This window comes from Papaver somniferum, unplaced genomic scaffold, assembly GCF_003573695.1.
Source record: "Papaver somniferum cultivar HN1 unplaced genomic scaffold, ASM357369v1 unplaced-scaffold_118, whole genome shotgun sequence".
Taxonomy (NCBI): domain Eukaryota; kingdom Viridiplantae; phylum Streptophyta; class Magnoliopsida; order Ranunculales; family Papaveraceae; genus Papaver; species Papaver somniferum.
The window spans coordinates 3,741,867-3,813,955 of NW_020620825.1; positions in this window are offsets into that span (position 1 = coordinate 3,741,867).

Consider the following 72,089-nt stretch of genomic DNA (forward strand, 5'->3'; position numbering starts at 1 on the left):
GATCCAAATCAGAGGGAAAATGTAAGGGAAAAGTTGGAACTAGTGAAATCAGTAAACCCGAGAATGCAATCCCTGGAAAAGAACCCTCCACCAGCGAAAACAAGACTGTAAGTGATGTCTAAACTCAAACCCGTTATTGTTTTGTGTGTTTTGATTGTTATATTAGATTAAAAATCGAAAACGATGATTTTTAGGGTCTTTAGTCGGCAGGGTTTTTTTAAAAATAGGATGCCGCCATTAGGATGTAAGTGGTAGTCGGCAGGGTCGCAAAATGCATATCTTGCCGACTTTTCATAATTTCCATGGCGACTATGAAACATAAAATTAGAGCCGGCAAGGTCGTAACGTGAATATCTTGCCGACTTTTCTTTAGTCGGCATATTTTTAGACTTGTACCGTCACGACTTTGTATCACAAAAACTTGATTTTCCTGAGTTAATAGTCAACATCTTTCTTGAATACGACCCTACCGGATGTAGTTTAGTCGGCGAGGTAGATGAATATAACTCTACCGACTAATACTTAGTCGGCAATGTTTAGATTATCGACCATGCCGACTGGGTGACTAGAACCATGTTTTAATGTGTAAAATTTTCATATCTTTTATATGTATATTGTTTAGCTTCCCAGATGAAAACATAGAAGATATCCCTTGTACTAAAAATGCAGCAGAGCTAATAGAATGGATTGATAAGCTTCATCCTACTTTAGAAAATCCTGCTGATGAAACTGAAGAGAATTTCCCTATAAGAAAGTTACTTCTGATGGGTAAGAAAGATCCTGAAGAATTTCTAAGGTTTATGAACAGTACTAGCAGTCCCCTCAAATATGAAAAATGCACATCATCAGAGGAGGAAGAAGATGAGCTTGATCCAAGAACTATTTTCAAGGCATCTGACTTTTCTGGAGTGAACCCCTATTACAATGAGGTTGGTGACTACATAGGTCCAGTGAAGGGAAAAGCAAAAGCTGGTGCTGGTGAAAAAGCTAGTGATGTGGAGGAAGATAACAACAATGAGAAGGATCCGTGAAACTCTTAAACTTATTATGTTTGTGTCATTATGTTTCCAATATTATGTTTTGAACTCTTAGATTGTGGTTTTAAACTTGTCAGTAACTCTTAAACTTATGTTAATTTTCAGTTTGACTTGCTTTAGAAACTTGTTCTTTTTTCTGCAGGTTTAAATAATATTAGTGTTGCAGTAAGTCGGCATGGTTTGAATGCTCGACCTTACCGACCATCACAGGATTTCTGCCACAATGTTGTCAAGGATAGGTGGTCGGCATGGTTTGAATGCTCTACCTTGCCGACCATCCCAGGCTTTCTGCCACAGTGCTGTCAGGGATAGGTAGTCGGCATGGTTTGAAATGCTCGACATTGCCGACTTACTATAACATGTATTAATTTTTGGTACAAAGTACAACCCATTGAATGCTCAACTGCTAGAATTTTCAAAATCAAGACATTAAGTGTGTTGTTATTATAAAAGCACTTTCAACTTCATCTTCAACCTTGCATAAAGAATGGAAGTTTCAAGTGCAACACAACCAAATATTTACAGTCTTTGTACACTTAGTGGTCATTTTGCAAATGATTGTCCCTTTGAAGGAAGCAAATGCACTATTGATGGTTGTAAGGGGTACTTATTTCTCATGAAATCTGCAATAGGAGATGTATATCAGTCGTATGTTTCAAAATGCACCTGATGTGGGTTTTCTATTGGATAGATGAGCTCCTAGCTCCGTATGAAGATGAAGCTGGTAAAATCAACATTCTACCATGCACGGATCCATGTTGAGAGGGTAATATGAAGCTAATTACCTCTCCTAAAAAATTGTGTACCGGAAAAAGATATTGTATATGTCCCAAATGTGTTAGGGTTAAGTTTTTAAGGTTCGTATGCTCTAACTAAGGTTTGTACGCTCTAATTAAGTTTTTAAGGTTTGTATGCTCTAATTAAGTTTTTAAGGTTTTTAAGTTTTTAACAATCATTGTATTAGACTTTAGTCGGCACTATAGAAAATTCAAAGAGTGCCGACAGCTGAACAGTCGGCACTTAACAGATTATTAAGCTTACCGACGGACGTACAGTCGGCAGTTTATTTATATAATACAATGCCGACTATAATGTGAAGAACATCCAGGAACAACATTTTTTTTCTCTTTTGGTCGGCAAGGTTGTCCTCATAAATCTTGTCGATTTCTCAACAATCGGCATTGTAGGAGGGCAATGACCTTGCCGACTGTCCCAGGCCCTTTTTCCTGTGTTGTCATGCATGTACAGTCGGCAACCTGACGAAATCATAACATGCCGACCCTGGGACGGTCGGCAAGGTTTTGTGATAAATACAATGCCGACCAAAGGAGTTAACACCAAAAAAACCATATCCATTTCATTCATTTGTAGTGCTCCAAAGTACATTACACAAAACACAAATGCGATTACAAAAGTGCTCCAAAAAGATTCCTTATTTCCTAATCATAATCACTCATCACTCAAATCTATTGGAGGGAGTTCATTCAAATCTATTGAACCTCCTTTAGTCAAATCTATGAGACATTTCCTAGACTCATCTAAAGCATTCCAAAGGTGCATGTTGTCCTTATAAAGTTTCACCTATTCCTTGTTGTTGTATATGAACTTCTCCCAAAAACTAAACCTACAAAGAGGAGGTAATGGACATTCCTTGTTGAGAGTTAGACCAATAAAATGATTTTTATCCACTAAATCCATAAAAATTCTTCTATGCTTCCACACAAACCGCATGTTTCGTTGCAAATGCTACACATAGTCCTTTACTAAAAAAATGTACCACGCATGAACACGTATCCGCCAATAGATGGCCACACTCCAACATCCTCATCCAATGATCCCATTTAATCGGTGCATCTCCCTCCGGGACTTTATCACTAGTAAGCAATTCCTTAAAAGTCACTTCTTGAGATATAAAACTCCTTGTCTTTTTCTATCCGGGTAGCCATTCTCTTTCTTATGTATTGACATTGGGTGAGATTCTCACCAACCTCTCCACCTAGGTGTCCCAATTGTTGTGAGGCAATGTGAAACCCACAATTTCCATCCTTTGGGACGTCGTCGATACCAAGAACGAACTATTTAATAATTTCAGAGAGTTGTACGCGATACTCTTACAATACCGGTTTTACTACCTTCCTCGGACGACCTCTTTTCTTCACAACATATCCTTAACTTGCTTGAATCTTAATAGGTGTAATCTTTGGCTCTATGGGTTTTTCTATTGGTGTAGTTGTATCCTTCCTTGGCTGACCCCTTTTCTTTCCAAAAAATTCCACACTTGATTGACTCTCAAGAGGTGAAGTGCTATTTGGATTCAAGTTTGACACCGTTGGTGTAGTTGTTTCTTTCCTCGGACGACCTCTTTTCTTTTTATCCGGTTCCTCTTTGTATTGCGCCTCGATATAATCATGTCCGGATGGATCACATTTTGTACTTAAATACTCTTTAATTTCTTCATTTTCTTCCGCCCTTGTCTTTGTGGTAGGTGGTCTACCAGTTGGATCTTGTTTCGCCGGTTCTTGAATTTCTTCCATAAAAGGGTAAACAATCGGCATCAACTTGTGCTTCATAGTTTGTTTGTCCAACCTAGTCAATGTGGGGTACTTGTCGAGGATTATTCTCCCAAGTTCCATGTCACCAAACTCTTCACCGGGATCTTCTCTTGGAGCCGGGATGAAAGATAGTTGCTTCCAATAAGAATCAATATCTTCAATCGCAATGGGAGTTTTATACCTACCAAGCATATGACGACATGGAAGTCCAATAGCCTTCATTATCCTACACTTACAAGGAGTGATCGGTTCGTCATACTTTTGATACAACTTGAGATGTTTCATCATAAAACGTATTGCCCAATGCGAGAAGTTGCAATGTATACCAACAATCAACCAATTATCTTCCTTAAACTCCTTCAACTTCCGGTACCTACTTTCTTCGAATTGCTTTCTTATCTTGTTGATATCATTATTAGTGTACTCATGGATAACATGTTGCACCGTCACAGTCCCATTTTGACTCGTGAAAAGTAGACATTTTAGTCTCCCATGAGCTTGCTCTACCATACTTGTGGACTCAAGTTTGAAATGTTTATAGTCGTAAGTAAAAGCACACACAAACCTCTCTTTGTGTGGCGTCAACCATTGTCTCTTGCAATATGCCACTACTTTGGGGTAATTAGTGCCCCAATCATCCTCGAACTCCTTCAAGTTTATCTCATATCTTGCCACACTCATCAACTAAACCAACTTATCCCACGCTTTCATGAATAACCCAAACTTGATCTCACCTTCTTTTCATTCTTCGTATTCTTTCTTTTTCTTTTTCTCTTTCTCTCTCTCCTCTTTAGTTAGTTTACTAATACGTTCATCTTCCTTCTTTTCACATTTAGTACCTTTCTTTGCCTTTGGCTTTTGGATATGATTCCTACAATTCTTTCTAAGATTACATTGTATATGCCAAGTGCACATAAAATTTTGTGCATTCGGAAAAACTATCCTCACGGCGTTCATTATTGCTTGCTCATTGTCGGTCACTATAACCCCGGGAGTCTCATCTTCGTGGTAGAGAAGCTTCAAAGTTTCCAATGCCCAAATATAGCTATCATCTTTCTCACGATCCATAAAACACCATGTCACCGTGAACGATTGCTTATCCGAGGTTTGTCCTACAATGTTCAACAAAGGCATGTTTTACCTATTCGTCTTATAAGTACAATCCATGAACAAAACTTGGTAAAAGCACCGGTACAATTGAATCATATCGGGATGCGCAAGAAAAATACGATCCACCTTCCCCTCCGATGACTCATGTTGTCTCACCGTGTAGTTGTATTTATGTGCCAACCATTGTGATTCTTCCATTACCTTTCTTCCATCCCATTCAATTCTTTTGATAGTTGATTTGGCCGCATAAACTGTAGTCAATGAAGAAAGATTATTCATTCCATCCCTCTTGAACTTACTATGGAGCTTGCTTGGTTTAATTCCCCAACTTGTTCGAACTCGTGCGGATTCAACTTGGCAACTTGGGAGTGCCCAACAAGACTTTCTGGATCTTTATGGTTATGCCAACCAACATCAACTCTATTCATTCTCCACATGTTATCGGTGTCTTTTTTCCTCCAAAAAATAATCTTGAATGGGCATCCACACTTCTTTGACTTCGTCTTGTACACCCTAGTCGTTTTCTTAACATACACTGTTAGAGCACTACTCGGTAGAACTCGCAAGCATTGCTATCTCAAGCTTGTTTGTCAAGTTTAGTTGCCAAAACTATAAGTCTTGATTTCTAGTCTACTAATAGCTAAGTTTCGGACTAGGATAGTGTAGTTGAGCTCTAGACTCCACGGTGTTCATCATGCAAAGACGAAGAACTACTCAAGGAACTGGTGGAACTTCATAGACAAAAAGGTATGTGGAGACTTGAACTTATTTGTCACTCAAAAGTCTACTTTATCTCCTATCTTAAGACAAAAGTCGTATTGCTATATAGACTATGATTATACACATGTACTATTTCGAGCTGAGTTTATCTCGCTTATCTATTTCTCGAAATATGTGTTGGTAAGCTTTCTCTTTGCCCAAGTTCATCTATACTAGTGACGAAAGTGATATTAGTTTCAATCACTTGAAAATCGCTTTGGCGAAAAGTAGTTTGTGAACAACAACTATATAACGTCCTCTAAGAATGTTTCAATGATTGAAATGAGAGTTTAGAATACATAACCATCGTTGGATATAAACATCGTGAGACAACTCATATGTGTGTAAGTCCAATATCCTTGAACCAAAGTATGCGTACTTTGATGCTTAGGATAACCGGAACTAAAGTCCGCATACCAGTACGCGCACTGCCGGAAGTTCACATCCCGTGAATTTCTGCTGGAGTTTGTGAACTGAAAACAAACTTAATCTGAGTACTTAAGTCCGCGTACCGGTATACTTAAGTAGGTTATTTTCTAAAAACAGTTTAATTCGTGAACTAAGACATTTATGTATTAAGAAATGATATCTTTGCAAACCGTGGCTATAATGTTCATGAATCGATTCGAGTGAATCAAAACTGTTTTTGTTTAGATTATGTCTTGTATACTTCTACGAGATCAAAGAAAATTGAACAACACATTTAGGTACGGTTACTCAAACCTAAATGAGGGTACATTTAATTTGTGTATAACAAGCTAAGTTCGATCTAACAGTTGAAAGATATTAGCTTGAGTCTAATCAGGTTTTCATCTGACGGTGAATATTGAATGCTTTGTTACCAATGTAACTTAGATTGCAAACCCTGATTTGAAAACTATATAAGGGAGAACTCTAGCAATTGGGAAACCTAATCCCCACACCTCATGTGTGATACTAGTTACAACTAGAGTCGATTCTCCTTTAACCTTAGGTTTTTCACGAAACCCTGTAGGTTAACGAGTTGAAGACTTCATTGGGATTGTGAAGCCAAACCCAACTATTTTCTATGTAGTTGCGCGTTCTGGTCTTACTTATACTATCGTGATTGAGTATTATCTTTGCTAAGTTTTGCTTGAGATTTATCTCTGATAGGTAAGATCAAAAGTAGTCACAAACATCTTCGTCTCATCATTTGTGATTCCATAATATCTTGTTTCGCTACCATACGATTATCTTGTTTCGCGTTCTGGTCTTACTTATACTATCGTGGTTGAGTATTATCTTTGCTAAGTTTTGCTTGAGATTTATCTCCGATAGGTAAGATTCAAAGTAGTCACAAACATCTTCGTCTCATCGTTTGTGATTCCATAATATCTTGTTTCGCTACCATATGATTAAGATTATTGTGAGGTGATTGATAATACTAGGCTGTTTTTCGGGAATATAAGTCTGGTTTATCAATTGGTTCCTGTGTACCTTGATTTATCAAAAGACGGAACAAAACTCGTAGGTATTTCTGTGGGAGACAGATTTATCTATTCCAGTAGACTTTTCTGTATGAGACATATTTGTTTATCAAGTCTTCAAATTTGGTCGTAGCAACTCTTGGTTGTGGGTGAGATCAGCTAAGAGAATCAAGTGCGTAGAATCCTGCTGGGTTCAGAGACGTAAGGAGCGCAATTGTACCTTGATCAGTGTGAGATTGATTAGGGATTAACTACATTCCAATCCGAAGTTCATTGGTAGTAGGCTAGTATCTGTAGCGGCTTAATACAGTGTGGTGTTCAAAGCTGGACTAGGTCCCGGGGTTTTTCTGCATTTGCGGTTTTCCTCGTTAACAAAATTGGGGTGTCTGTGTTATTTCTTTTCCACATATATTTTGTTATATAATAGAAATATCACAGGTTGTGCGTCGAATCGATCAATTGGTAAATCCAACCCTTGGTTTTTGATTGAAATTGATTGATCCTTGGACATTGGTCTTTGGTACTGTTCAAGTTATTTCTCTTATATTCAATCGGGCTCGAAAATTCCTATTTGCTGATTGCAGATTGAATTGAGAGATAAAGATATAAAACTCTTTGATATACTTTTCTCTAGATTGAGTCCGACTGTCTAGTTGTTTCTCTTGAAAGTATATTGGAGTTTGTCTATTCAGATCTCCGAACAAAATATTGGGTGTGGTTGTTAGACCCCGATTTTTCAATTGGTATAAGAACATGCAAACACGTTAAAGACCTCATAAGTCTGTGTTTGTAGCAATCTGACTATTATGGACGAGTATATCTCTAACAACATACCAGGTCAGAAATTACCAGATGATTTTCAAAGCTTGAATTCATCTGAGAGAACTGTCACATCTAAGTCAATATCTTTTGTGAATGTATAAACTATTGATTGGGAAACACGCCTAGAAGAACAGTTGGATGAACTTTCTGATGAAGGTGATTCAGATATTGATGAGGAAGTCTCAATGTATATTAAGTTTTTGGATTCGTTGAAAATAAATAAGATTATAACTTCTCATGTCACACCTTTTCTGACTCTTCTCTGTCGAGAAAATAAGAAATTGAAAAGGATTTACAGAGGTATTTATGGTTGGAATCGCTCTTGCGAATCGATCCTCGAAGATTCCGAGGAAAACCTGAGTAGAAAGTCACTTGAATGTGATAATGTTTATCAAAAATACTTCTTGTTGGAAGAGAAACTTGCAGAAACTGAAGCAAGGATTAACTCCCAGCAAGAAAGTTTTGATGACAGAGAAAGCGCTTATCTCGCTCGATAAAAACGCCTTGAGGCTGATTTAGCTGTTGCTTTTGATAAAATCAAGATGTTGGAAGATGACTTGAAAAGGTTCAATACTAGTTCAAGCAAATTAACCACTGTGCCAGGAGCAAGTAAAAATCCTCGTGATACACGAGGATTGGGCTATAAGGGAATAGATGCTCCAAGTATTAGCAAAGAGGTAAAATTTTGTCAAGGTTAGTGATTCTTCTCAACAAAAGGTTTCCACGGATGACAAAAGTGAAATACCTTCACCGGCAGTTAAAGTTCTAAAGACCAATATATATCAACCTCCAAGTTAGCACATATAGATCGAGGTAAGAACATTCCTTATGTTTTCCACTATTGCGGAAATAAAGGTCACATGGAAAGGAGATGTCTTTTTCGTATAAGGAATGAGAAACTTCATTGTGTTCTTCTTTGGACATCACAAGAAGTTGTGAAACCAAGATCATATGCTAAGGCTAATCCCCTTAACATTACAGGTTGTAACTTTCCAACCTTTAGGCAAAGGAATCATTTTTGTGATAAACCTAGATTTGCCTATAAACGTCATACGAAGACTTTTAACAATCATAATGATTATCAAAAGGATAACTTCGTAAATACGAAGACAAGATCCGATGCTCCCAATTGGAGAAAGACTAACTTGCAAAAGAATAGTCAATCCAATTCTCTTTCGAGAAATCTCGAAGAGAGTAATGGAAAGAAGGTTCTGGTTGTTTCTAAACGCACTCATAAGTGGGTTCCAAAGAAAGTCAATGATGCTTTGAGTGTGAAAAGGAATGATCTCCCAGAAAATTCTATGACTATGGAGAAGGCAGTATCCATGATGTTGGAACTTACAAAGTTCTTTGGAAAGATGGGTTTGGATGTGAAAGGTTCTAAAAGCGATCTCTTTCATGATAATCCAAAAATGAAACAGAATAAGCCAAAAACTATAGATGGTAAAGATTCCGTAGTTATGGAAAAGTTTGTTTCAGTCACTTGTGGTGAGAAAGACATTGTTCACCTCAACACAACTTGATTGCGTTGTAAGTGCATCCTTACCAAGGAATGCGATGTTATGTATACGGTGAGGGGAGCACGAGAATTGGGGCACACAGATTATGGTTGGTAAGGCTGTAGAATTCGATTGGATTCATCTAAAAAGGTATGTCTATAAACTTGAGAAAGATTTCTGCTTTTATTTATTTACTTAGAGTACTTATAATGATCCATGTACCTTGCGTATCGTTCATTTTTACCTAACTTGATCTGTGTTTAAGGTTCTTAAATGTTTAGGTTTGAAATAGTAATTAGGGATGTTTGGACTTCATGGTGCTCATACCAAGTATGCATACCGTCATTTAAAATCAAAATCCATGGATTTTAGTACACAAACCTGTTTTCATACTGCTCCAGGTCACGAAAATTCGTTTGCAAACCGGTATGCATACTGGCCTGTAGACGTCGATTTCCGGTAAACTTGTTTTGGCCGTAACTTCTTCGTCCGAATTCGGAATGACCTCATTCTTTTTGAATTATCTTCCTCTTTGAATTCTATTTAAAATGGAGATGAGAATTCTTGAATGTGGATGAGTTAAGATTGGTCTTTATCCCGACTCTTGATTTTGAGTGTCCGTTTCGTCGCACTTGTTCCACTTCTCTTTGACTTGGGCACTTGGATTCTTGGATTACTTATTTTCTAAGCTCATTTATAGCTTTTGAAAGATGATTTTTGCAGTATTAATCTTTATGGTTTTATATATTTCAAATTGTTATGGGATATGTTGTTTACGTCCATGACCTTGACTGTCACATATTTGCTCAAAAGTTAACTCTATTATATGTCGGTACGAAAGTATTGATAAAAGGTAGAATGAACTTTTGACTATAAAAGTTAATCCTATTATGTCATTATGCAAATATTGATGGAATATAAGATGAACTTTTGTTTACAAAGATTAAGTCTATTATATGTCATTGTGCAAATAGTGATGAAAAATAGAATGAATCTTTGATTATTCCGCAGTATTGGTCTTTCCCTGATCCCCATCTTGTGTATGTATTGTGTTTCTCCGTAAGTCTTCTTATGTTGAGCATGGCCAATTGAATTGATCATTTTATTTGTGGTTAATTCAATTGAGATTTTTGGATACAAATTCATGTTTCATGTGATTTGTTAATGTCCAAAGAAATCCTTCTTTTCTTGTAAAAGTAATGTCGCTCTTGTTGTTCTTTCGGGAATGACATTTTATGGGGGAGAGTTCTTAATTGAACTTATGCTTAATTTCCAAATCATTGTGGGGAGTGCGGCTGTGGAACATTGTAGGAGTTTTCTTTATCCTTATAAACTCCTTGATGAATGCATTTAGCTTCGGCTATACGATTGCATCGAAACAAGTTGGTATGTTGTCCTCTTTTGATCATGAAGTATCTCTATGAAAATTTCATGAGGATACCACTAGTTTTCGTACCTTTGCCAATTTATATTGACAAAAAGAGAGGGAATTAATGTGTATTTCACTACAAATACATATGGTTTACAGATCATTATGTAAGGGGGAGTGGTTTTCATTGTGAGATATAGTATTGAATAAGGGGGAGTGATACATATCACCATAGTATTGTTGTAAAAGTTGTGATACAATTGAAATTTAATGTTGTGTAATAATACTATGACACTGTATAACAATGATTGAGAGCAACTGTTTTCTCATTGTTATAGCTACGGATCTTCAACAACTATGATGCTGAGTTGAACACATTTAGAATCATTGGAGTACTTGGAAGTGACGAATATTTCGAGTAATGTTGAAGAACCAAGGAGATAAAGCATTTGGATGAGAAGCTACAAAGTTTATTTATTTCGTAATCCATATGTATTGATAGTTTTGTCACTAAAATCGACAAAGGGGGAGATTTTTAGAGCACTGCTCGGTCGAACTCGCAAGCGTTGCTATCTCAAGCTTGTTTGTCAATTTGAGTGATCAAAACTATAAGTCTTGATTTCTAGTCTACTTATAGTGATGTCTCAGACTAGGATAGATTGTATAGTTGAGCATTAGACTTCACGTCATTCATCAATTGAAGACGAAGAACTACTAAGAAGAACTTGTGGAACTTCATCAACAAAAGGTATGTGGAGACTAAAACTCATTTATCACTTGGAAAGTTTATTTCTACTCTATCTCCTATATTGAGACAAAAGTCGTATTACTATATAGTATTTGATTTTACACATTTGAGATTTCGAGCTGAGTTTAACTCACTTACATGTTTCTCGAAATATGTGTTGGTAAGCTTTCGCTTCAACCAAGTTTATCTTATATTCTTGACGAAAGTCAAAAGATGATCATGTAAAATTGCCGAGTAACATCTTACATTGTTTGTGTGATACAATCATTTGGTGTATACTTGGAATGTTTCGTTATGATTATTTCAATAACTTGAAAATTACTTTGATGCTAATACTGTGTGAAAATGGCTATTGTCATCCTCTAAAAAAGTTTCAATGATTGAAATAGAGTTTATAACTATTGGATTATAAACATAGTATGCATTCTTGCATGTATGTGATCCATGACCGGAACTATAGTATGCATACCCGTATGCGTACTTGTAGTAGTGGAATTCCGAGTACCAAGTACACATACCGGTATGCATACTTGCATAAGGTATAGGTCTGGGAATTTCTGCTGGGTTTTGGAAGTGTACTAAGGTATGCGTACCCGTTCGCATACTGGCGAACCCAAACTCAGACCGGCTACTTAGGTATGCGTACCCGTATGCATACTTGAGTGGTTAAAGTTCTAAAATGGTTGACTCATGAACTAATAAATTTATATATTAAGGAATGCATTTTTTGTAAACTGTGGCTATAATGTTCATGAATTTATTCGAGTGAATCAAACTGATTTTGCTTCAATTGTGTTTTTGTATACTTCTATGAGAATATAGCAATTGAACAACTCTTTAATTAGTTTCATTTGAGTCATTTGAACTAGTTGTGGTTAAGATGAATAAGGTTGATATGAGAGTGTTCATATGGCTAACCTCGGTTAACTACCGTTGCGCCAACATGGTGTACACATTTAGGTACGGTTACTCAAACTTAAATGAGGGTGTTAGAGCATAGCTCGGTTGTACCTACCAAGCGTTGGTATGTCAAGTTTGGTTGTCATATTTTAGTGAATCAAAACTCATTTAAAGAGTCGCTTGATTATTTAGTAGAGTCAACTTCGTATAGGTTAGCTTGAAAGTATTAGGATATGAGACATTACAAGTATTACATGAAGACTTGAAGAATGTGAAGAAGTAAGGAGATACAACGACGACATCATCCTTCCACTTGAGGTTAGTAATATTTGACTTGAACTGTTTCATTCCCTAACGCATCTTTCAAGTCGTGCATATTGAAAACATAACTGCGAAGATGTGAATGATTATACTCTAGTTAGACATAGTATTAAGGAATACAATACGAAGTATAACGCTTATCTTTTGAACTTCGTATATAAGACATCGACATAATCGTACGAATGCTATTGTGATTATGTATGGGTATGAGGTGAAGATTTCGTCCAAGGAAAAAATGTTTTTACATTTGTTTAAAAGAAGTACAATTCATAAACTTGTGTTATGAATCGAAAGGGAAATCGCTAGGCTTATTGGTATTGTTATTCATTGCAAATCTTTTGAATTACCAATATGTGTGTCTAGTATAACCGCTCATGATTTTCTTATATTCTTGGTAAAACTATTCACAAGGCCTGACTTTTGTATTGGTATGACTTTTATTAGTGAAATCGATCTTAAGTAATCACCTGAGATGGTATGATCGATTTGTTGTAATTGGTATGATCAACTCTAGGCAAAGGGGAACCGATCCTAGTAAGAGGTGCAACCGATCACAAAATGGGAATCGATCCTTGTAAGAGGTGCAACAAGTTTCTAGTTATTGGGAACCGATCCTATGAACATGTGCAACACGTTTTTAGACATTGGGAACCGATCCTATGGACATGTGCACCAAATACAAGTTAGATACCATATTTATGTGGGAACCAATCCTAGTACCTAGTCAACCAAGTTTTGGCAACTAGCATGACTAATTCTAGTACCCACATGGAGGTAGAACCGAAACTTGTTTTGGTGGAACCGTGAAACCCATGTTTGATGATTTGATAGGATAATCAATCACATAGTTCTTGGAAGTCAGATGAACCAATTCCAAACTTGTTTGGAAGTGTGGAAAATTAGTTTCAAGATTGTAAGTATGAAAAAGGACGTACAAAGTAAATATGTCGACATACTTTGAACACGTACAATAACGCTTATCTTTTATTGTTCAAAGATATTCCTTAATAGGTAAAGGAGAATCCCGGATCGAAAATAAATTGAGAATCTTTTAATTAAGGTTTTTAATTTTATATTTGGAAAATAAAAATTAGTAATGTGCATTTACTAATTGGAGATTTTCTAAGAGATTTCAGTCAATATTTGGACAGTGCATTTCTAGCAATTATGGAAACCGAATTTGGTAATATATTGCATATCTTGAGAATATTTTCGGTTTTGGAAATACCTTTGTGTCCAAACTTCCTTGGTCTATAAATATTGAAGTTTGCATTGCGAGAAAACTAATCCTCAGTGCCAGCAAAACTACCTAGTTGTGTTGTTACTGGTGGAGCCACCTATTCGGAGAGGAAAGTAACCTAATTAGGCAAAATCTCTTACGATCGCTCGGTTTAAAGACTTCTTTGGGATTGAGAAGCTCTATTAGTACCGTTGGTGGGAAACAAGATAATTGCAGTTTATCTTTTGTTTTCGATTGATTTGATCGACTAACAGTTGTTGAACTTTGATTGCACATCGTTTGTTTATGCTTGAGAATCTTCTCTTCTGATATAAGATTCACTCAAACTAGATCGAAGTTTCGACGGAGATCTTTAGACTGTTTGTATACCTATAGACGTCTTGTGATAATCCATTGTTAACAGACTCCGTTCTGTGTGTGATTGATGACAAGAGATTCAAGTTGATTGTGTGCAGGTATTTATTGAAGATCTAAGAAGATTTGAAGATGAAGAAGATTTCTGATTTGGGTTCATAATCTTTGGTGTGCACAATACTTGTTTCGGGTAAAGAGGATCCAACTATAATCGGTTTATCTTTGTGATATTGATTAGTTGAGTAGATCGACATCAATACGTTTCTTTGTGATTAAAAGTATTGATTGCAAAATCTTGACAATTACTTTGGTAATTTTTATTGGATAGATCTCAGGACCTGACAAAGGAGTTTATTGGGATAAACGGAAGAGCCTTTTGTCGAACTCATATCACTTGGTTGAAAAGAGTTGTTACCGAATAAATTTGTAGTTCCTTTACTGTTTGGAATACAAACCAAAGGAATTGTTCCAAGTGCGTGACTTACTGCAAGTTGGAGGCGCATGAATACAGACGGAACTAGGTGAACTATAGGTTTAGTTGCTTGGTCTCAACTGTACGAAGGTGGTTTGATTTTGTATAACGACTTAATCCTGAGAATATTCAATTCTGGACAAGGTCCCGGGGTTTTCCTGCATTTGCGGTTTTCTCGTTAACAAAATCTTGCTCTGTCATTTAATTTTATTTTCCGCAATTATAACTGTTGTTATTATAATTTAAAGTAAATTACAGAAACGTTAATTCCTATTTTACTTGATAGCAATCCTATTGTGTTTGGTTGAGTCCGAACCTTTTATCAAGTAAACATACTTCGTTGTTGTATTGTCTCAATCTCGTATCCATACACGGTCACACGAAGGGTGAACCGATTAGTTGTATTGTCTCGACTCGGTCCATAGACAATCACTTTCGGAAAGAGGACTTATAGGTGGAAATTTTTTAGATTGATGTATATTTGGGTACCCTCGTCTTTTCAATTGGTATCAGAGCAGACAAACACGAAAAGATCTAACAATCTGTGTTTGGTACGATCCAACCTATAAGAAAATGAATCTAATGAGTGATTCAGTTAACATACCACCAAGATTTAATGGAACAAACTACCCATTATGGAAATCTGCTATGAAAGCTTTTCTTCAATCCCGAGATTTTAATACTTGGTTATTAATCGAAGACGGATATCAACAACCGATGGATTATTCGGGAACAGAGTTCAAATGCTTAGCATTTTATACTCATGAAGAAAGGGTTCTTGCAAAGCAGAATTCTGATGGTTTGAATGCCATCATACATGCAGTTAGTCATGATCTTCTACATAATGTGGTGGCTTGTAGAAATTCTAAAGAAGCATGGGATATTCTTGAGACTATATTCGAGGAAGATGATTATGAAAAAGAAGCTAGACTTCTTTCCCTTTCATCTTAATGGGAACATCTCAAAATGGATGATAACGATACTTTCGAGGAGTTTAACTCTAAACTTTCTGAGATTGTTAATGCATCTTTTTCCTTGGAAAAGCCAGACCTGAAAAGGAAATAATATGCAAAATTCTTAGATCATTACCATCCAGATACGAGTCTAATAAACATGCCATAATAGAAGCAAATGATCTTTCTATACTTTCTCGAAGCTCTCCTGTAGGAAAGTTAATGATCTTTGATAGAGAAATTCTGCTGAAGAATCAAACTGAGAAACGTTTCCAAGAGGACAAGGTACCTGTTGAAAAAGAGCTTGAATCAACTATTGTGCTTCTAGCACAACGAATTAAGGACATCTTATCTATTGATACATTATCGTTTTGTCATAAAAAGGATAATGATGAAGTACAATGGTTCAAGTGCCGTAGATTTGGACATATGGAAAAAAAATTGTCCCAGCAGAAGAACTCAGAAGTGCAACAAGGCGTATGTCTCCACTCTTGATGATATTCCTGAGGAAGAATCCAATGAAGAAATATCTAATTGTAATGCACTACTTGCCAACTCTAACAGTGATGAATCATGTGAGTCTAATCAACTCCTAGAAAAACTTGAGTTGGGAATTAAGGAAAATGAAAGGTTAAGCCTGGTACTTGAAAACCCTTTGAAATTCCTATCAGATAACACCTGTAAGGTAAAATCTGAACAAGAAAAATTGGTTGAAAAACCGAAAGAATCAGAAACTAGTTTTTCTGATAATATGACAAGTTCTTCATGTGGAAGAAATAACCACACTGCAGTCTTCCTTGGAAATAAATTTATCAAGGCACTTCTCAAGGGAGTAAAGATTTTGAAGGCTGATAAGCTTATGGGATATCAAAAGGAAACTGCAAACTCTTTCAATTACGAGAGAAAGAAAGAACGTAAGGAAACACAGTCTATTGTGTTTATAATTCATCCTAAGGATGTCTTTGTTATCTATGGTGAGAATAATTCTCACCTCAACACACACTGATTGTGTTGAAATATGCATCCTCACTTGTTGCCCAAAATTCTGATTGTGAGGAAGCATAAATCTGGGCAAATAGTTCATGTCTGTTTCTTAAGTGAAAATAAAATAAATAAATAATGGACATCTTTTATTTTTGGGAAAAATATATTCGGTTTTCATTAACCATATTATCCCTTGATTTTCTCCCATCTTATATATCTTCTTCCTGTCCGAAAGAAGACTACTTTATTCCAATGGAAAAATCGGTAAAAGAAGAGTCATCTTGAAAAGACGAGAGTACCCAAATATACCTCAATCTAAAACTTTTCCTACCTATAAGTCCTTTCCCCGAAAGTGATTGTCTATGGACTGAGTCGAGACAACACAACTAATCAGTTCACACTTCGTGTGATTGTCTATGGATACGAGATCGAGACAATACAACAACGAAGTATGTTTACTTGATAAAAAGGTTCAGACTTAACCAAACACAATGGGATCACTTATTGTGAATACCAATATTCTACGGAGCACGTGTCACGATCGTAGTGGCCGCATACAAGATAACTGTGTATCCCTTGCTATATAGAGGAATCCAAGTGACATAGGATACCTTCGTAGATCTACTTTATCTCGTCCCAAGAAAGGATGCCTCGACGGCTAAGATGAAATAAATAAAAGCCTAGTCTATGGGGAGGCAGCTGGCGAAGGGACAGAGGTAGTTGACATATCCAATCAACATTAAATGCACAAATCTCTTATCTACATGCATAATCAAAGCACGTGGAGAGAGATGATGTGGCGGAACCAGATTGGCAGAGGCTGACAGTGAACGAGGGTACAATCTGTACTAAGGTTGGGAAGTTCCCGAAGGAACGTGGGTGAGCTGAGGTGGCAGAGTTCGACTGGAGAAAGCAGGCGGCGAACGAAGGTACCATATGTACGAAAGGTATATCATAAAACGATGTCCCCAGAGGCAACAAAGATATGCCTGGAGCAGAAGGGGATATAAATACCAAGCCTCACCAACAAACTAAGAGCATTCAATTCTTAGGAGAAGAAGATCTAGTCTTAAGCTTATACCTCTTTAATGTTTAGAACTTAAGTAATGACTTCAACTTGAGTTCTCTTTATTGCTTTGGGAAACATTTAAGATCTTTAGTAACCACTACAACTTAATACAAACAAATCACTCATTACCCCGTGGACATAGACGAAAGTCGAACCACGTAATATCTTGTGTCTCATGATAACTTAGTAGCATTTACTTTACATTAGTGTTCTTTGTTATCATTGTGATCTTCGATATCCTTTATTACTTAGCATCATCAGTTCAACTGAGGCATCGATACTACTTAGTATCTGATTCTCCGAACTGTATACATTACGTAGACTACGGGAAAACGAGTAGTCACAGTTTGGCGCTAGAAGGTTTTGCTCACCATCTTGAGTTTTTTTTACATCATTTATTTTACTTACGCATCTTCTTTAACGAAGAGATCTGAGTTCAACAACGATGGATCTCACTTTCTAGTGATTGGTTCGTCCATTGTTCTCGCAAGTTCTTTGAGTTCATAGCCTCTAAAGACTAGCAATCTCACAGATCTACAAAAGTTTTCACAAAAACGCACTCACAAAACGTTAAAACTTTTGTTTTGTACTAAAACACCTTTTCCGACAATGTATTCTTCAGATCTGAGTACCTCTAAGCACTGAGGAATCTCAGCGAGAATTTAGGAAGCAAAAATCTTTTCAAGCATTTAATACCCCATTTTTCGAAAAGATCTGGTACCCTTTTTAATTATTTTCAACATTTAAGATTGTTTTCTCCAAGGTACCATAAAAAAGTCAGTACATGTTTCTCCAAGACGTCATTTCAGTCCTTTTTCTGAAAAAAACTGCTTAGCCGTCTTCTGTGTCAGAGCATTAATTGATACTTTTGACGAAGGCACCCAAGTAGCAGATTTTTGTCGTTTTTTATGTGACCGCAGGATAACAAAAGCCGAAGGCATGCAGAAACCAAGTGATGTACCAACAAGCTCACGACCAGCAGTCACGAGAGGAAGATCTCAAAAGCCGTCTCAAGCAAACCAAAGAACTGAAGCAGAGGACGGACAAAGCGAAATAGCAAGAAGAACAACTGCTACCAAGCCGCTTATTCCTGCTGAAGGGATGGGGAAAACATCGGGAGCACAACCACTTTACGACATTCCATTATCGGAGCATCCCAATGTCACGCAGCCACCTGCGGCCAACGCAGGGTTATCCAGAACCCTAGTTCCTATGGGACGAGGGTTGGGAAACCTTACTCCGATCCAGATAGATCTAGAAGCACCGGTCATAGAAGAATGAGAGGATAACTCTGAGGATCCGGACGACAACACTCCTCAGGGTGGTGGAATCCACAACGAAGAACAAATGGCAGCACAAGTAGCATTTTTGTTACTACGAAACAAGGAGCACGAGGATTCCATGCACGTGAAGGCCCAGGAGAACCAGAACCTAAAAGATATGCTGGATGTGCAGATCGAAGGTTCCCAAACTCACCCTCCGTTAAAGAGGCATGAGAACGGAGCTATCTCAGGAAGACGAAGGGTGGATCTTAACCCACCAAAGGCTAACCCACCTAAGGGGACCAGGAGAACGCACCATGATCCAGGAGAGACAGACTCAACCTACAAGCCCTCTCAATCCTACTATGATGAGGCATTTTCCAGAGATGCTCACAATGTGAACATGGTTATGGAGCAAATGGAGAAGATGCGGAAAGAAATACAAGGGCTGATAACCGACCATGCAGGCGCAAGGCTAGAAGAAGTGCTCCATAAAGCAACAACATCTCCATTGTCTCACCGCATTTTGAGGGAGCCTATCCCTGCGAAATTCCCAGTACCTACGTTTCAGAACTACAATGGTACCTCTGATCCCGCATCCCACCTACGATACTACACTCGTGTCCTTGCCCATTGGGAAAGAGATGAGGTAGTGCTTTGTAGGTATTTTTCTGCAAGCTTGACAGGATCGGCATTGGCGTGGAATGACAATTTACCAGCTAACTCAATTGACTCCTTTGAGAAATTGTCTATGGTATTCTTGGAGACATACATGTACAACAAATCAACAAAGGCAGGGTTAGATAGGCTATTTGTTTTAGCTATTGGACCCCGGGAAACATTAATGCAGTACACAGACAGGTGGCAGAAGACGTACCAAGCAATAAGAAAATTCAATCCATAAATTAACATTAATTGTTATAAGTACGGACTTGATAGAACCTCAGCTATCTTCGTGGAGCTTCATAACAGAGACCTTGATTCCGAAAGAGAGCTCATGGTTGTCCAAGACCGCTACATCAGACTTGAAGAAATCCATAAGGACAACCCCAGGGCACAAGCAAAGACAACAACAGCTCCGCAACGAACCAACTATCTATAACCAATTCCGGAGATGCCTAAGAGGCAAAATGAGACCGGGGGCAGAACCAGTTCTCAAGATAAAAGATCAAAATATAGAGATGGCAAAGGCAGAGGAAAAGGAAGAGACAAGTTTGTAAATAAGATCTACACAAAGCTAAATACCACATTCTCCCACATCCTAAGCAAGGAAGGAGCGAAGCCGGGATTTCCTTACCCTAACACTAGGGGAAAGAAACCAGAGAAGACGAAGGAGGCTAAGGAGTACTGCGAGTACCATCAGTACTATGGCCATACAACTGATACATGCAATCACCTAAGGAACACAATTCAGAGATTCATAGACGAAGTTAAATTCATGGAATACGTACAGATACATCCAGCGGAAACTAAGGTGGCCCCGAAGAAAAGGGTATAATTACCTCAGGACGGCAAATACATCAACATGATCACCTTCTCCGGCGGAGGTCAAGAAGAACTGCTCGAATACATCCTCGAGTTAGCTCGGAACAGAAGAAAGCTAGAAACCGACGAGGTGTTCAAGCTAAGCGGACCACCTACTAGCACTTGGGAAGAATGGATGGCCACGCCATTAACATTCTCAACAAAAGACATTAATCAGGAGGTCGAGATGCACAACTATCCACTTGTGATCACTCTTCCAATACACGGATTGAATGTTACGAAGGTCCTCGTTGATGGGGGCAGCTCGTTAAATGTATTGTTTTGCGAACCCTACCTACGCATGGGTTTGACAGCGGAGCAGATGGATTCTTCCACTTGCACAATATACGGTTTCAATGGAGCAATCTCTAGACCAAAAGGAGAAATCATCTTGCAGGTACGTGCAGGACCCTTAGTAACCAATACAAGGTTCTGTGTGGTGGAAGCAACTTCGCCCTACAATGTAATCATGCGCAGACTATGGGTCCATAGATTACGAGGAACAGCTTCGACATATCATCAGTACCTTCGATTCCCTATACCCACGGGTGAAATGAAATCAAAGATGACCAGCAAGACGCAAGGCTATGCAATCTAGCAGAGGTCAGACTCAACGAAGAAAGAGCTGCTGCCCAGCAACACGAAAGACAAAGACGAAAGGAAAACACCAAAGAAGTGAAGTACGAAGCCTTCTTAGTACCCGAATCCATCTCAGTTACAGAGACAAGCAAGTCTGCCACTCCAGGGACGAACGTCTCTGCCAAATGACAATTACAAAAAAGCACTCCTCAACGTCCTCAGAAACAAACCTTCTCGCCGGTAGAACCAACAAAGAAAATCAACATCGGAACGGAGGCGGAGCCAAAAATGATCAACATCGGAACTTTACTTGAAGAGGAAGAAGAGATGCAACTACAAAGGCTAACTAAGGGACTATGCAGATGTCTTTGCATGGTCAATGGAATACATGCCTGGAATTGACCCGAATTTGGTCTCCCACCACCTTCGGTTCAAACCAGAAATACCACCGTTCAAGTAAGGCATCCGTAAGGTGGCAGACATCTACCAAGAAGCGGTAGAAAAATAATTACAAAAGCTATTAACCGCAGGGTTCATACGATAAGTCAAGTATCCCACGTGGATATCCAACATGGTGATTGTGCCCAAGAAGAACGGAGGCGTGCGCATTTGCATCGAATTTTGCAATCTCAACAAAGCGTGCCCCAAAGACAGCTACCCACTGCCAAACATTGACCAACTAGTCAATGCAACCGAAGGTCACCAGAGGCTATCCTTTATGGATGGATACTCAGGTTACAACCAAATCACCCTTGCATAAGAAGACCAGGAGCATACTGCGTTCTTTACCCCACGAGGCTTGTATTGTTATACAAGGATGCCTTTTGGACTAAAGAACGCGGGGTCAACATACCAGCGATTGGTAGACAAAATCTTTAAGTCGTGGATAGACAAGATATTGGAGGTTTACGTGGATGATATGCTTGTCAAAATCAAAGAGGCGAAAAACCACCTGTCATATCTAAGGGAAATATTCGAAGCCATGACAAACTTTCACATGAAGGTGAACTCGGAGAAAAGCACATTCAGAGTAACCTCAGGAAAATTCTTGGGATACTTGGTAACTAAGCAAGGAATAGAAGTAGACCCTGAAAGGTTCAGAGCAATAATGGAAATGCCATCTCCACAATCAATAAAAGGAATACAAAAGCTAAATGGAATCTTAGATTCCATGGGAAAATTCATAGCAAGATCATCGGATAAATGCAAATCATTTTTCGATACACTAAGGAAAGGAAGCAGGTTCATATGGACCACATAATGCGAGCAAGCTTTTCAAAAGATCAAAGAATACTTGGCTTCAGTACCCATCCTACAGAAGCCGGAGCTAGGTGAGATACTCACCTTGTACTTAGAAGCAACAAGCTACGCTGTGAGCGCAGTATTGGTACGAGATCAAGGAAAAGGAGAAAAGCCCATATACTACATCAGCAAGACACTCAGTTCACCGGAGCGTAACTATACCAAGGTGGAGCAGCTTATATATGCCTTAGTAGTGGCAACACAAAAACTAAGGATATATTTCGACGCACATACCATCCGAGTCTCCACAAAGGCTCAGATATGTCAAATCCTCGACAGCACGAAGAAAATTGGAAGGGTGGCAAAATGGAATGCCATGATCAAACAGTTCCAGATAATCTTTGAGACTAGGAAGGCTGAGAAATCACAAATCTTAGCATACTTTCTAGCGAACCTACCTCTCAACGACGAAGCAGAGATATATGACATCCCAGGAATGGAGAAAGATAAGCAAGAACGAACCCCAAAATTCACGGAGGTGGGAGATATTCGTAGACGGATCTTCCAATGGAGAGGGCGCAGGCATAAGGATTGTAATTACAACCCCTACCAGAGACCGACTCATCTATGCATTCAGGTTAGAATTCGAACAATACACTAATAACATCACAGAATACGAGGCGGTCATACATGGTCTACGTTTGGCAAGAGATCTAGGCTTATTAGATGTTCGTTTGACTAGTGAGTCACAGTTATTCATTAGGAAAATCGAGCTAAAATATCAAACTTTGGATCCAGTACTATCTTCGTACCTAAAGTTAGCACAAGAGCATGCGTCAAAGATCAACAACGTTACATTCAGACATGTCTGTCGAAAAGATAATAGACACGCAGATCCCTTAGCATTCATATCATCGATTAAGGGACATAAATACCACCTCCGTGCAAATATGAAGGATATACGATCCTTCGATAGAGGGACCAATCTTAGAAGCTGAGGAGGCTTTGGCCGTTCAAACTCGAGCCACGAGAGAAGCTGAGAAAGGAAAAGAAGACGAAGAAGAACCAGGTGGCGAAGTCGAGGAATCTGACAAAGACCAATCTATGTCGGATGAAGACAACAAATACAAAGCGTAGATGACGGCAACCATAGCGGAAGAAGGTCATTTGCAGTCAAAGCCAAAATGCAAGGATACTAATGGCTAAGCATGGAAGAAGATTCAAAGAACGTGGCTAAGCGCTGGGAGAGATGCCAACACTTTGCCAGAAAGATTAAAGCACCAGTAACGGAGCTTAACTCAGTCCTCATCCCTTGGCCATTTGTCAAGTGGGGGGTTGATATTTTCGGACCCTTGATTGAGGGAAACTCGAAGATAAAATACCTTATTGTGGCTACGGATTACTTCACCAAGTGGGTGGAAGCAATGGATTTGGCGAGAATTAGGGACACAGATGTCTTTAAGTTCTTGTTTGAGCAAATCATATGCAGGTTCGGAATACCAGCCGCCATAGTCTCTGACAATGGCAAGCAGTTGCAAGGAAAGAACATAGATATGTTGTTCGATACTTTCAACATTCAGAAAAAAAAATCCACTCCTATATACCCTAAGAGCAATGGAAAAGCGGAGGCGACTAACAAAACAATAACGATGAACTTGAAGAAAAAGCTAGAAGCATATAAGAAAATATGGTGTGAACAACTGCACAATATCCTATGGGCCTACCGAACTACAAGAAGGGCGCCACGGGAGAAACTCCATTCTTGCTAACCTACGGAGCCGAAGCGGTCATCCCAACGGAGATAATACTTCCAACAACAAAAACAGAGGGATGGGAGAAGAACCTAACAACATACCTAATGCTAGAGAAGCTCGATGATCTTGAAGAAAGGCGAGAAGTGGATTTGCAAAAGATGGTAAACTATCAACAAAGGCTAGATCGCGAATACAACAAACGGGTCATCCCTAGAAACTTTGTGGTCGAAGAATACGTGTTGCGTCAGATACCACCATATCAAAGAAAGGAGTGGGGCAAGCTAGCTCTGAAGTGGGACGGGTCCTATATCATACACGACATCGCTGGAAAAGGATCATACTACCTAAGGACCCTCAAAGGTGAAGTATTGCAACACCCTTGGAATGAAATGTACCTAAAAAAGTATTACCCGTAAGAGAATAGTGATTACTCAGGAGAAGAATGGAACGGGAAATAACCCACCATGTTCTATCCCTGATCAAAGGTATTATGAACCTTACTAATCAATTAAAGAAACTTTTGATAAGAGAAAGTCAATTTTTGATTAAGTACAAATTGGGTTAGAATAAACACCCTCCGTCAGGATTGACGATGAGACAAGGAAAGACATAACTGCGCATATGTCAATACTCGGATCCTCGGAGTGATAGCTCCATTCATGAGGTAATAAGAAAAAGTAAGATATCCCCTATAGAGATACCTTGTCGAAGTAAAGTAGCCTTCGCGCTGAATGTGTAGGGTTACATGAAAACTATTGCCCACGTAGGAGCCTTCGCCACCACGGTACTTTCTGGCCAAAGGATACTAAGGTAGAACGATGAATGTTCCACCCAAGGTTAAACATACCTTAGCACCTTTTGATGACTTGAATGTGCAATCATCTAGACACAATACGTCTACAAACAAAATATTTATGCAATTACATAGGTACAATAATAATGTTACCAAAATATGACTACATGTCTTAAAAGTTGCAGATAACAAAGGTTCAAACCATCACGAAGCATTGTTTCAAGGAAATGAGACGATACAAAGACCCCTCAGCTGGGGTCATAGTACAACAAAGAGTTCAGTTAAGATAGACTGGACACGGCATGATCAAGGGTAAGGAAGACGAGGAAAGACAACTCCTTCAGCTTGTAGCTCAGCTTCCGCAAAGGCAGCGTTGATGTAATCAATGGAGGAACGCTCATATTATACCTTCATCTGAGAAGACTGAACCTCCAAATCCGAAGCCGAATTATGACGAAGCTCCATCACCTGAGAACTAAGCTGATCATGAGCTTTATGTAGAGCCTCAACCTTGAACTTAGAAGCAACATCAAATTGACGGGATATCTCCATCGAGGATATCTGGCCTTTGAGACGATTGATATTGGCATTTTCACCCACCAGCTGTTCCTAGAGAACTAAGAGAACGAAGGGTGTAAGCAATAAGAAGAAGCGGCAAAAGGCATAAAGAATACTGTTGGAATATAAGGACCCTAAGATACCTCCTGTATGGCTAAGGGATTCTTCTAAACTATGCTGGGCCTCCGCAATGTCCACCTCAACGGCTTCGAGATCTTCCACAAGGGTATCACGTTCAGTTCGGAGATCATCAACATCAATCCGGAGGGAAGCACTCTCAGAGGATAAAACTTGGTAAACATTCTCTAACTCTTCCAACTTCCTAACTAAGGACGCATGGGACATGGAAGATGACGCAGAGCCTGCCTCGAAAAGTTTATTCTTAAGAGAACAGACCTCAGAAGATAAAACGTTAAGCTCTGCAGTAACCTTAGCTAATAAAGCACAAGCATCTTCGAAATCCGCATGATATTTCTTGCGGATGATTTCTTGGGCTGAGAGGCATATCTCAACTAAGGCAATATCCTCCTTTTACTTTAAAATGAGACTCTCCTTCTAATTAAGGGTTTCGTCACATTCTTTACGAAGCAAAGCCACATGCTTCACTAAATCCGCGTTATGAGCAGATTCAAGGGAAAGTTGGGCCTCATTATGAACAATTACGTTCATCAACCTGTCAGACTTCTTCTGATAATACCAAACATCGGAGGTTAACTTGGATACTTGATCCCGGAGATATCTAAGCTCACTAGAGATACCAGCTATAAGGAGAAGGTTGTCTCAGGACTATGCCACCAAATAAGAACAAAAACAAAGCTAAGGGAAAGAAGAAACGAACCTATGGCTTTGGAGGACTCAGCAGCCAGAGCGGAATCACCAGCTTTACGTCCGTCCTCAACAACTTTAGCAGTATCGTTATCTCTCTCAAGATCCAACAGACAAGCCTCCAAGGATCTCTGATTATTTCTCAGATCATCCTCCAATGATGATACCCTAGCAATAAGTTTGTTGTGTGCTAACGAGGGAATATTCTTGACGAGCACGCTCCAACAGAGCACTCAAGTGAGTACACTTAGACCTATAGAACTTGAACAAGGTGCAGCCAACATCTATTTGCTTGTAAATATGCAAACAAAGGAGTATAAGAACAAACGAAGAATCAAAACAATTTGCGAAGTGGTAAGGTAGGAATCACTTACTGAGAACGCTGAGAGACGAGGAAGGAAATCAGCGTAGGTGTCCGTGAAAGCCTCCATATCTTGGATGCTACCCCTGCGGATTTCACTAAAGTTCTGGCTGGAGCGAAGGAAGTCTGGGTCAAAGAATAGATCCTTAGCCGTACGATATTGAGCAGACAACACATCCAGCTGCGAAGCTACCTCAAAAGAGATATCCAGGTGATGACGATCAACCTCAGCAGAAAAGGGGCACTTCGAGTCCCGCAGAATGGCTTCAAGAATGGCATCATCAGAACTACCAAAGCTTAAGCTCTCATGCATCTTACCCTTGCTAGACTCAGCAACAACTCCATCAATCGCTTGAGAGCAAACATGGGGCACGACTACTGAGCCCTCACCACGACGAAGAGACAACATGTTGGATGAGCTGGGAACTAAAGAAAAAGCTTGAGCACCACCTAAGTCCATATCACCAGCAGAAGGAAGATTACCCAGTACGGTCCAATTTGGTGACGAAGACGGAGGTCCAACATCTTTGCTAACAGGAGCAGTAGAAACAGATTGAGCGCTCCCTAACGAGGTTGGCATAACATTGAAGGGGAAGCTGGCCAGTGAAATCACAACCTTCTTCTTCGGCTGAGAGTCTGAGCTGCTAACCTTCACCAGCGGGGTAACAACCTTACCAAACGAACCACTTGATTGAAGTGAAGTATCAGGAGACGAAGGAAGAATCTTGGAAGCTACAACAACAGCTCCTGCAGTATCCGAGACAACAGGCAATGCTCCGCCAGGGGCAAAAAATGAGGGTACCTCTGGAGACAAAGTAGGAGCTGGATCTTGAACACTAACAGGGTTAACAAATGGAGCATCACCACCAGCTACGAGGTTCTCACCCTCCACTGAGCCAGCACGGATGGGACTGGGGTTCTCCTTGAAAAAATCTTCCTCAATATCATCCAAATGAGGGATGAGGTTAGTATCCTCAATGTCCTCCATATCTTCATCATCTGGTACCTCCTCATCAGCCTTGGGATCCTCATCTGATGCCTCGAGATCAATAACAGCCTTCAACTTGCCCTTTCTCTTGGAGGACTGTGAAAAAACACATGCGCCAGCTAAGGATCAAGGGAAAGATACTAAGGAACCTACAAATACAAAGGGTATGGCAATGATCCTTACCTATGCAGGTGTTGGCGTAGCTGTTTCAGCCGAAGCCTTTATTTTACTAGTCCTGGTGGCTACGAAATTACCAGCAGAGCCCCGAGCAGTCCTAGCAGCAGAGCCTAGAGCAGTTCCAGCAGAAGAAGCAGGGGAAGACTACAAAAGAAAGCCATCAGAATATTAAAAAAAGATATTAAAGAAAAAGCCTTCAAACAGAAACGAAGGTTACCTCATGAGAAGCAGCAGGGTTGAAAACCCATGGCTGATATCCATCATACTTCTCAGGCAAAGAAAGGGCTGTACAAGGGACGTTGGGATCAGCGGCAGTAAAACCATAAGCCCAAGGACCCACCACACGAAGAGGAGTACGAGCCCAACAATCATCATGATCAAGACAGATGCGATCATACTTCGGCAATGGTATCCTAACAGAATAAGGGATGACAGTCAAACCAGTCTTATCGATCTCCTCCAACAGACGAAGGATGTTACCTTCCCTGATTTTCTTAGCAGTAACATGGATCCGACGAGGGTCAACAATCCAAGGAAGAAGATTACTCTTCTGAATAGCATCAGAGTACGTAGCATTGAAGTTGGCAGGGATATAATCCTCCTGCTTAGACCTTCCATCAGCAAAGGGGTCATAAGACTTCAAAGTAGTCTTTCCCTTACTACGGTACCAGCTCTCACGAAGGGAACGCCAGTAGTTACCATTATACTGCATAACTCCTCAGACCCGAGTCTTGTTCACAGGGTTATCCCTGGTAGATAAAATGTCATAGTAGAAGGGATCCTTTCTACTAAACAAAGGGAGGAGCACACCCGCGACCAACTGATCAACACTAATCAAGAGATTATTTTCATTGTAAGTGTTGATGGTGGTTTTTAGTTCGGGTCTAAATTTGTAAAACCCTGCATTAAATGTGTCGTCACTCTCCAAAGAAACGGAGCCATGTACAAGTGATGAGTGTTCAACCTCTTCACTGGTGCATTTATTGAGCAACATATATTCATATGAAATTTACCCAGAATGGTGCATGTAGCAACATTCCCAGATATTCTGTAAATTTTGGCACCTTGCCTGTATTATTCAATTAATATAAGTCTCTTTGAATGCTTTATGTGCTATGTTCCCCGGCTCTTTGGAAATGAACTTAAAGAACTCTGTGTCAACACATAGAATTCAATCAATTTTGTGATAATTCACAAGATTCAGATATTACCCTGACTAATTTGTAAAAATTAGGGTTTTGCATCCTGCCTGTCGAAATTAAGCCTAGGCCAACTAGGCAATTAATCTGCCATGGATTAGTAGGTGCAAAATCCTACCCACAATCAGAAAACAAGGAATAAAGAAGCCGCAGAATAGGAATAGCAACAAAAGGAGGTGTGGCCATGTCACAGGCCAGCCGACGCCACTTGTAAGTGGCCACACCCCATGCTTCTCGAACGGGCCCCTATTCCTGCCAAATCTGCTGGTGGTGTTGATCCATGGCTCTGAACAAGGCTGGATCGCTAGCCATGAATGATGTGGTGAGAAGTCTCGGCTTTTCATGATGGTTTTACAACAAAGGTTCTTAGTTTGAGAAAAAAAGTAATGAAGAGGAATTGATTGGCAGCGAGCAAATAATGGAGACGTGTTGACTTATTGTAACTGAATGTAGATGATGTTCACTGCAGCAATGAAATTGAAGTTCTCGACAGCGTTATTTCGGTGGTGGCTGAGAGAGGACCAGAGAATGGAAAGAGGTGATGTGGTCGGATTCGGGAAATGGCTGGAACTTGGAAACATGAGGTAGTAATGGACCGGGATGGACTGGGCCTAGGCAATTCTACTAGGTCTTGGTCGGATTTCTATAACAGCAGCTGCTATATAAAAAAAATGGGACAGAGAGAGGAAGAGGCCGGCTGTAGAGCCGAGAAGAAGAGAAAGAACAGTGGTCGGCGAGTGAGCCGCAAACAGAAGAACTAAAAAGAAGTTGCGGCTTCGGAGCCTGGAGAGATGAACAATGGGAGGAGCGGCTATAGAGACATGGAAAAAGGATTTCGGTTTGAAGTTTCATTTTCAATTCCAGTTTTGATTAGCTTGTGATTTTCTTTATTTTGATTATGGATTTTGATAAAGCCATGCTTCACTAGATTTCTTATAACTAGGGTTTTTATAGTTGAAACTACTTGGGGTATTAGGCTATTTGAATTGATTAATTGAGCAAAAGACCATTATGATTTGAATAGATTAATCTTTGAATATTGTTTATTGATTGATTGAAAAATTAGTTGGTGCTTCACCGGTTTTAAAGCCTTTGTGCGTACTTGAAGGTTCTACAAATATATTTGTTCTTATTATTTGATAATCTATGTTTGGGTTAATGTCTTTGATGGGTTATGTTTAGAAAAGCCAGATAATATTTGTGAATTAATATTTTAGTTTCGTATAACTTTCTCTCTAACGCAATTTGATGGTGCATGTTTGGGTTTAGTCTTTTGATGTGCCATGCTTAGGGTGTCCCAGTAATATTTGCGACGGTATTACATATAATAGGTGATGTTGATAGAACGAAAAATAAACATATATTCATAATTATGTTTCGTTTCAGGATTTTAATAGAGATAGTAGTGAATACCATAAAACCCTGGTTACCGACTTTTCCATTGAATTCATTTTATTAGTTTAGTTTATTTCTTTGTTATTATTCTTTCAAAAATCCAAAAACGTCATTGTTAATTGATTAAGAATATTGATTATTGGTATTTCCACCGCTCCTCGTGGGAACGACCCGTACTTGCCTATGTCTACATTTTAGACACTGTGCGATTGCGGTTATTACATATAGGCAATCACGAAGCCTATCAATTTTTCGCGCCGCTGCCGGGTAGCGGTTGTGGAATATTGTAATTGGTATTTTGTACATATATATTTTTTTCTGTACATAACTTAATATTATTTTATTTTTATATTTTCTTTTAGTTCTTTTTACGTATATTATTTGATTTTTTTCTTAGGTACCTTAGTCTGAAGAGTGGTGATTTGAGTCAACAATATGACTAAAGTAAGTACTTGAGATTCTCACAAAGCTTTTGCAGGGTGATTCATTGGGAAAATTTTACTTTGTATAATGGTTTCCAGTGGGTTGACTTCTTTTATAGCTTTTTGGAATCTTACCAAAAGAGCTGAGACAGAGGAGTCATTCGATATTTCACCTGAGGAGTATGCATATGCACCTTCTCATTATCAAGAACCTGCCGAGTGTGTAAATAATGATTGGAATTATTCTCATAGGTATGATCATTCCGGACCTTGTGAAGGTTATGATCATTTCCAACCTTACCTTGGTTATGAGCCACAATTTGTTGATTCCAATTATTATTCACACCTTTCTCCGTCACAGTATGAGAGAGATGATCAATCTTACTGGGACCCGTATGCATCACAACTATCTTTGTTAGAACACCTCAATATTGAATTTGCTGAACATACCAAAGCTAATGAGTTATTTTTTTCCGAGCTTAGTAAAATCCATGATTATATTGCTCAACTTGCTGAACAAACTGATTTATCGATTGCTCAATTAACACAGTCGATAAAAGATTTTGGTCTTACCGAGGAGACAAGTTCTAATTTTTCTAATACTCTTGATATTTATGATGAAACTGCTTTAACTAGTGAATCAATATGTGTGGAGAATGATAATGAACTTGATAGTTGTGATCATAAGAATAGAGACATTTTCATACCAAGTGAAGGTGGTGTATTTAGTCCAACTCCTGATCATGATAATGATCACTTGCCTATTCAAAAGGATGAGTTTAGGATTGAGGACACCATTCTTTTAGATGGTGTGACATATCAGTGCTATAACAATGATGCTTATGAAGAATGTGTTAATTCAGAGGAAACTGTGGTTAAGTCTAACGACTTAGAGACATTACACTCTATCTATAAGGTTACTTCTAATCATCTTTATTGTGATATTCCTATTGATTCCTTGGTTGATGATGATTATGATGATGATTTAGTACATGTTCGCAAACCTAGTGGAGAAGTTAGTACACCTAGAATTGTTAGCACAACTTTTCAGAAGATTCCTAATTTAGGATTAGAACGGCGTGCTTCTCCAGTATTACTAGATTATTTCGCATCTCGTGACTTCTCTTTACCTGTGCATGATTCTCAGATTGTTTCAGCTCCTATCTCTAGAGAACCCTTTGAATCAGTAATTTTTGACCAAAATGATACATCCTTTGCAAAAACTAGGTTTGTGGGTCGCTCTTTCCTTTTGATAATCTCGATATCTTTATGTGTCTTCAGCAAGGATTTGAGGTTGTCATCGGTTGTATATATTGTGCCATGGGTTGATCCCCAAATATTTAGGCTGTTGATATATGGTGAGTCTTATTTGTATATTCCAGTAGGTACATCTATGTTCTTGTTTCATTTTTATTTGTTTACTTTTAGCATTTTAGGATTTCTCATCTTAATTTTTACGTTGGATGACTCAATTACATTGAGGACAATGTAATGTTTAAGTGTGGGGGAGTGGCATTTTCGTTAGGAATTTACATTAAAAAATTGCATGATGACCAGCTGTAGAGAGGGTCTTCAAAAAAAAATAATTATGACCATTTGTTTAGCGAGTCTACAATAAAAACAAATGATGAACTGTTTAGCGGGTCTCTCTGTCTTGATGTTTAGCAGACATCTCTATCCATTGTTTAGTGGATCCGTCTAGCTGTTTAGCAGACATTTCTAAACCAATGTTTAGTGGTTCGTCTTGTTGTTTAGCAGACTTCTCTAAACCACTGTTTAGTGGTTCCGTCTTGCTGTTTAGCGGACATCACTCTTTATCCAGCTGTTTAGCGGATATATTGTTTGTTTTGCTCGGGACTAGCAAAATATAAGTGTGGGGGTGTTGATACGCACATAAATGCTATATTTTATACCCATATTTATATTAGGTAGGACTCGATATGATGGATAATAATATTACTTTAGTATTTTTTGTAGAAAGTACAAGTGAGTTTGATCACAGAAAGAAGACATAGCTAAATGGCAGCCGAAAAAGCATTTGTGACTCAAAGCAGCAATATCACAGTTCACACGGCACCAAAAGGAGACTGAGCAAAACTTGGGGCAAAGGAATGGTTTCATTTGCCAAACACATCCTCTACACAAGAGGAAGCTCAGGGTGGCATTTGCTTTCGAAGATCAGGTAGATAAAGGCGTTGCTGGTGTTTATGTGTTTGAATGGGCAGTGGCCTGAGCTGGAGTATTCACTGGAGTTCACTGTGTGTCGATGGAGCAAACAAAAGAGCTGATGTTGCCGAGATGAATGATCTCCAGTGGTTTTGGCTGAAATCAAATGGTGGCTGTATGAGGAGACCTGCAGGCGTGAATATTGGCTCAGCTGGTGGTGATTTCATCTGCATATCTCAAATGGAGTTATGGTTCAGTCAACTCAGGGTGAAGAGATGAGAAAACCAAAGATGATGGTGCTGATGGGATTGAGTATGGTCAGATGGTCCGAATAGAAGATGGCGCTGGTGATGTTTCATTCATTAACAACGACATCAAATCTTTACAAGTTCGATGGCCGTGTTGTTGAAGCAAAGCAAGGTCGTTATGTGGACTGAAAATCGAGAAGGATGGAATCAGCTGCCGTTGCATGCAGTGGTAAGTAGAGGGTCAGAAAGTGAGAAGTATTGTTGTGATTTGAGTTGGTGCAGTGGCTTAAACTGTAGTCGATATACGAGCGCTGTTGTAAAGGGTTAGTCGACCTGCAATTGCTGTGAAGGTGCAGATGATGGCATCGAACTGGAGTGGTGGTTGCTTATACAGAATATGGGAGTTTGCTGTGGTTCGAGAAAGTGAATGATGGGTCTGTATCGGGAGTTCTGACTGCCAAATCTGCTGGTGGCGTTGATCCATGGCTGTGAACAAGGTTGGATCTCTATCCATGAATGATGTGGTGAGAAGTCTCGGCTTTTCATGCTGGTTTTACAACAAAGGTTCTTAGTTTGGGAAAACAAGTAATGAAGAGGAATTGATTGGCAACGAGTAAATAATGGAGACGTGTTGACTTATTGGAACTGAATGTAGATGATGTTCACTGCAGCAATGAAATTGAAGTTCTCGACAACGTTATTTCGGTGGTGGCTGAGAGAGGACCAGAGAATGAAAAGAGGTGATGTGGCAGGATTCGGGAAATGGCTGGAACTTGGAAACATGAGGTAGTAATGGACCGGGATGGACTGGGCCTAGGCAATTCTACTAGGTCTTAGTCGGATTTCTATGACAACAGCTGCTATATAAACAAAGTGGGACAGAGAGAGGAGGAGGCCGGCTGTAGAGCCGAGAAGAAGAGAAAGAACAGTGGTCGGTGAGTGAGCCGCAAACAGAAGAACTAAAAAGAAGCTGCGGATTCGGAGCCTAGAGAGATAAACAAAGGGAGGAGCGGTTATATAGACACGGAAAAAGGATTTCGGTTTGAAGTTTCATTTTCAATTCCGTTTCTGATTAGCTTGTGATTTTCTTTATTTTGTTTATGGCTTTTGAGAAAGCCATGCTTCATTAGATTTCTTGTAACTAGGATTTTTATGGTTGAAACTACTTGGGGTATTAGTCTATTTGAATTGATTAATTGAGCAAAAAACCATTATGATTTGAATAGATTAATCTTTGAATATTGTTTATTGATTGATTGAAAAATTAGTTGTGGCTTCATCGGTTTTAAAGCCTTTGTGCGTAATTGATGGTTCTACAAATATATTTGTTCTTATTATTTGATAATCTATGCTTGGGTTAATGTCTTTGATGGGTTATGCTTAGAAAAGCCAGATAATATTTGTGAATCAATATTTTAGATTCGTATAACTTTCTCGCTAACGCAATTTGATGGTGCGTGCTTTGGGTTTAGTCTTTTGATGTGCCATGCTTAGGGTGTCCCAGTGATATTTGCGACGCTATTACATATAATAAGTGATGTTGATAGAGCGAAAAATAAACATATATTCATAATTATGTTTCGTTTCAGGATTTGAATAGAGATAGTAGTGGATACCATGAAACCCTGGTTACTGACTTTTCCATTGAATTCATTTTATTAGTTTAGTTTATTTCTTTGTTATTATTCTTTCAAAAATCCAAAAACGTCATTGTTAATTGATTAAGAATATTGATTATTGGTATTTCCACCGCTCCTCGTGGGAACGACCCGTACTTGCCTCTGTCTACATTGTAGACACTGTGCGATTGCGGTTATTACATTTAGGCAATCCCGAAAGCCTATCAAATATCAATTCCCAATTTTATTTTTATTTTTCCAATCCCAATTTCAAGATGGTAGAGCTCATGTACGGATCAGCAACAAACCCTGAGGCCACCGGCGCTGAAAACATCCTTAGTATCAACGTTCCTTCCAGTGATATCAATGTACCACCTGTCAGCATGGTCAACACCAGCGTAGCATGAAACATTCCCTCAGGCGTTACACCTCCGCTCGCCAGACCCAGATCCGATGCCGCCACCCCCAATATTTCTTCAAGCGTGACGCCCCCAGTTGTCACCAGAGCCGCCGCCACTCCACCATCGGGACAAGAGACTGGAGGAACCATAGGAGGCCAACCCCCTATCACCATTGCTGATTTGATAGAAATACATGAAGTTCTTGCTAAGGCTCAGACGGACATGGCTTCAACTCAGAAGGAGGTGCTTACTTTCCTCAAGACACTAACGGAGCGGTTACCGCAGGAACCACGCCGACCAGAGCCAATGTTGAGCACTTTTAATACCCCTGGCGCCAGTACCTCAGCAAGGCGCACCCTTTTAGATGAAGAGGCCCGCCCATTGGAGAGGAATCAACCATCCAATTTCATCACACGTGAAGATTTGGAACGACTTCTCCGAAATCGAGACAGAGAAAACCCGGTGGACATGCACCAACATCAACCTCCGTATCCTCCTAATGTGCAAAGAGTTCCTCTTCCGAGGGGATATTCTTCTCCTCAATTTTCCCTTTATGACGGTACTGGTAATGCACGTGAACATATCTCTCTATTTTTAGAATCCTTGGGTGAGCACGAATACAATCATGTCCTCCGCTTGAAAGAATTTTCAAAGTCACTTACTGGAAGAGCGTACACCTCATACACCAACATTGCACCAAACAGCATATCCAACTGGTGTGAGATGGTTGCAGCTTTCTACAAGATGTATTTCTTTGTGTCTGAGCAAATCACCTTTTCAGACTTAGGAAGGATGTTACAACGAAACAATGAACATCCAAATGATTACGTCAAAAGATTCAGAATTCATGCACTGGATTGTCACGACCCAAACATGACTGAGCAACAATTGGTGGAGTCCTGCATCAATAGCACGGTTCCATTTACCACGCCTTATTGGAGAATATATGCTTCCAGACATTCTCTGAACTTCATGAAGCCGCTAAGCGGTCGGCCACAACAGCACCAGCATTGTTAGAAAGAACCAGGCCGGCCAAGAGTGAAGACGTACGCAAAACTCGAGGAAACAGACGCCTCATCAACAAGAAATATAGCACTAGCCCCTCTGTAAACGTGGTGGGTGAAGTAGGAAAAAGGAAAGCTCCAGCAGCAGAACAACCACCCAAGCGTGCAGCACCAGCACATTACACGGCTCCATCTCGAAAGGCCGCGACTAAAGCTCTTGTGCAACACCAAGAAGCCGGAGAAGCTGCCCTGGATTTCCCATTCCCAATCTAGGAGGTAATTGAACTCTTGGACGCATGGATTCAAGATGATGCCATCAAGCTGCCTCATATCAGACGCCCGCCAACTGAAGAGGAAATGACAAATCCCAAGTATTGTCGTTACTACTGGTTCGTCCATCACCCGACCGACGAATGCAATATATTGAAATGCATCTTCAAGGAAAAAGTAGAATCGGGGGAAATTCAACTGGGAAATGAGGGAGTTCACATAGATCCTCTTCCAGTCAGGAGTTCTATGCTTTCTGGGGACTCCATTCACAAAAATGTGCAGTCCGTGATGCAACGTGTATGAGAAATCCTCTATTTCTCCAAGGTGCAGCGTCAAGACATATTTGCGGCCCTCAATCGCGTTGTATCGGTCAAACGGCTTTTCTCTGTCGAAGAAGCCATTCCTAAATCCCGATCTTTCTCGGGAAACACTGTTGGAAAGTGCAACTGGGGACTGCTGACCACTGCTCACCTGAAGGATGTCGAGTTCGATAGCACACTAATCAACGCGGCCTCCGACTTCAACATTGTTACTGTCAAAACTTTGATATCTGTAGGGGTTTCAAAGCAGGAGGCTACTCACTCCCCAATTGTAGTCAAAAACCCAGAAGGAGAACCAATGAATGCTTATGGCTACATCAATTCAAAACCAGAAAAAATAAAACCCTACAAGAAATATATTATTCAAAAGGTCCTGAAGAAGGGAATATGCAAGGAAGAAGATCAGCAAGTGGCGGCATAAGAACATCTGGCTTCAACTTTCGCCTGATGAGGTTTCTCTACTTCTCGCGACGAGTTTCCCAGCTTGTGGCAGCTCACACTTGTACATACCCAGGCGGCATGCCGTAGACTTCCTGTGTAATTTGCAAGGGAAAATACGATAAAAGGTTGGTCAAACCCTTAACTATTGCTGCTGTTTCCTATGTTTTGAGCTACGGTTGCCAACGACATGGAGGCGTTATTGTGGAAGTAGCCAGACGGGATGTGACACACCAACTAGCATTATTGCTGCACTATTTATGCGTTTTGACTTTCCATCCGCTTAATCGCTTTGGAAGAATGAAAGAACTTGTTTTTCGCAAAAAGGGGTTTTGGAATTCTTTCGGAGATTTTATTCATTCCAATTAAAGATATGAAATTATCAAAACAGCATGAATGAAAGAATATTACTCGGTGAAGCATGGCTCTAGTCACATGAACAAAAAAAAACTGAAGTATCAAAAACATCTACAAGCTACGAAAAAGATTGTTCTTCTACGAAAGGAAATGATGAATTGGGAAAACTAGTTGTCAATGCCAATGATAAGGTCAACAGAGCCTCCACTAGAGTTTTCTCAAGCACTTTCTCCAGCACCCTCTCCAACAGCAGGCATCCACTCCAGAAGCTGTTTCAGCAACAACTTCAGCATCCTCTCCAAGAGTCGTTTCAGCAGCAGCTTTGGCAGAAGCTGTTCCAGTTTTCTTCTCGTGGGCTGCGCCGACGTCTTCCTCAGAAACTGCTCCAACAGCCTCTTGAGGATAGTCTGGTTCGTCCACATCAGAGTTAAGGATTACGATGCTGTTATGAAAAGGATAATCAAACTTATTCTCGCCCGGGGGCTTCTTATGCTCAACCTTTCGTCGTTTCAGTCGAGCAGCGAACCTTTCATCCCTGGTACTTGGTTGCTGAGATGCCTCGTCGCACTGAGATGCCTTATCACACTGGGACGCTTCATCATGTCTCTATTTCTCCTCCATGTCATCCAAATCCATGAAATCTTGAGCACTCCCTCGAACAATGCGCAGATGAGTGAGAGGCATACCCAGTATGATCCGGCCAGCCTCACGGAACAGAGGATCGATTTTGCTTAATACCTCCTCAGACGCAGAAAACATGGGTTTGTCAACTTCAAAGCTTTTTCCGAGGAATTGGAAGAGTGATCATCTCCAGAAGTTCCCATCATATGCTGCAGAAAGGCATTATGCCTGCATCAACAACCCTACGTGATGAAATAAAACAAAAGAAAAGCTGCAAGAAGATATGAAGTAGTACCTGAAAAGAAGATGAACGCGATTCTGTGATGATCGATATGAAAAGAAAGGCTCATAATGGTCTTTTATATTACGCAGATATAAAAGAGAAACCTGGAAAAGAGAAACTATTTCGCCTGCCGTATATGAAGGCTCGGGATACGGGATATCAATTGGATTAGATACTCATCTATCTGGGATAATTGGCTCACCTGGGTTGCTGACGGAAGGAAGCTCGTTGCTACATAAGCAAAACCAACGAAACAAGAGTAGAAGAGAGGGTAACCCTTTTGAATACACGTCACCTTGAGAGTTTGGGTAGGAAAAATAGTCCGTTTTGGATTCAGCCACGCCCAAATTAGCGCCAACATGACACAAAGCTCCGTGACCAAACCAGTGCCAATACTCTGTGGTTAAAGTTGCAACGCCAAACACTAGCACTCTATAGACGAGACGGAAGTACACCAACATCCCAAGCCGTCGGTGCAAGGAACATAGACCACTCGAGCCTCTTGCCAAGGTCAGTCAAATTCTCTCTGGCCGCATGTTTTGCCTTTTTGGTTTCACCCTTGTTTGTCACCATCTCATGCTCACCCCGCAACAAGGCCACTGTTACGTGATAAGCAGGGGAATTAATGTTGATGGTGGTTTTTAGTTCATGGCTAAATTTGTAAAACCCTGCATTTAATGTGCCGTTACTCTGCAAAGATACGAAGCCATGTACAAGTGATGAGTGTTCAACCTCTTTACTGGCGCATTTATTGAGCAACATATATTAACATGAAATTTACCCAGAATGGTTCATGTAGTAATAATCTCATATATTCGTTAAATTTTGGCACCTTGCCTATATTATTCAATTAATATAAGTTTCTTTGAATGCTTTTTGTGCCATGTTCACCGGCTGAACCCTTAATATTGATATGGCATGACAATTTGTGTTCACTCGCAGCAGAGTAGCACGAATTTCCAAGTATCGAGGCTAAGGTCCTTGCATAAAGTATTCAATCGGAAAGCATACTGCTATCTGGCAATGAACTTAAAGAACTCTGTGTCAACACATAGAATTCAATCAATTTTGTGATAATTCACAAGATTCAGATATTACCCTGACTAATTTGCAAAAATTAGGGTTTTGCGCCCTGCGCAGTATATTAGACCTTGCCTGTCGAAATTAAGCCTAGGCCAACTAGGAAATTAGTCCGCCATGGATTAGTAGGTGCAAAATCCTACCCACAATCATAAAACAAGGAATAAAGGAGCCACAGAATAGGTTTAACAACAAAAGGAGGTGTGTCAATGCACAGGACAGCCGGCGCCACTTGCAAATGGCCACACCCCATGTTTTTCGAACCGGCCCCTATTCCCGCCACACGCACATGAGTTTTGGCTGGGCCCATACTTGCCGGCCCTATTTCCCATCGACCAATCAGGTCGCTTTAAATCCGCCACACGCACACTAGAAGTGTGGCCACACTCATACTTGGTCGGCCCCTCTTTTAATAGACCAATCAGGTCGCTCTAAACCTACCACAATCTTAAAAGAGGCAAGGTTGCGACAGATGATCACAATGCCAAATTGGCTTTCCAAAAGTCGCGCAATACGCTAATTGGCATGCCAAACGTGTCGTTCCCCTCCGGCATGCTAGTGACATGCCGAACATGCCATGCCTCGCCAAAATGCTAATTGGCATGCCAAACATGCCGAGCGTGCCACTTTGCCATAAAAGCATGCCGAACGTGGAAACGTACCATAAATAGCGCGCCAATGTGCTAACCCACCTCTTGTTCATGGCCAAACGCCATAACATATTCCAATTAGGGTATTCCAAACACGGCTCTGCCTTGGCGGCATTGGTCGAAACCCTAATTTCCAGTTGCGGCCCAATTACACCACTTTGGCCCCAAAACATGCCACGAGCCATGTGGGATCCGCCAAACCCTAAAAATGGCGCCATTATATAACCACCCGTGGCCATCCTTATGCCTGTGCTTATTCCCATGTTATGGCTTGCCATAGTTCCTTTAATGTGTCCATGGCGCCGATTGCATAAGACGCCACCGTGCCGCGGCCATGCCACACCCGCTAATTAGGGCTTCGATATGCCAAACCCTAATTTAGCTAAAGTTTCCACGCCAACTAAGTCAGGTTATTCTCCTAAGGCCTTAAAGTTTTATGTAACAACAGAGCCAATGTTAACGGATACATATTTGGGTCTATCATTAATATGCCGAAATAGATGCCATAGATACGCCAGGCGCCACTGGCATGCCGCTATATGCCACTACACCATTGGCATGTGTCAATGACGCCACTGTGCTACCATTAGGCGCCAACAGAATGTGGCCATAATCAATGGCCACCCTTTCTCATGAGTTACGGTCTCAGCCATCCAATTTTGCCACAGAATTGAGAGACCTGTGGCAAGTTTTGGGCGACCAACCAAGACAAGCCAAATAGCATCACGTGCTATTCTCCTGTGGAAAATCCTATGACTTTGACTTGCCACACATAGCAATCTGCTACACGTTTTCCACGAAAACACTCGAGACATCAAACATGTCACAAACTGGGGGATGCTCATCGGGGTATTGGTTTGGCGGTTTACAGCGTGCGGCGTGCAACACGCCCATTATAAGAAAGTGTCAAAAAGCAGGGCAGTTAGTGGCGGTAAGAAGTAGTGGGTATAAACTAACAAGTTTCCTACATGGTGGGAACGTGGTCTCTGGCATTTACACATAATCCCCTATCTCCATTACTCAATCATTCCCACTTTCTACGAGATCAGGGTGCGTTCAATATGACTTGTATAAATAGGTTTACCTATTTTTGCAAAACAACAAGTTTTGGGGAGAACAACAACACAGTATCCAGAAGAATACCAAAGAACTGATAGCTTTCATTCCGCAAGCCAGTTCTAAATTCTGATACAAGTCATAAAATAGCCACACCTTCAGAATTAACCATTCTGTTCTTAACACCTTCTTCGCTTCCCTTCCTAATACCAACCCTTCTCCTTCACTTTCTGACGGAAGCAAGACTGGAACGACCATTTCTTGGTTTAGGACAGAATTGTGTAGATTGATCCTTCGAATCTAAAGTACTCCCGTGCAGTGCATTTGTTTTAGGTTTAGATTTGTTTCTCATCCACACCCCCAAATTTATCAAAACCAGCAGAAACAGTTTTAAGCCATAAACAGTAAGGAAAACCTCGTATCAGGGATTCGTTGAGAACATCAGGGCCATCGAAAAAGGATATCTCGAACTTATGGAGGCGAAAAGACTTGGTGATCTCAGCTAAGGAAAAATGAGCATAGCTATCCTTGTCATCCAGTTGAAGCCTCTAAAGCTCATAGTGAGGAGGAGGAGGTCGAAGATCCTCAACAACAACTTCTTCTACCTCAGGGTCCGTAGCATCCTTAGGGACCACAGCCATCTCAGTACCAGAAGGTACCTCAGTGTCCTCAGGGGGCAGAGATGGGGTAGCATCAGGATGATCCATCCGCGGAGGTGGATCAGTAGACGAAGAGGGTCTTCGTTCCTTCCGCGTAGGCTTCTTCGGAAGTCTCATTATCCTAGCACCAGCAGGAAGAACATCTCATCATCAATGGCGGATTGAAATTGAAAGCAACTCAAAAGCAAATTAGGGGCAAAAACAAGCATACTTCGGGAATGGGCTTAACTAAACAAACCGAGGGAAGCAGTTTTGAACCCACCACGACACAAAATGTAAAGATATTCATCACCATAAATAAAGTTGCAGACAAGGAACAATCATGGCAGAATCATCATCAAAATATAAAATGGGAGCAAACCCAAGTTCTCATACAATATGAACGAGTAAAAGAGAACTAAAATTCTCACATTCAAGAACATCAACAACCTCCAAAAAATCGGAGAAGGGAAGACAGAATCAAGCATGGAGAAAAGAGAAAAAGTAACAGTAAAGAGCAAAGCATCACTTACTTGTATATGATGATCGAGTATTGAAACAGAAGATTTGGCGAATCGAAGAGAAGATCAAAAAGATGACGACAGAAGAAAATCTCTATGAAAGAGACAGAGGGCGACAGTTCGAGAGGAATAAAAGGAGTTAATGAAAATTTATCCTCTTTATTCTCTTCTTATATGCGGCTGGAGAATCCAAAAGTTTGGATATCCCGAAATTCAATAGGAAGTTATTGCATGAAAGGACATGCGGGGACTACCCAATCGATACGTGCAAAAATGGCGGTGTTACGGGAGTTTTCTTCCAATCCTACCAAATAATAGAATATGAAAGAAAAGGGGCAAACTGTGAATACCAATACTCTGCGGAGCACGTGTCACGATCATAGTGGTCGCATACAAGATAACTGTGTATCCCTTGCTATATAGAGGAATCCAAGTGACATAGGATACCTTCGTAGATCTACTTTATCTCGTCCCAAGAAAGGATGCCTCGACGGCTAAGATGAAATAAATAAAAGCCTAGTCTATGGGGAGGCAGCTGGCGAAGGGACAGAGGTAGTTGACATATCCAATCAACATTAAATGCACAAATCTCTTATCTACATGAATAATCAAAGCACGTGGAGAGAGATGATGTGGTGGAACCAGATTGGCAGAGGCTGGCGGTGAACGAGGGTACAATCTGTACTAAGGTTGGGAAGTTCCCGAAGGAACGTGGGTGAGCTGAGGTGGCAGAGTTCGACAGGAGAAAGCACGCGGCGAACGAAGGTACCATCTGTATGAAAGGTATATCAGAAAACGATGTCCCCAGAGGCAGCAAAGATATGCCTGGAGCAGAAGGGGATATAAATACCAAGCCTCACCAACAAACTAAGGACATTCAATTCTTAGGAGAAGAAGATCTAGTCTTAAGCTTATACCTCTTTAATGTTTAGAACTTAAGTAATGACTTCAACTTGAGTTCTCTCTATTTCTTTGGGGAGCATTTAAGATCTTTTGTAACCACTACAACTTAATATAAACAAATCACTCATTACCCCGTGGATATAGACGAAAGTCGAACCACGTAATATCTTGTGTCTCATGATAACTTAATAGCATTTACTTTACATTAGTGTTCTTCGTGATTATTGTGATCTTCGATATATTTTATTACTTAGCATCATCAGTTCAACTGAGGCATCGATACTACTTAGTATCTAATTCTCAGAACTGTATACATTACGTAGACTACGGGAAAACGAGTAGTCACACTTATCAAGTAAATAGGAATTATATTTTTGTGTAATTTAATTTAATTATAATAAAACAATTATAATGCGGAAAATAAAAGTAAATGACACAGCAAGATTTTGTTAACGAGGAAATCGCAAATACAGAAAAACCCCTAGACCTTTTCCAGAATCGAATACTCTCAGGATTACGCCGCTATACAAAATAACCTAACTTCGTATAGTTGAGACCAAGCAACTAAACCTATAGTTCACCTAGTTCCATCTGTATTCCCACGCCTCCAACTTATGAATAAGTCACGTACTTGAAAGAATTCCTTTGGTTCGTATTCCAAACAGTAAAGGAACAAAAAATCTGTTTGGTATCAACTCTCTTCAACCAAGTGATATGAGTTGGACAAAGTCTCCTCTGTGTATCTTAACATAAACTCCGTCGTCAGGTCCTTAGATCTATCTTATGTTCAATTACCGAAGTAATCGTTAAGATTTTGCAAACAACAAGCTCCCCTTAGTAGTTCTTCGTCTTCTAATGATGAACTCTGTAAAATCTAATCTCAACTACACTATCTATGTCCTAGTCCAAGACATCTATAAATAGGCTAGAAATTAAGAATTATAGTTTTGATCACTAACATTGACAAACATGCTTGAGATAGCAACGCATGCGAGTTCGACCGAGCAGTGCTCTAACAATCTACCTTTGTTAATTTGAGTGACAAAACTATCAATACATATGGATTATAAAATAGATAGAAATTGTAGCTTCTCATCCAAATGCTTGATCTCCTTGGAATATTCAATGCGACTCGAAATCTTCGTCACTTCCAAGTAATCCATGATCCTAAAGGTTGAAAGTTCAGCATCACAGTTTTTGAAGATCCGTAACGATAACAATGAGAAAACAAAATTCTCCCAATCATTGTTATACAGTGTCATAGTATTATTACACAACATCAAAGTTCAATTGTATCACAACTTTGACAACAATACTATGGTCATATGTATCACTCCCCCTTATTCAATACTTCATCTCAACATGAAAACCACTCCCCCTTACATAACGATACGTAAACCATATGTATTTGTAGTATCACATTACACATTAATTCTCCCCCTTTTTGTCAATATAAATTGGCAAAGGTATGAAAACTAGTGGGATCCTCATGAAATTTTCACATAGATAGTACATGACTAAAAGAGAATACCATATCAACTTATTTAGATGCCATCATAAAACCGAAGCTAAATGCATTCATCAAGGAGTTTATAAAGATACAAGATAACCCCTAATATTCCACAGCCGCACTCCCCACAAATATTTGGCAATTAAGCACAAGTTCAAAATAAACTGCCCCCCATAAAATGTCATTCCCGAAAGAACAACAAAGGCGACCTTAATTTCACAAGAAAAGAAGGATTTCTTTGGAAAAAATCAAATCTCATGAAAACATGAATTTGGATCCAAAGTATTCAATTGAATTAACCACAAGTGAAAAGGCGAGGGTACACAAATATACCTCAAGCTAAAACTTTTCTTACCTATAAGTCCTTTCTCCGAAAATGATTGTCAATGGACTGAGTCGAGACAATACAACTAATAGGTTCACACTTCGTGTGATCGTCTATGGATACGATATCGATACAATACAACAACGAAGTATGTTTACTTGATACAAAGGTTCGGACTTAACCAAACACAATAGGATTGCTTATCAAGTAAATAGGAATTAACGTTTGTGTAATTTACTTTAATTATAATAAAACAATTATAATGCGGAAATATAAAGTAAATGAAATAGCAAGATTTTGTTAACGAGGAAACCGCAAATGCAGAAAAACCCCGGTACCTTGTCCAGAATTGAATACTCTCAGGATTAAGCCGCTACACAAAATTACACCAACTTCGTATAGTTGAGACCAAGCAACTAAACCTATAGTACACCTAGTTCCGTCAGTATTCTCACGCCTCCAACTTATAAATAAGTCACGTACTTGGATCAATTCCTTTGGTTCGTATTCCAAACAGTAAAGGAACAACAAATCTGTTTGGTATCAACTCTCTTCAACCAAGTGATATGAGTTGGACAAAGTCTCCTCTGTGTATCTTAACATAAACTCCGTCGTCAGGTCCTTAGATCTATCTTATGTTCAATTACCGAAGTAATCGTTAAGATTTTGCAAACAACAATTTTAATCCAAAGAATTGTGTTGACGCCGATCTACTCAACTAATCAATCTAATTCTATCACAAGGATAAAACCGATTATAGTTGGATCCTCTTTTTACCAAAACAAGTATTGTGCGCACCAAAGATTATGAACCCCAAATCAGAAATATTCAATATTTTCTTTGTCTTCAAATTTCCTTAGATCTTCAATAAATACCTGCACACAACAAATTGAATCTCTTGTGATCAATCACCCACGAAACGGAGTCTGTTAGTAATGGATTATCACAAGATCGTCTTTAGAACTACAAACAGTCTAAAGATCCCCGTCGAAACTCTGAACTAGTTTGAGTGAATCTTATATCAGAAGAGAATATCCTCAAGCATAAACAAACTAGGTGCAATCAAAGTTCAGCCATTTTTAGTCAATCGAATGAATGAAAATAAAAGATAAACCGCAATTATCTAGTTTCTCACCAACAGTACTAATAGAGCTTCTCAATCCCAAAGAAGACTTTAAAACGAGCGGTTGTAAGAGATTTCGCCTAATTAGGTTACTCTCCTCTCCGAATAGGCGGATTCACCAGCAGCAGCACAACAAGAGGTAGTTTGTTGTTACGAAGGATTAGTTTGCTAGGAATGCAAACTTCAATATTTATAGACTAGGAAGTTTGGACACCAAGGAATTTCCAAAGCTTAAAATATTCTCAAGATATTCATTAAAGCACAAATTCGGTTTCCATAACTCCTGGAAATGCTCTGTCCAAAAATAATGACCGAAATCTCTTGGAAATCTCTAATTAGTAAATGCACATTACTAATTCTTATTTTATTAAAAATGAAATTAATAACCTTAATTAAAAGATTCTTAACTTATTTATGTTTAGATCCTGGGATTCTCTTCCCTTAGCTATTAAGGAATAACTTTGAACAATTAAAGATTAACATTCACAGCATGTGTTCAAAGTATGTCGACATCCTTACTTTGTAAGTCCTATTTCATACTTACAACCTTGAAACCGATTTGCCACACTTCCACACAAGTTTAGAATTGGTTCATCTGACTTTCAAGAATTATGTGATTGATTAAGAACACTCAATCACAAATCATGGATTTGACGGTTCTACCAAAACAAGTTTCGGTTCTACCTCCATGTGAGTACTGTGCATAGTCACACTAGCTTTCCAAAATTCGGTTGACTAGGTACTAGGATCGGTTCCCCACATGTATATGGTATCTAACTTATATGTATTGCACATGTCCATAGGATCGGTTCCCCTTTCTGCTATAAACTTGCTGCACCTCATACAAGGATCGATTCCCCTTTGTGATATACTACACCTTTTACTAGGATCGGTTCCCCTTTACCCAGATTTGGTCAGATATAAAATCACAAACTCGATCATGCCATCTCAGGTGATTACTTAAGATCAGTTTCACTAATAAAAGTCATACCAATATATAAGTCAGGCCTTTGTGAATAGTTTTACCAAGAACACAAACAAGTCATGATCGGTTATGCTAATCACACATATTGGTTGTTCTTTTTTTTTTTGCTCAATAAAATGAATTTTATTAATCCAAATAGTTTTTACACAATGAACAAAAGTGAAACAAAAGAAATGAAAAAACACTCTCAGGGATCATCCATGAAAGGAGATACTACATATCACTCAGCTAACAAAATCTATAATAAGGTTGATTTTCATTCTCTAGTATATGAATAAAAGGTGGTTTTTGTGTGAATACTATAACTTCTCCCCTTGCCAAACCAAGTCATCTGACACATGTGGTGAATGTTGTTATTACTGCTTTAGAATCTATTCTGAAGATGACATTCAACTTACCATTTTTCACAGCCCATTCCCATGCACATAGCAAAGCCATCACCTCTGTATAATAGTTAGTTGATACTCCCAGTCCACCAGCTATTTCCACTATGCATTCACCATCTGAGTTCCTTCCAATAAATCCATATCCCGAATTACCAGGATTTCCTCTTGAAGCACCATCACAACAGAAAAGAGTTTGATTTTCCAATGGCAGAAGAAAAAATATTTCCTGGATTCTAGTAGAGTATGTTTTTCTACAGCTCAGATTAAAATGTTTCAAAACCTATAAATCATTTGCTGAATTCTACATCTTTCCCTTCATTCTTACTTCATTCTCAGTAGTAAGATTTAGTATTCTATCCTTGAGCTTTTGATCATTGAAGATTTCATTATCATATACACACTTATTTCTCAAAAACCAGATTTCTTTAAGAGTAACGAATGCAGCTATCATCCAAATTTCTTTCACTGCTGGGCTTTTCCGATTGGCAAGTTTGAAAATCTCCTCAAATGATCTTGGATTTTTAAAACAAAACATGTCACCAAGCTATTTCCACACAATTTCACTGTGGTCACAATTCCACAATATATTATCCAAATTTTCTTCAGAATTTCTGTAAAATGGGCATCTATAATCTATATTGAAGTTTCTTTTCTTCATGTTGTCATCAGTAGAGCAGATATTTCTTTTCAATTTTCAGACATTACTAGAGATAAATGGATGGATTGAGTGATACCATACCTTTTTAGTCCACTGAAGTTTTGGTTGTTTCTTCCTGATACTTTTCACTGCTGAAGCCACAGTGAATTCTCCATTTAGATTAACATTCCATATTATTTTATCTTCTTTATTATCAGCAACAGGAAGTTCAGTAATAAAAACATTTCTAACATTTCTGTAGGAATAACCCAGTCACCCTCAAACAGTATGTCTGATACTTTCATATCTGGAAATAACTTTAAGAACTCATTCTCAGGGTGTAATTATGTTATAGCTTTGTCTTTAATCCAAATATCATTCCAAATTGAAATATTCATCCCATTCCCCGTCAGCCATCTAGAATGTTGTAAAACATCTGTTGACACCCATTGTAAACCTGGACATATAGAGGATTTTTTATAATATGTAATCCATTTACCATTTTTTTCTTGATATTTAGCTTGAAAGTACCTTGACATCTCATCTTCACCCTTTAGAAGTTTCCGATAAAGCTTCATTAGAAGAGCTTTGTTAAGAATTTATAGCCTTCTCAATCCAAGACCACCTTCATCCAATGGAGAACAAACTAAATACCACTTTAAAGTTATAACTTTTTTAGTGGAAGAATCACCAGTCCAAAGAAAGTTTCTGATGATTATTTCACATTCTTTTATTATTGTTTTAGGCAACTTGTATACTGCCATTGAATAAATGGGGTAACTACAGAGAACAAATTTTACCAAAACCAATCTTTCTTGGAATGAAAGTAATCTACCTTTCCATCCAGCCAAGCTTTCTTGCATCATCTCCACTGTACTCCAAAAATGAATAGATTTTACTCTCCCTGGTTTCAGCATGACTCCCAAATATTTGTCAGGGAATGTTGAGAGAGGCATATTACACAATTATGCAACTTGAATTTTTCTTGCTTCACTTGTACCATTTACAAAACATTTGCTTTTTTTCTAAACTGATAACTTGACCAGAAGCAGCTTGGTAGTCTTTTAGGACCTTCGACAATTTCTTTACATTTCTCTTATCAGCATTGCAGAATATAAAGATGTCATGTGCAAAGAAAATATGAGAAGGTTGGTTTTCTTGCACCATTCTTGACAAAATTCTTCTTAACAAATCTTCAGCTATAACAAATAGAAGTGGATACAGGGGATCACCTTGTCTTAAACCCCTGCTCACTTGGAAATATCCCACAGGGTCTCCATTTAATAATATAGAGATCCTAGAATATTTGAGAAGAATATAACCATTTTGTCACATTTCTTGAAAAACTAAAGTGTTGCATTACTTGAAACAAGAACTCCCAACTAAGAGAGTCATAGGACTGAGTAATATCTTGTTTTAATCCCATATTTCCACCTCTTCTCTTGTATTCCATATCATTAACTAGTTCATAGGCCAATGCAATCTTCTCTTGAATATTTCTTCCCTTAGTAAAAGCACCCTGTTGAGGAGATACCACCTTTTTGATCATTTCAGTTAGTCTTTTTGTGATAATCTTTGTTATTACTTTAAAACTGAAGTTCATCAAGCCAATTGGCCTGAATTGTTTTGCTCTTTTAGCATTTTTAACCTTTGGGAGAAGAAGCAAAAAATTTACATTTAAGCCATTGGGAATGAAACCTCTACTCCACCAGAACTGGATAGCATTTATAAAATATTCACCTATTACCTCCCATACTTCTCTGTAAAACCAACCTGCAAATCCATCAGGCCCAGGTGCACTGTCTGGATTTAATTCAAAGACTGCTTGTATTATTTCATCTGCTGTTGGAGTGGCTTCAAGAAGGATATTATCATCTTCAGTCACTACCATAGGAATATCCTTAAAAATTTATGAGGAATAATGAACTTCTTGATATGTGAACTTTTCTTCAAAATGTTTGATTAGAAACTCTGCTATTTCAACTTGATTAGAAGCAATTCCACCTTCCTGTTTTTCTAATTCAACTATGAAATTCTGACCTTGTGTTATCTTGAGATTAACATGGAAGAAACTAGTATTAGCAGCTCCTTCTTTTAACCATTGAACTCTGGATTTCTTCTGAATATTTTCTTTTTGTTGAGCTAAAAGTAATTCTTGATTTCCTCTTGTTGTTACTAGTATATTTAAAAGAAGTAAATCCATGGGATTGTTATCAGATAATAGAGAATCCTTCATCACCTCATCCTCTACTTGCTTCAGCTTTTTTGTAACATCCCCAAAAGAATTCCAGTTCCAAATTTGAATATCTTTTTTGAGTCTTTTTAGTTTACTCATATATATGAAACCAGGATTTCCAAAGATAACTGAATTCCAAGAATCTCTAACTATCTGTTTAAAAGAAGGATGACTGTTCCATACCTTGAGTGCTATGAAAGGTACATTTTGTGGCTTAGGAATAACTGCATTAGCACCATATAGAACACCATGATCAGAAATGCCTCTTGCTGCCACTTTATAGCTCCAACTTGGGTAACATTCCATCCACTTGTCGTTAAAAACTGCTCTGTCAAGATTGCATACAATCCCATTCTTTCCAGCTCTATTATTACACCATGAAAACTCCAATCCAGTTTTTGGTGATTGAATCAATCCACAACCATGTAAGCAATTATTAAATTCCTGCATTGATATTCTTAAAGGATTTAGACCACCTATCTTCTCATCTAGACAAGTTACTACATTAAAATCTCCAATTACAAGCCAAGGTTTGTTGAGAACATTTATTTCTTCCATATTTTTCCACAGTTCCCTTCTATCTACAGTCAAAGAAGCAGCATGAACTCCAGTAACTAAAGTATCTTCCACTGCAATTGTTATTTCTTGTTTTGTGCATGAAATTATTGATGGAGGTTTTATAGAAGCACTCCAAAGAATCCAGATATTTCCTTTATTCTCATCAGTTGAATTATGAATTATTTCATAGTGCATTCGATATAACTTTAACTTTTTAATGAAATCAGAAGAATACCTTATTTTTGGTTCTGCAAGAATTAAAATTGTTGGACTAAAAGCATGAACTAAACTCTTAAATTTATCTTTGGCCTTAACTCTTCTCAGGCCTCTGATATTCCAGTAAACAATCTTCATTTAGAATTTTGATATTGAGAAGAATTTTCTCTTCTCAGGTTCCCATTTTTACCATTATTTGAAACTAAACTGGCTACCTGTTTTCTGGTTGTCACATTGGTTCCAGGTTTCTGCTTGACAGATAAACAACCTTTTCCCAATGGAGGGATCACAGTAATAACCTCATTAACTGAAGGTGCACCATCCACCAACTCCAATATTTTTGTTGCAGATAAGACTGGGAGAGCACTTGGTGAGTTCAAAATTTCTTTTGCCTTAGAATAAGGAGCATTATCAGAAGAGGTTTCACTACCACCACTGAGGCCTGGAAATTGTACCCAGACAAAAGCAATTGTAGATTTTTGTTCTTCAGGTTTAAAGTTAGGTTCCCAAGCTCTTAATCTCAAACTCTGATTTTCCACCTTCCAATCTCCTCCGCATATATGGAGTTTATCCTCTTCATTATCCAATTTAATAACAAAAAATCCTTTACCCAATGGGATTAACTGAATCTCACCTTTTGTTTTCCATTGTTTCCTTAAAATCGAATCCGCTGTTTGAATCTTCAATTTAAAAAAATCTAATCTTCCAATCAAACTGTATTTCCATTCACTCAAACTTTCTTCAATATCATCATCAGATATAAAGCACTTAGGATTATTTTCAGAGATATTACCGATTTTACCAGAAATAAATCTAGATTCAGAACTGAAATTATTTATTTTCGAATCAGAAAAAATTTCTTCTGATCCATTAAATGATGTATTCAACAGACTATTAATCATTAATCTTCATATTTGTAGCACCAGTCATTAGAAATTAAATATATTCACCTGAATAATGGTTTTGATTTACACAGAAAACGAAAAACGAAGAAAAAATTGACCTCAGTCGATCGCCAATTCAACCGAGTCGCAGACACTCTGACATATTGGTTGTTCACAAGATATGCAATGAATAACAATACCAATAACACCTAGCGATTTCCTTTTCGATTCACAAACCAAGTTCATGAATTTACTTCCTTATAACACATGTAAAACATTGTTCCTTAATATGAAATCCTCACCTCATACCCATACATAATCACAATAGAATTTAAACGATTATGTCGATGTCTTGTCTACAAAGTTTAATTGTTAAGCAAAAAACCTCATATTGTATTCCTTAATACTATGTCTATGTAGAGTTCAATCATGCATCACAGTTTTTTTTTCAATATGCACGACTTGAAATATATGTTAGGGAATAAAACAGTTCAAGTCAAATATCAGTAACCTCAAGTGGAAGGATGATGTTGTCGTTGTAGCTTCTTGCTTCTTCACATCTTCAAGTCTTCGCAATACTTGTAAAGTCTCATTATCCTAATACTTTCAAGCTAACCTATACGAAGTTGACTCTAGTACATAATCAAGCGACTCTTAACAAGAGTTTTGATTCACTAAAATACGACAACCAAACTTGACATACCAGCGCTTGGTGGGTTCAACCGAGCAATGCTCTAATAATCTCCCCCTTTTTCAATTTTAGTGACAAAACTCTTACATCATATGGATAAACAAATTACAAGAATTCAATACACATACGCCAGATTCTCGAATTCAACAACACAGTAAACTGCATACATTCAATCCTTAAAAATGTCGTTGTTGACATTATAATAACAAATCTAATACTCCCCCTAAAGGAAGATAGGTAGATTTTCAATCCGCACGTCTTTGTTATACCGATTAATGATATGTTACTCCCCCTTAGTCTATGCTTTCACTCTTTCGTTTAGATAAAACGTTTAAGTACCAATGTTTTTTTCCTTAGTGATACCAATCAATATAACATCAATGCCAGTATCACTTGTTTACTCCATATATTTCTCCCCCTTTTTGTCACAAAATGACAAAGAAACGAAAAAAATAAAGGACAAACCGAAAAGAATCTTACAAATCTCAAAATAGACCTGCAACCTATAGAGTTAAGCACGAGGGTTCCACGCACCATTTTCTGGTAACCAATATCAAAATCGAAACTACATGTAGTTTTATTTTGATATGTTACCAAGGAAACAATTTTCCCATTTTAGTTTAGAAAACCAAAAATCAACTAAGCACCTTAGTTCCTTTGCTAAACCGGTTGTACAAAAACAATCGCTTATTCGATAAGACCAAAATAAAGATAACTCTATTTTTCTCATCAGGTTCTAATTATCCATAAACTTAGACCTTTCAATTTTAAACAAGACAAGTACTAGGTTAGTTAACTAGCATTTCTTGGTAAGGCATTCGATTAGACTTGAATAACCGAAACCTCACTTCGATAAGTCTAACTAAGATCATAATTAACTTAGTTTCTCTTAATCGGAATCGAATTGGACTAAACAACTCATCCCGTAAACCTTTTCTTTCGTTAAGCCATAAATAATTCATACAAACCAAATAAATCAACTTGCATAATTATTCGCCTCAACAGGAAGCAATTGAAACAACATAGACATTAAAGCACCGCAATTTCACCGAAATTTTGCAAGCCTAAACAATTGATACCACACAATAAGGCAAGATAACAATAGTTTTTATTAACAGGAAACAATTGAATCACACATACATTCATACACACATAGTGGATATAAACATCAATTGTACCGAAATTTTGTTAAGCAAAAGCAATAAATATATATGAAATAAACTCGTGCTTTTCTTAAACAGGAAAATGATTAACTAACAAACTCGTTACCTCAAATTTCGCATCCACTTCTCCAATATATTTGCATCTTCGTCCAGGGAGAATTGGTATCGAAATATCATTATGTTGTCATCCTTATGCAAAACAAAAGAATAACAACAACCAACCTATACAAGAGAAAGGTTGAAAAATCGTTTTTAACAATTGCAAGCAAAAGTTGAAAACCGCTGAAACACATATGATTTTATGCTAAACCAAATCCTATTCAACATATTGTTTCTACCAGAACCCCTCATGACTCTTTGATAAAGCCTACCAACATGGGATAGAACTTAATCCTACTAAATCAAAAGTCACCCAAACCACAAGGGTTCACAACATTATGAGATCGAATATCAAGTTTAGAAAACCGAAATCAAACATCCCATAAACATACATAGCAATAAGATAAAAGCATTCAAGCACAACCTATGTAAACCAAAAACGATCACAAGAAAAATTATAAATCAAATAATTTTATTCATAATAGACCAATACAATCATTGAAAGAAATCAAAAACTGATGTCTATTTTTCATTTTTGAAACTCTAAATTCGACTTTTTAGAGTCTTCCTCCAAAACTGAAGCCGGATCAGTAGATTTTATCGGATTCCAATCATCTTCTATAATCACAAGTTTTGATCCAAGACTAACAATATTTTCATTGACTTCTTTAACTTCCTTTCGTAAATCCCTTTCCATATTCCTTACTTCACATAAAATTAGATCTAATTTTAGTGTGAGATTCTTGAGAGGATTATCATTGAGAGAAGAGATCTCTTCATTAGGAACATCATGTTGAAGCTCTGGAGATGAATCAGAATCGCCATCAGAAGACTCGAGGCGAAGTTTCTTGTTAGGAAACAATATAGTCCATACCTTTTTAGTTTTGCGAGAGTTGCAACTAGAGGTAGACATTTTGTCAGATCTCTATGAAAATGAAGTAAGAGGTCTTACCTCTTATAAGCTCTAGAACTTTTTCTCAAAGATCTTTGAGAATATTATTTCAAGTAAATTCATAACCGAAAAATCAATTTTTTGGAAATATTTTTATCCAGATATTTATATCTATATCCTTACTGTATACTTTCAAGGGTACCAAGTAAGGATTCATGATAACCGGTTAGGCTGTCACAATTTGGTTGTTGAATTTTCTTCCCTTGAAGATTTAAACAATATGTTTGAGCATTTAGGTTCACCTCTTAATCTTGACGTGAGATCTTGATGCTCGAAGAGCTTATTCTCATGTTTCGAAGAGACCTTTGATCTAAACTTATACCTTGATTTTCTGGTTTTATATAGTTTCTCTCTCTGTTTAGTATTCGAACATTCCCTTTGAAAATGCCCACTTTGCTTGCACAAGAAACAAACACCAGAAATATTACGTTTTCTGGATTTAAATTTCCCAGATTTGTTTAGCCTTACCTTCTTGTATCTTGAAACATTCATAAGATGGTGATGATTTTTCAAAGCAATTGAGTCTATCTCTCTGTTTCTGATTCTCTGCTTTTAACTTCCTGATTTCACCTTGACAATATTGAATATCAGAGATGAGTTTGGACACTTGTGCTTTTTCAGAGCATTGAGTAACCTCGATTTTCTTCAGTCGCTTGTTAAATTTTTCTTTATCATTCAGAAAACTCTGTTTGAGTTGATCAAACGATGATTTTATTTCAACAATGTCAGATTTAAGAAGGTGAGTTCTTTTATCTTTACATGGAAATATTTCCTCGAAAATCGAAGGGGTAAACTCTTCTTGAGTATCTATAGTTGGAAGGATTTCAGAGTCATAAACTTCTGCAATGGTTGTAACATGATCTATCTCATCAGCTTGATCATTCTCATTAGGACAATAATCAAGTGTGGCAGTGTAAATATTTCTTTTCCACTATGTGTCCTTGGTTGGATAATCTGGAGAAATATGGCCAAAACATTTAGACTTGTAGCATTGAGGAATAATATCATCATCATCCTAGGTGTCTTCACGTTTATGTGAAGGAACATGTTTCCCTTTTGACATAGATGATTCTTTTTTTCGATGTCTCAACAGTTTCCTGAATCGTTGAGTAATAAGAGACAAATGATGATTTAATTCAGCTTCATCTTCAGAAGATCGATCTTCTTGATCTTCAAAGTTTTCCGAATATTGAGTCGGAACCCTTTTTAAGGCTTTGTAGGCCAGATTATCCTTTTGTTGACACAAATTTTCTCAAATATCTTCCGTTTACCAACTAGCGAACTTCTAGATAGAGACGAAAGACCATTAGCTTCAATGATTGAATGCTTTTTGGAATCGTATCCAGATGGCAACGATCTGAGAATTTTGCATACTATATCCTTTTCAGAAATAGTCTTTCCAAGAGAGAAAGAAGCATTGATTATCTCAGAGAGTCTAAAATAAAACTCTTCAAAGGTATCGTTGTCATCCATCCAAAGATTTTCCCAATCAGACATAAGAGTTTGAAGTCTAGCTTCTTTCTCTGATGTATTTCCTTCGAATACGATTTGAAGATTATCCCAAGATTCTTTCGAAGTTTGACATGTTGAAACATGATGTTGTAAATCACGACTTACAACATGAATAATCGCATTCAAACCATCTGAATTATGCTTAGCAAAAGCCTTTTCTTCGTTTGAAAAATCCACTAAGCGTTTAATCTCAGTTTCCGAATTTTCTACCTTTGGGTAATTGTAACCATCGACGAATAATAGCCATGTATTAAAGTATCGTGATTGAAGAAAAGATCTCATAGAAGATTTCCACCATAGATAGTTTGTTCCGCCAAATCTTGGCGGTACGTTAATTGAAGTCGATTCATGAGAACTCGAGTTCATTCTTAAAGGTTGGATGGCACCAAACACAGATTGTTACATCTTTTCTTGTTTTCCTGCTCTGATACTAATTGAAAAGACGAGGGTACCCAAATATACCTCAATCTAAAACTTTTCCTACCTATAAGTCCTTTCTCCGAAAGTGATTGTCTATGGACTGAGTCTAGACAATGCAACTAATCGGTTCACACTTCGTGTGATCGTCTATGGGTACGAGATCGAGACAATACAACAACGAAGTATGTTTACTTGATAAAAAAAATTCGGACTTAACCAAACACAATGGGATCACTTATCAAGTAAATAGGAATTAACGTTTTGTGTAATTTACTTTAATTATAATTAAACAATTATAATGCGGAAAATAAAAGTAAATGACACAGAAGGATTTCGTTAACGAGGAAACCGCAAATGCAGAAAAACCCCGGGACCTTGTCCAGAATTGGATACTCTCAGGATTAAGCCGCTATACAAAATAACCTAACTTCATATAGTTGAGACCAAGCAACTAAACCTATAGTTCACCTAGTTCCATCTGTATTCCCACTCCTCCAACTTATGAATAAGTCACGTACTTGGAACAATTCCTTTGGTTAGTATTCCAAACAGTAAAGGAACAACAAATCTGTTTGGTATCAACTCTGTTCAACCAAGTGATATGAGTCGGACAAAGGCTCTTCTGTTTATCTTAACATAAACTCCTTTTTCAGGTCCTTAGATCTATCTTATGTTCAATTACCGAAGTATTCGTTAAGATTTTGAAAACAACACTCTTAATCCAAAGAATTGTGTTGATGTCGATCTACTCAACTAATCAATTTAATTCTATCACAAGGATAAAACCGATTATAGTTGGATCCTCTTTTTACCGAAACAAGTATTGTGCACACCAAAGATTATGAACCCCCAATCAGAAATCTTCAATATCTTCTTTGTCTTCAAATCTTCTTAGATATTCAATAAGTACCTGCACACAATAACTTGAATCTCTTGTGATCAATCACGCACATAACGGAGTCTGTTAACAATGGATTATCACAAGATCGTCTTTAGAACTAAAAACAGTCTAAAGATCCCTGTCGAAACTCTGAACTAGTTTGAGTGAATCTTATATCATAAGAGAAGATCCTCAAGCATAAACAAACTAGGTGCAATCAAAGTTCAACCACCGTTAGTCAATCAAATCAATGAAAACAAAAGATAAACCGCAATTATCTAATTTCCCACCAACGGTACTAATAGAGCTTCTCAATCCCAAAGAAGACTTTAAAACGAGCGACCGTAAGAGATTTCGCCTAATTAGGTTACTTTCCTCTCCGAATAGGCGGCTTCACCAGTAGCAGCACAACAAGAGGTAATTTGATGTTATGAAGGATTAGTTTGCTAGGAATGCAAACTTCAATATTTATAGACTAGGAAGTTTGGACACCAAGGAATTTCCAAAACCGAAAATACTCTCAAGATATTCATTAAAGCACAAATTCGGTTTCCATAATTCCTGGAAATGTTCTATCCAAAAATAATGACCGAAATCTCTTGGAAAATCTCTAATTAGTAAATGCACATTACTAATTCTTATTTTCCTAAAAATGAAATTAATAACCTTAATTAAAATATTATTAACTTACTTATGTTTCGATCCTTGGATTCTCTTCCCTTAACTATTAAAGAATAACTTTGAACAATTAAAGATTAACATTCACATCACGTGTTCAAAGTATGTCGACATCCTTACTTTGTAAGTCCTCTTTCATACTTACAACCTTGAAACCGATTTGCCACACTTCCTAACAAGTTTGGAATTGGTTCATCTGACTTTCAAGAACTATATGATTGATTAAAAACACTCAATCACAAATCATGGATTTAACGGTTCTACCAAAACAAGTTTCGGTTCTACCTCCATGTGAGTACTGTGCATAGTCACACTAGCTTTCCAAAATTCGGTTGACTAGGTACTAGGATCGGTTCCCCACACATATATGTTATCTAACTTATATGTGTTGCACATGTCCATAGGATAGGTTCCCATTTTCCTAAAAACGTGTTGCACATGTCCGTAGGATCGGTTCCCCTTTCTGCTATAAACTTGCTGCACCTCATATAAGGATCGATTCTCATTTGTGATGTACTGCACCTCTTACTAGGATCGGTTCCCCTTTACCCAGATTTGGTCAGACATAAAATCACAAACTCGATCATACCATCTCAAATGATTACTTAAGATTGGTTTCACTAATAAAAGCCATACCAATACATAAGTCAGGTCTTTGTGAATAGTTTTACCAAGAAAACAAACAAGTCATGATCGATTATACTAATCACACATATTGGTTGTTCACAAGATATGCAATGAATAACAATACCAATAACACATGGCGATTTCCTTTTTGATTCACAAACCAAGTTCATGAATTTACTTCCTTAGAACACATGTAAAGCATTGTCCCTTAGGATGAAATCCTTACCTCATACCCATACATAATCACAATAGCATTCAAACGATTATGTCGATGTCTTATCTACAAAGTTTAATGGTTAAGCAAAAAACCTCGTATGGTATTCCTTAATACTATGTCTATCTAGAGTTCAATCATGCTTCGCATTTTTGTTTTCAATATGCACAACTTGAAAGATACGTTAGGGAATGAAACAGTTCAAGTAAAATATCACTAACCTCAAGTGGAAGGATGATGTTTTCGTTGTAGCTCCTTGCTTCTTCACATCTTCAAGTCTTCGCAATACTTGTAAAGTCTCATTATCCTAATACTTTCAAGCTAACCTATACGAAGTTGACTCTACTACATAATCAAACGACTCTTAACATGAGTTTTGATTCGCTAAATATGACAAACGAACTTGACATACCAACGCTTGGTGGGTTCAACCGAGCTACGATCTAACACATCTCTTGATGATTTAGCACTATGTGCATCAGTTATGACTGAAACTCATGATGTCTCTCTTCCTGATAGTTTTCAAGATTCTATAAGAAAAAAAAATCTTACTGTTAAATGTTGCATTAGATATCATGAGTTGATGATAAAGGATTCAAAAGAAGTACTAGCTAATCTTCAACTGTTTGAGATGAACAAATTGTCTACTGAAAAGGGAAGTGCTCAGAAGAATTTGAATCCAGTTTTTGAAAGCAATCATCACAAGAATTGAGATTAAAGAGAATAAACATCCGTTTTTGATTTCTTTCAATAATTGTGTAAGGTCTATTATGAATAAAACTATTATTTATGAATAAAATTATTAATTTATGAATAAAATTATTAATTTATAATTTTTCTTGTGATAGTTTTTGATTACATAGCACGTGCTTGAATGCTTTATTTTATTGCTATATATGTTTATGGGATGTTTGATTTTGGTTTTTATAACCTTGATATTCAATCTCATATTGTGTGAACCCTTATGGTTTGGATGACTTTTTGATTTAGCAGGATTAAGTTCTAGCCCATGTTGGTAGGCTTTATCAAAGGATCATGATGGGTTCTGATTGAAACAATATGTGAAAAAGTCACAATATGTTGAATTATTTGGTTTAACATAAAAGCGTATGTGTTTCGGGGTTTTCAACTTTTGCATTGCATAAGTTAAAACCGGTTTTCAACCTTTCTCTGGTAAAGGTTAGTTGTTGTTGTTCTTTTGTTTTGCAAGAGGATGATAACATAGTGATATTTTGGTATCAATTCTCCCTGGAAAATATGCAAATATTATTGGAGAAGAGGATGCAAAATTTGAGGCTTACAAAATTTTGGTGCAATTGCGGTACTTTAATGTCTATGTTGTTTCAATTGCTTCCAGTTGAGGTAAATAATTATAAAAATTGATTTATTTGGTTTGTATGAATTGTTTATGGATTAACAAAAGAGTTTTCGGGATGAATTGTTTAGTCCAATTCGATTCCGGATAAGAGAAACTAAGTTAATTATGATCTTAGTTAGACTTATCAAAGTGGAGGTTTCAGTTATTCAAGTCTAATCGAATTCCTTAACAAGAAATGCTAGTTAACTAACCTAGCACTTGTCTTGTTTAAAAGTGAAAGGTATAAGTTATATGGATAATTAGAGCCTGATGAGAAAAATAGAGTTAATTCTGATCTATGTTTTGGTCTTATCGAACAAGCGGTTGTATTTGTACAATCGGTTTAGCGAAGGAACTAAGGTGCTTAGTCGATTTTTGGTTTGCTAAACTATTAAGGAAAATTTCTTCGGGAAATTGTTTCCTTGGTAACATATCAAAACAAAATTACTTTGTAATTTCGGTTTTGATATTAGTTATCAAAAATGGTGTGTGGAACCCTCGTGCTTGACTCTTATAGGTTTTGCAAGTCTTGTGAGATTTGTAAGATCCTTTCGGTTTGATTTTTTATTTGCTCGTACCTTTGTCATTTTGTGACAAAAAGAGGGAGAAATATATGGAGTAAACAAGTGATACTTATATTGATTTGGTATCACTAAGGGAAAGGACAATGGTGCTTAAACGTTATATCTAACGAAAAGAGTAAAGCATAGACTAAGGGGGAGTAACATATCATATGATGATGAAATAACAAAAACGTGCGGATTGAAAATCTACATACTTACCTTTAGGGGGAGTATTAGGTTTATTATTATAATGTCAACAACGACATTTAAAGGATTGAATGTATACAGATTATTGTGTTGTTGAATTTGGGAATCAAGCGTATGTGTAATAAATTCTTGTAATTTGTTTATCCATATGATGTAAGAGTTTTGTCACTAAAATTGACAAAGGGAGAGATTGTTAGAGCATAGCTCGGTTGAACCTACCAAGCGTTGGTCTGTCAAGTTTGGTTGTCATATTTTAGTGAATCAAAACTCATTTAAAGAGTCGCTTGATTATTTACTAGAGTCAACTTCATATAGGTTATCTTGAAAGTATTAAGATATGAGACATTATCCTTGAAGAATGTGAAGAAGTAAGGAGCTACAACGACGACATCATCCTTCCACTTGAGGTTAGTAATATTTGACTTGAACTGTTTCATTCCCTAACGTATCTTTCAAGTCGTGCATATTGAAAACATAACGGCAAAGCATGAATGATTACACATAGTATTAAGGAATACAATACGAAGTATAACGCTTATCTTTTTAACTTCGTATATAAGACATCAAACTAATCATATGAATGCTATTGTGATTATGTATGGGTATGAGGTGAAGAGTGAAGATTTCGTCCTAGGAAACAATGTTTTTACATTTGTTTAAAGGAAGTACAATTCATAAACTTGTGTTACGAATCGAAAGGGAAATCACTAGGCTTATTGGAATTGTTATTCATTGCAAATCTTTTGAATTACCAATATGTGTGTTTAGTATAACCGCTCATGACTTGCTTATGTTCTTGGTAAAACTATTCAAAAGGCCTGACTTTTGTATTGGTATGACTTTTATTAGTGAAACTGATCTTAAGTAATCACCTGAGATGGTATGTTCGATTTGTTGTAATTGGTATGACCAACTCTAGGCAAAGGGGAACCGATCCTAGTAATATGTACAACCGATCACAAAAGGGGAATAGATCCTTGTAAGAGGTGCAATAATTTTCTAGTTATTGGGAACCGATCCTATGAACATGTGCAACACGTTTTTAGACATTGGGAACTGATCCTATGGACATGTGCACCAAATACAAGTTAGATACCATATATATGTGGGAACCAATCCTAGTACCTAGTCAACCAAGTTTTGGTAACTAGCGTGACTAATTCTAGTGGTACATGGAGGTAAAACCGAAACTTGTTTTGGTAGAACCGTGAAACCCATGTTTGGTGATTTGATAGGATAATCAATCACATAGTTCTTGGAAGTCAGATGAACCAATTCTAAACTTGTTTGGAAGTGTGGAAAATCGTTTTCAAGATTGTAAGTATGAAAAAGAACTTACAAAGTAAAGATGTAGACATACTTTGAACACGTGCAGTACCGCTTATCTTTTATTGTTCAAATATATTCCTTAATAGCTAAAGGAGAATCCCGGATCGAAAATAAATTGAGAATCTTCAATAAGGTTTTTAATTTTATATTTGGAAAATAAAAATTAGTAATGTGCATTTACTAATTGGAGATTTCTAAGAGATTTCGGTCAATATTTGGACAGTGCATTTCCAGGAATTATGGAAACCGAATTTGGTAATATATTGCATATCTTGAGAATATTTTCGGTTTTGGAAATTTCTTGGTGTACAAACTTCCTTGGTCTATAAATATTGAAGTTTGCATTTCGAGCAAACTAATCCTCAGAGCCAGCAAAACTACCTAGTTGTATTTTTACTGGTGGAGCCGCCTATTCGGAGAGGAAAGTAACCTAATTAGGTGAAATCTCTTACGACCTCTCGGTTTAAAGACTTCTTTGGGATTGAGAAGCTCTCTTAGTACCATTGGTGGGAAACTAGATAATTGCAGTTTATCTTTTGTTTTCGATTGATTTGATTGACTAACGGTTGTTGAAATTTGATTGCACCTAGTTTGTTTATGCTTGAGAATCTTTTCTTCTGATATAAGATTCACTCAAATTAGATCGAAGTTTCGACGGGGATCTTTAGACAGTTTGTATATCTAAAGACGCCTTGTGATAACCCATTGTTAATAGACTCCGTTCTGTGTGTGATTGATCACAAGAGATTCAAGTTGATTGTATACAGCTGTTATTGAAGATCTAAGAAGATTTGAAGACGAAGAAGATTTATGATTTGGGTTCATAATCTTTGGTGTGCACAATACTTGTTTCGGGTAAGAGGATCCAACTATAATCGGTTTATCTTTGTGATAGATTGGATTGATTAGTTGAGTAGATCGGCATCAATACGTTTCTTTGTGATTAAAAGTATTGATTACAAAATCTTGACAATTACTTTGGTAAATGTTATTGGATAGATCTAAGGACCTGACAAAGGAGTTTATTGGGATAAACGGAAGAGCCTTTTGTGGAACTCATATCACTTGGTTGAAAAGAGTTGTTACCGAACATATTTGTTGTTCCTTTACTGTTTGGAATACGAACCAAAGGAATTGTTCCAAGTGCGTGACTTACTGCAAGTTGGAGGCGCAGGAATACAGACAGAACTAGGTGAACTATAGGTTTAGTTGCTTGGTCTCAACTATACGAAGTTGGTTTGATTTTTTATAGCGGCTTAATCCTAAGAGTATTCAATTCTAGACAAGGTCCAGGGGTTTTTCTGCATTTGCGGTTTCCTAGTTAACAAAATCTTGCCGTGTCATTTACTTTTATTTTCCGCAATTATAATTGTTGTTATTATAATTTAAAGTAAATTACATAAATGTTAATTCCTATTTTACTTGATAGAAATCTTATTGTGTTTGGGTAGGTCTGAACCTTTTATCAAGTAAACATACTTCGTTGTTGTATTGTCTCGATCTCGTATCCATAGATGATCATACGAAGTGTGAGCCGATTAGTTGTATTGTCTCGACTCGGTCCACAGACAATCACTTTCGGAAAGAAGACTTATAGGTGGAAAAGTTTTAGATTGAGGTATATTTGGGTATCCTCATCTTTTCAAAAGGTACATTTCATTTGTGTATAACAAGCTAAGTTCGATCCAACGGTTGAAAGATATTAGTTTGAGTCTAATCAGGTTTTCATCTAATGGTGAATATTGAATGCTTTGTTACCAAGGTAACTTAGATTGCAAACCCTTATTTAAAAACTATACAAGGGAGAACTATAGCAACTGGGAAACCTGATCCCCACACCTCATGTGTGATACTAGTTGCGACTTGAGTCGATTCTCCTTTAACCTTAGGTTTTTCACGAAACCATGTAGGTTAACGACTTGAAGACTTCATTGGGACTGTGAAGTCAGACCCAACTATTTTCTCTGTAGTTGCGTGTTCTGATCTTACTTATACTATCGTGATTGAGTATTAACTTTGCTAAGATTTGCTTGAGATATATCTCCGATAGGTAAGATTAAAAGTAGTCACAAACACCTTCGTCTCATCATTTGTGATTCAACAATATCTTGTTTCGCTACCATACGATTAAGATTATTGTGAGGTGATTGATAATACTAGGCTGTTCTTTGGGAATATAAGTCCAGTTTATCAATTAGTTCATGTGCACCTTGATTTATCAAAAGACGGAAGAAAACTCGTAGGTATTTCTGTGGGAGACATATTTATCTATTCCAATAGATCTTTCAGTGTGAGACAAATTTGTTTATAAAGTCTTCAACTTTGGGTCGTAGTAACTCTTAGTTGTGGGTGAGATCAGCTAAGGGAATCAAGTACTTACAATCTTGCTGGGGTTCAGAGACATAAGGAGCGCAACTGTACCTTGATCAGTGTGAGGTTTATTAGGTCTCAACTACATTCCAGTCCGAAGTTCATTGGTAGTAGGATAGTGTCTATAGCGGCTTAATACAGTATGGTGTTCAAAGCTGTACTGGGTCCCGAGGTTTTTCTACATTTGCGGTGTTCCTCGTTAACAAAATTCTAGTGTCTGTGTTATTTCTTTTCCGCATTATATTTTGTTATATAATATAAATATCACAGGTTGTGCGTTGAATCGATCAATTGGTAAATCCAACCCTTGGTTGTTGATTGAAATTGATTGATCCTTGAACATTGATCTTTGGTACCGTTCAAGTTATTTTTCTTATATTCAATCGATCTCGCAAATTCCTATTTGCTGATTGTAGATTGAATTGAGAGATAGAGATATAAAACTCTTTGCTATACTTTTCTCTAGATTGAGTCTGACTATTTAGTTGATTCTCTTGAAAGTATATTGGAGTTTGTGTATTCAGATTGCCGAACGAAATATTGGGTGTGGTTGTTAGACCCCCGCTTTTCCACACTGTTTTCATTTAGAAATCTTCATAATCTCTTGTTAAGTGAACAAATCATTAGATCTGAATCAAAACAAAGCATCATGTCAGATGCAAACACCAAAGCATTTCTTGTATCCTCTTCTACCTCTCATAATTACAGTCAAAACACAAATCCAAACACTCACATGAACTCCCAATCTTGTGGTGGAAGAACTAGTAATTCTCGTTTAGAAATTTTTATCATCATGGATCTGCTTCATATACAAGACCTAGTTTTGATAGGCCAACCTGTCAAATCTGCACCAAATATGGTCATTCTGCAGTTGAATGTCGACATAGAGGAAATTTCTCATATCAAGATCATAATACCTTTTAATCCTTGTACTATGATGACCTATGCAGGAATTCTTGGTGAAGGACCTTGGTACTTTGACTTTGGGGATACAAATCAGATAACAACAAATATGCACAACTTAAGCAATTTTGCTCCTTATAATGGACCTGATAGAGTTAACACAACTTCAGGTGAAGGTATGATAATCTTTAGTTGTGGAAATTCTGATATTATAATTCCTAATCATTCTTTCAAGTTAAACAGTATTCTTCATGTTCCCAAATCTTCCACAAATTTAATTTATGTTCACAAGTTTACTAGTGATAATACATGTTCACTAACTTTTGATTCAAATGGATATTCTATTAAGAGTCTCAAAATGGGGAAGATTATATTTCAACGTCCAACTGAAAAATGGCCTATCCTCACTATACTGCAATGGTTCAACATATATCACACTAGAATCTACTTCAACTACCGCATTTGGTTATTCTACAATCAACACTGCAGCTGAAACTTAGCATAAGAAACTTGCTCATCCTTCTTTTGAATCTATGTACAAAGTCTGTAAGTCTTTAGGATTTAATAATGTGGCCAATAAGCTTCTTTTATGTAATGATTGTCAATTAGATTGAATTCACAAACAACCATTTGTCATTTCTCCTTCTGTTTCTACATATCCAATATAAATGTTGCATATGGATGTTTGGGGTCCTGCTCCATTGAGTTCCATAACATGATATAAATACTATATCAACATTGTGGATGATTATTCAAGATTTTGCTAGGTTTATCCTCTTAAGTGAAAAACTAATTTCAAAATTATCTTTAAATACTTCAAATCTTTTGCTGAGAATTTACTTTCATTACATGTTGCCACCATTATGACAGATGGTGGAGGAGAATTTGTTAACAATGAATTAGGTGATTTTTTTTAATTATTGATATTGGACATGAGTTAACTTGTCCCCATACTCCTGAACAAAATGGAGTAGCTGAATATAAACACAAGCATGTATTAGAAGTTACTAGAGTGTTTTTGATTCAGTCAGGACTATCTGATCACTATTGGGTGGATGCACTTCAGACAACTAACTATGTGATAAACAGATTACCTGCAAAAAATTTACATTCTTTGTCTCCTTATGAGGTACCATTTTTAATTATCATTTTCTCAAGTGTTTTGTTTGCCTATGTTATCCCTGGCTTAGACCTTACACTACTAGCAAACTTCAACCTAGAAGTATATCTTGTATTTTTCTGGGTTATAGTGTCAACCACAAGAGTTACAGATGTTTAAATTGATCAATTGGCAGATTCTACATATTAAGACATGTAGTGTTTTAATGAGAAATGTTTTCCTCTACACCAATATTCACCATATAAGTCTTATCACTCCTGCTTTACCTGACATTCTTGTCACTTCTGCTTCTACTACTGATAAAATATCATCTGAAAAGACGAGGGTACCCAAATATACTTCAATCTAAAACTTTTCCACCTATAAGTCCTTTTCCGAAACTGATTGCCTATGGACTGAGTCGAGACAATACAACTAATCGGTTCACACTTCGTGTGATGGTCTATGGATACGACATCGAGACAATACGACAACAAGATAACTTGTGTGATTGACTATGGATACAAGATCGAGACAATATAACAACGAAGTATATTTACTTGATAATAGGTTCGGACTTAACCAAACTCTAGGGATTGTCTATCTAAGTAAAATAGGAATTAACGTTTGTGCGATTTACTTTAAATTATAATAAGCACAATTATAATTGTGGAAAATAAAAGTAAATGGCACAACAAAATTTTGTTAACGAGGAAACCGCAAATGCATAAAAACCCCGGGACCTAGTCCATAATTGAATACTCCCGGAATTAAGCCGCTATACAAAATCAAACCAACTTCGTATAGTTGAGACCAAACAACTAAACCTATAGTTCACCTAGTTTCCTCAGTATCCCTGCGCCTCCAACTTGTTAATAAGTCACACACTTGGAACAATTCCTTTGGTTCGTATTCCAAATAGTAAAGGAACAACAAATCTGTTCGGTAACAACTATTTTCAAACAACATGATATAAGTATGACAAAGGCTCTTCCGTTTAACCAATAAACTCCTTTGTCGGGTCCTTAGATCAATCTCTCAACAATCACCTAAGTAATTGTTAGACTATGTAGCGCCCCTAAGCTAGTATCTGACTAATCCAAAAGATTAACTAATTAAAGAGGCACTAAGAATCCAAGTCATTACTTACACATTAAATTAAGAAATCGGCTATTAAACTTAACTCAAAACTAACCCGCTCAGAAATATATTTATACAAGAACTCCTCTCAAATGATACATACACAATAGTCATTTGGTTTATAAAACAGAATATACAACATAATAAACATAGCAGAAGTTAACCAACTAACGAAATCAACCCTTGAAGCTTTCGCTGCGCAACTCTGATCTGTCTCTGAAACTGAAAGTGGGAATGGGTGAGCACATCATCCCTAAAAGGGATGCCCAGAAGGAATAACATTTAACTTTAAAGAAATCATGAGCAAGATTTGGAAAACAATTTATGTTTTGCCAAACATCAAAGTGACTAAGTCACGGGAAATGCATAAACAATGTATATGGACAAACTCCTTCTTCAAACAATTTATATTAGTGATGCCGGGTTTTTCCACACCTACGTAGCTATATTGATGTCGGGTTGTTCCACACCTAATAAGCATAAAATCTGAAAGTAAATAGATATAAATACGAAGGAGCGTATCCTATATACCACAGGTGGAAATGCTTATTTCCCAAAACAATTCATAATGACAAACATTACAAGTCCTTTCCAATTCATGGAAATATTTAAAGAAACAACTAAACAATCATAATACACACTAAGCAATGTATGAAATGCACAACTGACAATGCATGAGTTTGTTAAACATAAACTTTTGTAAAATAAACAACAATGGTTTCAAAAGAGTTAAAAGTATTCCCACCTATTTTGATGACAAGCCAAACCTACCTCGAGATCCACGATCCACTGGTTCATCCTTTGAATCGATCGTTGTTAATAACTAATTGTCAATCATATAAGCACTCTTAGAGTTCAGCCAACAGGCTCACACAATATTCGTAGCAATACCATACAAGTCTCTAGTTATAGGCAAAATCAAATAACAAACGATTCTAATTTAATTAATGATTCCATAACCTGATTTACAATGTTCTGTGCATAAATTAATATTTATTTATCAAAACGGGGCAAATTAGGTGTATTGGAAAGCCCTCGAAAAACCATACAACTTTGCAGAAGGAACCGAAAGCTAATTCAGACTACAAGTGATCCAAAAACCCAAAATAAGACAATCTGGCACTAACCCTATCTCAACGGACCAAACCGGCCCACGAAAAATATCCACAAACTGGTCTGACTCGTCTGATCCACTGAGTTGGTCCAACTCGGCTGACTCACTCAATTTACTTAAGCAATTTAACAAACAGATGACATGTGTTTATATACTTATACACAACACGGGTACTCTATTTTCTGGCTCTCTAGATTCTTCATTTCTAATCCAAAATAGTTGGTCGATAGCTCTTTGTAAAGATAACAGTCTCCTCTACAAGTACGTAGTTGATACCTAAAGCCGATTCCCATCATATACACCTTTTAAAAGACCATTTATTCACCTACTCAACACTGTCTCCAGGATTTCAGTCGCAACGGGTGAAGTTTGGAAATTCATAACTAATTTCATGGTTATCCAAATAAAGAAAACTTAAGTCCTATAAACAGATAAGACACTCATCTATAAGTTTATGCTATAAACCAGGATTAATTCTCAAATTAGGGTATCATTAAAAGTCCATACATGTAGGACAGAAAAACACTAAACTCACACGTACAACCATTACATGAATATACATATTTGATGGATTTTAATTAATTTTTATATATCTAACACCTAACCAAATCTCTACAAACATATTGGAAAACATTGAAGAAATTACCTTGATTGATTGATCAATACTTGTTATCGTATGATTATGATATTCGTCATCTCCATCATAAACACTGTTAACACCATATTAACACCATGACAAAAGCTTCATCAATATTCTTCTACTGTTTGATTATCATGGCACACTAATAACAACTAATTGTTTTCTCTGATCCTCTCTCACTCTAGCTAGTTACCTACTGCTCATAATCTTTCTCATAATTAATCATTATTACATAACATCATCCTCTTTAACCTCTCCACGATAACTTTATTTTCTTTCTAACCCCTTTCAAACTCCATACCACCCCCTAATTTATATAGTTTCCTTTTGAACTTGACAACCCTTCTTCTCTCCTACTCTCTGTTTCTCTAAAAACAATCCACCACCACCTTTACCACACTCGTCACATGAAGGAGATGGACACAATTCACAAATAATTAATTAATTACTCTACTTGTACCTTGATTTATTATTACCAATCTCTAGTTTTTGTTAAGGGCTGACCATTTACTGAAGTGAAAAGAGGTCCCGTTAGTTATGACGTCCGGTCAACATAAGTCAGGTCAAGTCGACGTACAGGTGAACGGTCAGTGGTGATGGTCCACGCAGTTCAACTAATTTTTTGCTTCATCTTCCGAGTCTCGTATCTTCTTCGTCCGGTATACGAATGACACGTTCGAGTAGTCCAGTCTGCGTAAACTTTCGAGATCTATTTAGCGATACTAGTTCCATATCTAAATCGTTATTAGGTTAATTTCAATTAATTAACGTTCGTGTTAAACTAATCGAGTTATTATTGGCTAATTCGTCACTTGACCATCACTAGACCAGTCAATTAGCGTTGACGAGCTTGAGGGTCTTTACAGACTATGCAATCAATATTATTAATCACAAAGAAGTGTACTGATGCGATCTACTCAGCTAATCAATCCAATCTATCACAAAGGTAAACCGATTATAGTTGGATCCCTTTCCAACCGAAACAAGTATTGTGCACACCAAAGATTATGAACCCAAAAAGTCTTCTTGTCTTCAAATCTTCTTTAATCTTCAATCAGCACCTGCACAAAATCAACTTGAATCTCTTGTGATCAATCATACACAGAATGAAGTCTGTTAACGTTGGATTATTACAAGACGTCTTTAGATCTACAAACAGTCTAAAGATCCGCATCGAAACTTCGATCTAGTTTGAGTGAATCTTATATCAGAAGAGAAGATTCTCAAGCATAAACAAACTAGGTGTAATCAAAGTTCAACAACCGTTAGTCAATCAAATCAATCGAAAACTAATAATAAACCGCAATTATCTAGTTTCCCACCAACAGTACTAATAGAGCTTCTCAATCCCAAAAAAGTCTTTAAACTGAGCGGTCGTAAGAGATTTCGCCTAATTAGGTTACTTTCCTCTCCGAATAGGCGGCTCCACTAGTAACAACACAGCTAGGTAGTTTTGCTGGCTCTGAGGATTAGTTTGCTAGAAATGCAAATTTCAATATTTATAAACAAGGAAGTTTGGACACCAAGGAATTTCCAAAACTGAATACTCTCAAAGATATGCAATAAACACAAAATCGGTTTTCATAATTCCTGGAAATGCACTGTCCAAGTATTGACTGAAATCCCAATAGAAAAATCTATAATCAGTAAATGCACATTACTAATTATTATTTTCTAAAGATATGCATTTAATTACTGGAGATTAAATATCATATAAAAACTAAGAAACCTTAATTAAAATATTCTCAATTTATTTCGATCCTGGGATTCTCCTTTAGCTATTAAGGAATATTTTTGAACAATTAATGATAAGAGTTACTGCACATATTCAAAGTATGTCGACATCTTTACTTTGCAAGTCCTTTTTCATACTTACAATCTTGGAAACAATTTTCCACACTTCCAAACAAGTTTAGAATTGGTTCTTCTAAATTCCAAGAACTATGTGATTGATTATCCTATCAACTCACCAATTATGGG